The sequence below is a fragment of the Capsicum annuum genome, chromosome 11 (assembly GCF_002878395.1).
Source record: "Capsicum annuum cultivar UCD-10X-F1 chromosome 11, UCD10Xv1.1, whole genome shotgun sequence".
NCBI lineage: Eukaryota > Viridiplantae > Streptophyta > Magnoliopsida > Solanales > Solanaceae > Capsicum > Capsicum annuum.
In genome coordinates this window covers 113,233,723-113,305,811 of record NC_061121.1, presented here as the reverse complement: position 1 = coordinate 113,305,811, position 72,089 = coordinate 113,233,723, and positions in this window count along the sequence as shown.

Sequence of the window (72,089 nt, the reverse complement as noted above, 5' to 3'; positions counted from 1 at the left end):
TCATTGATGATACAAGTACTCTTTTCTTTTTTTAACCTATTTTTCTTATTAGATCATTTAGGAATGAAGGATGGGTAAATCGGTGTTCGTTGTAATGACCTTTTATATTGTTATGTATGTCTCTTATTTAAAATTTCGTGCTAAAATTCTTCCCAAATGTGATGTTATAAATTTTAGGCTAGGCTAATTCCAATGAAATCCATGCATGGTATGATCTAGGGAAATTTGTGAATAAATTTGTAATGCCTTGAAAATGTGTCCCAAGATGTCATACGATTCTTAAGACTACAAGTAGCCCTAACCTTAGCCTTTAAGCTTTCTACAAAATTTGAAAATCATGAAAAGATATTCTAGGCATATGAAATACTGAAATACTGAATTAAATGTCTTAACTGAATTGAGTTTAAATGAACATAATGTCTGAATGTGCTTAACTTTAAAGTCTAAACAACCAACTCTGGAAATCTAAAATATTGCTAACAGTCTGACAAGCCTCTACTTCAACTAACTAGACAGTCGCTGGGACAGACCACCAGCTAACTTAAACTAAACTGAAATAACTGATCAAACACTGCATAAAGCTGAAAATATGAAATAATGGGTCCTCAAACTATGAGGACTCACCAACTATCAGGATGTAGATAGAGATGCTCATGATCAATTATGCTACTAAAATTGAGCACTTGAACCTACATTATTAAACAATGTAGCACATAGACATATATGTGGATCAGTATTCTTGGAATGTACTGAGGATATGGGGGTGAATGCTTAAGTAAAACAACAATGTAATATTTAAGCAAAATCTTTCAAAGGTTGCGTAGAAAATCCTTGTGAGTCATAACACTTAGTTCTTAAAGCTATAATTTTGCTCTTTCTATTTGGAGTTTCTTCAAACCGACATAAACCATGTGAGCTGATATGGAGTCCAACGTCTTACCCATATTAGGGAAAGCTGTTCTACCCTAGCCATCAAAATAGAATATCATCTTAAGTGATAACTGACTTAGACCACTATGGGCAATATTAAACCTATGGTGGCACGCAGTTTTAGGGAATGAGACTTTTAGAATCATACCTAAGTCGATGCTAAGTACTACTCCCATACTTATTTCTTAGAACATTTGGAAATCCGCCTTAAAATAGCACAAGGGTTTATATTGAAAACCAATTGTGCTTCTCTTTCTTTAAATTTGAAACTATATGAAAAATTTGGATTCCTTATCCTAGCTTAGGATCAAAAGATAAATTTCCTTATTAAATCTTGATAAACAACTTATAAAAGAGGCTTAAAATCACAATCTCCTTGAAATATCAATACTTAGACTTAGGGCTTAAAACCCATGCAAATTCATTGCAAAATGTCATGCTCAATATACTTCTTGAAATACTTCAACAATATCACAATAATGAAATCATGAATCACAATATCATGCTTAAAACCCAATTGGGAAATCTATAAAATCATATGACACGGATAAAGATGTGAAAATAGATATGCAATTCAACATTTAAATCACTTGTAACATCATAATCTTAAAATAATGATAATTGGGTGTGAACACTAAATTGAAACTAATGTAAATTGAACTTTAAAAACTAGTTTTAGGTACAAGGATGAAAGAATATCCTTGTTCATATCCCCACATACCTTATTTGGTCAATTGAATGTAAAATCTTGAACTTTGAATTCCTAACGATGTTCTTGAAGCTTTTTCTTGAAGTTCTTGAACCTGAAAACTTGGATTCTTGGTTATCTTGAAAAAGGAATGGTGAAACTTTATATTTCTTGAAGTTGAAGTTGAAGCCCTACGATTTTCTTGGAGAGAAATTTGGTGTGGAATGAGTGAAATATGCTTAGAATAGGGTTAAATCTTCTGTTTCTACAAATTGGGGTGGGGGAAAATGACTCAATTACCCTTTTGGAGATTAAAGTCGCAACTAGAATGTCATTTAAGGTTTCACCGTGATGTGGCAAGTCCCTCAATGCTACTCACTGTAATGTGGTGCAATCGTGGTGAGTTTCTAGAAATTTACAATTATCGATCTGCACACTACCAAGATGCACCAAGGAAGTTATCGCTATAGCCACCACAACACGGTGGAATCACAGTAAGCTACTGTTTTGGAAATTCAAACGAGGTCCAAACCTTGGGCAAAAACATCCGAAACTTACCCAAAACATGATACTTACACCACCAAACATTAATCAACTCAAAAACTTACGTCTCAAGTTCTGGAAGACAATTTTAAAAATCCTCAAAGTTAAAGGGAGTCAAAATGTGACAAAGTCCCTCAACACTTAGTCTTATTTTCAGGTTCTTAGTGCCTTAAGCTAGTACTAGGGGCTGAACTAAACTAGGAACGTACAGGGTATTATAATATTTCCCCTCTAGGAACATTTGTCCTTGAATAAGAGTTTTTAAGCTTAGGATATTGAGTAACTGAAACTATATACTAGCATGCCCAACTAACAACATAACTGCATAACTGAATCTAAAGAGTAATGAGTGACTGAACAAATCTGTGAATGCATAAAATGACATGAAGATCATCATATAGTTGGAAATGAGTATGGAAGGAAATGAGTTAAGGAAGACTGTTACCTTAGGCTAAGTTTGGGTCTACGGATAAAAGGTGAGGGTACTTAGTTCTTATGTCTACTTTCGCTTCCCAACTGGCACCCTCAATGGATAGATTCCACCAAAGAACTTTGACCAAGGGAACTTGTTTGTTTCCTTATTCTATGAATCTGGTGATCAAGAATCTCAAATGGGATCTCTTCATAAGAGAGGATATACTAGAGGGACTACAACAGCTGAATCACCCATACACTTCTTCAATAAGGACACATAGAACACCGGGTGAACGAATGGCAAATCTGCATGCAATTCTAGTTCATATGCTACCTTCCCAACATGACTCAAAATTCTGTAAGGCCCAAAATATTGAGGACTAAGCTTCCCCTTTTTCCCAAATCTTTTTACCCTTTTCATTGGTGAAATTTTCAAGTAAACTAAGTCATCTACCTGAAACTCGAGGTTTCTTCTCCTTATATCTGGATAGGATTTTTTATGACTCTAGGCTATTTTTAATCGTTATTGAATCAACTAGACTTTTTTCATAGCTTCAAACACCATATCTGGCTCTATTAAAGTGGCCTCACCCACTTTAAACAAATCAATGGGTGATCTATACCTTCTCCCATAGAGAACCTTAAATACAGCCATTTGAATACCAGAATGGTAACTGCTATTGCCCTGGAGCTCTGTGTCTGAACCTATGGTATAAGATAGCATAGAGCAAATGCGTCAATACTTTGAATGTACTGGTATACACGTAGGGTAGGCTGAATGCATAGGGTTCATATGCATGAACAATAATAATAACTGACTAACTATCATGAGCATGAGAACACATACATGAGACATAACAACTGACACTAGTTCTATGATAACATAATTACTGAATATAAATATAATTGATAACATGAGTGAATGTATCTGATAGTCCTAAATCTGATGGAACTATCTGAGTTCTATTCTGTATCTGAGTCGATTCTATATGACAGTGCTAAATTCTAAAGAACTATTTGCGTTCTTTTACTGAGATTGATACTGAGACTGTGGGAGGTAGTCATCTAGCCGACATTCCCCAAATGATGCATTATGGCTGAATTGGGGTCCAGTCTATGCCCTGATTGGAAAGGTATCAATATCTCACCACTGGTAAGGACAACATGTGAGTGACCTTAATATAATAGGTAACTCTAGTTAGAACGTGGGAACTCTCATATAGCAGGCTAAGCCACCTCATCTACCCTTATATAGCTAGCTATGATGATTCAACCTATGTTGGCTACATAGTTCTGGAATGTAAGGATTGCTTCTAAGAATCACACCCTCATATAATAAGTGAGTTCCTATCCTTGGGTTTGATCGGTGCTAATTTCTACTCCTATCTAAATAGACACTGAACAAGATTTACTGAATTGAACATGGACTAAGTTACTAAATTCCACTGACTGAAAAAATACTACTGATATCTGACAACTGATTGAGTTCATGAGATCATGGAGATTTCCTGAGTCATAAGACTGTTTGAGGTCTAAGGATCATATCTTGAATGAGAGTATCGTGGAAACATAACATGGCTCTAGGCACATAGCTAATGATTCAGGTAAGAGTACCCCTAGGACTCAATGGAAAAAAACTGACCAAGCATAACTTGAATATATAACTAACATCAGAATTCTTAATACATTTATACAAGCATTTCATCAAGACATATCATAGGCATAACTTGTACATACATAGTGATTTCATGGTATCATATTAGTTGGGCATTATTCCTTCATCCAAGCATTTAATCAAACACATGGTAGGCATATCACATCTAGATAACATTATACAATAATAAATCATCATGATTCATCTCTAATTTTATCATCCTAGGGTTTATTCATAGGTTCACATGAATACACATCTATACAAATAAATTCCACAAAAAATTGATCACCCAACATGGATTTGAATTTAATTGATCATTCTCAACATACACAAAACAAACCCAATATAAAATTCATAAATAAATCCATAAACTTAAACTTAGAAAAGAGATTCTTGGGCTTCATGGAGAAAAGGAGTTCATGAATGAACACTACGCATACCTTGGTTTGTGATTTTGTGAAGATTGACAGAGGAAATTCATGATTTTGAATCTTCTATGAAAATCCCTAGGTTTTTCTTGAGAGGTTTTTGAGAGAAGAGAGTATATTTTAGCTTAAAAGTGGCTGAATCACGTGTTAAAGGGCTTAAATAGGAGTGGGAAGTTGACCCTTTTAACCGTGGATGCGTCTTTTAATTTTAGTCAAATTTTCCTGAACTGAACCTCTGGCGCAAAGTGGCACTGTCGCACTATGTCACTGGAATTTAACAATTGGGAAACTGAAGGATGGCGCGACACGAAGACATCAAGTTACCCCTTCTTTTGCGAACTGGAACTTTGGCACGACGCGGAGGAAATCACGCTAAGAAACTAGAAAAGGACAATTTTAAATTTTTGCCCTGGCGCGACGTTCCATGATGCGGACCCCTATTAGAATTTTCCAAATGCCATTTCCTCTTGTGGCACGACACGCCACTGACTAATATGGTGTTGTTTTATGATAGGAAGTTGAAATAGTCATAACTTCTGACCCGGTTATCGGATTTGGGCGAATCTTATTTCGATGGAAAGCTTATTGAATTTCTTACACGACAAAAAGGGAAAATCTTGAGAATTCCTCAGGGAATAACTATCATTCAATTTAGAAGCTAATACTAAATATTCTTGAGATAAAATTAGCTAGGAAAAAGTATGGGGTATTAAAATATCTCCCCCTTGAGAACATTCGTTCTCGAATAATACTGAAGGTGAGGAAAGAAGATAGCTGACGTACATACTGAACATGAACACTGAAACATGATCTCATGACTGACATTACTGCCAAGCTGAACATATAATACTAAACATGCATATTTGATGCATGTGTAACTGATTCATGAAAGCATGACTGAGAGTTCTAAAGAACTAAGTTTCTCACAATAAGAATGCATGTATAATGCATAATTAAATAACTAAACTGATACATGAGTGCCTGAATGAATATGCAATGGTACTTGATAATAAGTTTTTAATAGGAACGTGAGCATGAAACTGCATACTAAGTTTGTGATGAACACTGAACAACTGAGTATGCTTAAGGAGAACTGTTACCTTAAGCTTAATCTGAGTTGGCGAAGAAGAGGTGAGGATACTTGGTACTCATGTCTTCCTCTGCTTCCCAAGTAGCTCCCTCAACGAATTGATTTCGCCATAAAATCTTAACTAGAGGGACTTCATTATTCCTCAATCTACGAGACTGATAGTCTAAGATTTTGACTAGAATCTCTTCATAAGAGAGAGTGTTTTGAACATCAAAGCTTTAAATAGGGACTACATCTTATGGATCACCTATGCACTTCTTAAGCAAAGAGACATGAAAAACTGGATGAACTGAGGCTTGATCTGAAGGTAATTTAAGCTCATAAGCTACCTTGCCGAATCAATTGAAAATCCTGAAGAGACTGACATATCGGGGACTGAGTTTTCCTTTCTTGCCAAACCACTTCAGTCCCTTCATGGGAGAGATATTTAGGTAGACATGATCATCAATCTCAAACTCAAGATCTTTTCTATGAACATCTGCATAAAACTTCTATTGGCTTTGAGCAGCCTAGAGTTTTTCTCTAATCAACTGGACTTTTTCTAAGGCATCGAATACCAAGTTAGGACCTATGACTGAGGCCTCACTAACTTCAAAATTAGAGATCTACATCTCCTACCATAGAGATCTTTGAATGGAGCTACCTGAATACTAGAATGATAGTTCTTGTTATATGCAAACACAATTAAAGGCAAGTGGTCATCCCAAATTCCCTTGAAATCAATTGCACACGCCCGTATCATATCTTCTAACATCTCAATGGTCCTTTCTGCTTGACTATGTATTTGAGGATGAAAGGTTGTACTAAGATGAACTTCGATACCAAGACCCTTTTGGAATGCTTTTTAGAATTGAGAGGTGAACTGGGTACCTTTGTCTGAGATAATAGATAGCGGAACACCGTGTAATCTGACCAACTCCTTGATGTAGAGTTTGGCGTAATCCTCAACTAAATAATACATATGGACTGGCAGGAAATGGACTGATTTGGTCATTCTATCTATAATGACTAAGATTGAATCATGCTGATGATGAGTTCGAGACAAACCCGTCACGAAGTCCATGTTGACAAATTCCTACTTCCAAGTAGGAATACTGAACTCCTATATGGACCCACTAGGCTTCTGATGCTTTATCTTAACCTGTTGACATGTAGAGAACTTAGCCACAAAATCTGCAACATCTCGCTTCATCCCACTCCACCAATAGATTTCTCGCAAGTTGCGGTACATCTTTATTGCCCCTAGATAAATAGAGTAGCATGCATCATCTGCTTTTGCAATAATTTGCCGCGTTAAGTCATATACACTTGGAACACAGAGATGACCCTGACAATGAAGAACACTATCTCCCCTTAGGAGAAAACCTCTATTTTTTTAATCTTGAACTGACTCTTTCAACTTGACAAGGTTGGGACCTCTATCATGCTTTTCTTTTACTTCAGAAACTAGAGATGATTTTGAACTACTCTAAACCCATATATCACCCTCATCTGTATCAACTAAGTGAATGCCTAGTTTGGCAAACTGATGGACATCCTGAGCTAACTTCTTCTTACTGCCCTTAATATGAGAAATAGTACCCATGGATAGTCTACTGAGAGTGTTGGCCACTACATTGGACTTGCCCAGATGATAGAGGACACTCATGTCATAATCTTTCAAGAGCTCTAACCACCTTCTCTGATGAAGATTAAGATCTTTCTGAGAATAGACACACTGAAGACTTATGATCTGTGAAGACATCTACATGAACATTGTATAGATAATTTCTCCCAATCTTTAAGGAAAATACTACTGCTGCTAACTCAAGATCATGAGTAGGATAATTCCTCTTATGGGGTTTAAGCTATCTGGAGGCGTAGGCTATGACCTTACCATGATACATGAGGACACAACCCAAACCTACTCTGGATACATCACAATACACTATGAACCCACCTGAACCATCTGGAAGAGCTAGAACAGAAGCTGAGGTGAGTCTAGTTTTCAACTCCTAAAAACTCTTCTCACAAGGATTTGACCACTGAAACTTGACTTTCTTCTAAATAAATCTAGACATAGAGGATGCAATCGAAGAAAATCCCTCAACAAACCATATGTAATTGCCAGCAAAACTCAAGAAACTCCTAATATCTGATGGAGAGATAGGGTGAGGCCAGTTTCCTACTACTTTGGTCTTTTGAGGATCAGCCCTAATGCCATCACCAAAAATGATGTGACCAAGAAAAGCTATTGACCTTAGCCAAAGGACAGATACTTATGTCTAGGGTTTAGGTAAATGAATGAAATTTGTCCCTATAGGTCATGACTAGGGGATAGTTATGATACCCTTAGCGTGCATGCAAATAGTACAAATGATTTTGATGTTTCAATGAGTTGGTCGGGTAATGTGTATATATATAAGTGCCATTGTATTTGATGTTTGACTTTGTATGACTAGACTTGACTTTATTATAGCTATCTTGACTTGTTTCTAGTGATCATCAACTACTTCTTATGCTAGGTGTAGCTGAATGAGTATGTATTAACTTATTGTACTGTACATTTTTAGGATACCATGTAATCCTTCTTTGGTTACATTGTACTTTGTTTTGGACATATGTAATTCTTTATTTTTATGGTTGCCTCCACTTCTTGATCATCTTCAGTATGTTTTGGTACATTTTCTTTAAGATTCTAGGGATGTTATTACTTTTCTTTTATGTGCTGCACTTCTTAGTTTCATTTATACTAGATAATATTTGAACTAATAATTGGATAGTTTTCTTATTTTCTCTAAGTGTCGGTTAATGCTTTTGAGGTTGGTTCTCCCATTAGATAATAGGGTGGGTGTAACTCATGCCTATTTGGGTCATGACAGGACAATAGTCTTGGATGTTTTTCCATGAGTTAGTCAATGATTTTGGTTCCACATGTTTTAGATCCTCCCGAGGAACCTAAAATTTTTTAGATTGTTACAATGTCTCCCCCTTAGGAACATATGTCCACAAACGATGGTTGAACTAGCACCAAGAACTAAATGGGACATGCCTTACAATCATAAGCTGAACATGACTAAATCATTTCATGAACTAGGGGATCAACTATGAAGCACATAGATGTGAGCATAAACATGGATCTACATAATTGTTCTTGAATAATTTAGCTTAACTAGAAGGAACACATGGACTAAAATGGGTCTTATTTCAATTGAATCATATAAAACTCTATTCAAAAACAAGATTAATCTTAAACCATTCTATTAATAAACAATTAATCAACCAACTTCAATGAATGACAATTCATGAGTTAGATAAGCATACACTAGCATCGGCATGAAAAATATATATAGGATCATGTGTTGTATGACGTGATGAATAAGTATGATGGGCATGGAATAAGAATAAGATGAGTATTATTGATGATGTAAGATGGATAGCTTTCAAGTTTAGAAACACATCTCCACTATGCTCTTTCTTATTTGTACTACACTTTATTAGTTGCAACCTATAAATCACTTAAGGGTACATATGGCTTGCTAATATCTTGGTCTAATTGTATTGTGTTATCATGTTAAAGCCTACTTTTCATATACAAGGTACTACAGCTAAGATGACCATGCTAGTTTAAACTATGGGAATGAGTATTCTATATCGACTAGGAGATTTCAATCCCAAAACATTACTTCTTGCTGCCTTAAACAACCAATCTTGTGTTTTATTCAAAGAGTAATTAGCCATTAATATCATTATCCACATGTATCAAAACAAAATTACTTAAGCCTATCACTCAACTTCCATTAACACCACTATCATAGTATACGGAAGGTCATCAAAGGGCTAGAATATGTAGATCTAGAATAATAGATATGTTGTGAAATTATGACTTAAGGATTTTTATAACTTTGACACTAAATTGGAGCCTTAGAAGTTAATATAGTATGATTGAACTTGTTCAAGAGATCTAATCAGAGAATATTCATGACTTAGTGAGATTTCACTAGTCATTAAAGAAGTATCACGGGATCATGGGATTATGCATACCATAAAAAAAGAGTGCATTGAGTAATGAGTTTTATGACAAGATATTGGAATTAATGGATTCATGGAGTTTGACTTGGTTTATTGATCAAGACTTCTACTACTCATACTAGGAACTAAGAATTGACATACATCATTATGAAGTGCATGATAGCAATTACGATCATGGAGCTGACACATAAGGCATGAGTAGAATGTCATGATATTTGAGGTAGAAGAAATATACTGAGAAAAGAATGGATGGGTGTCTACCTCATCCTATATCTATTATAGAACTCACTAGAATTACTACCATAATCTTCAAAGACCAACTTAGATCATCACCCTATTGTATCTCCTTTAATCAAAGGCCATCATTCTACGTCTATGTACCTCTTAAAAAAATAATCTAAAATAAACTATAGTCACTCCACTTAAATGTTCGAGGTATCACTCTACACTTTAATTCTAAACTCCCCCTAAAAGACTATATCTATAGACATAAACCCTTATGGGTACTTCCAACTAAGATACTACTCTTAACAGTCCATCGACTCTATAATCATCCTACCATAACTTAAATTCTAGCTAATTAGGAACTCACAACACATACTAACTAAGAAACTTATAAAGTATGAAAATACCCTTGTTACATATCTTTCCTTTCTAAAATTCAAAACTCTTCATCTTCATAAGTCTGATATTCTACAATTTACACTTAGTGTCTTACACTTAAATGGATAGCAACAAAACTTCTCATACACTATACTTCTTACTATTACTAGATAGAAATAAAGGAATACTAGTCCACTCAAAATTTAATGAAAGAATAAATCTTAACCACCTTCCATCAAATATTAGTCTAAAATCATAATCTTTGATTGCTGTATTTTTAGATTTCTAATACTAACTCTAAGGTCATTCTTCTACTATAACTCATGGTATCTATCCTTAACAAAATCTCTAAGAATAAGAACTACTCCATAATTTAATCTAAGCACATACTTTATCCATAGACAAGATGATCAACGATAGTGTTTTTAGAAGAGGTCTTAGAGCATGTGTCTATTTGGCTTAAATATATAATTCAACTGGACAAGAGTGAATTCATTTATTTCAATGGAATTTAAAGCACTGATGGGCTCCTTAAAAGATGTTGGGCAATCTTATAACTATATATAGGCTTTAACTAAGAATACATCATCAGTAGAAATTTAAGCTTGACTACTTCTATTTTGTCAAAGATGAGTCCTAGTAGAAATTTAAGCTTTACTACTTCTATTTTGTCAAAGATGAGCCCTAGTAAATAGAAATAGAGCAAAGGTTAGATCTACATATTTTTCATAAGGGAGTGTACTCTACTACACAATCTAGTGAATGAAAGAAGTAAAAACATTTCCTAAATATAGTAGAGCCTCCTAATTAAAAGTGTTGTGTATAAAAGTCCCATAAGAAAGTCTAATATAGTGTCATTTTTTTCAAGTAGCACTCCATAACTCGTATAGTGACTCTTGGTTTGCAAAGTACCAATTGTAGGTATATACATGGTCACTAGGAGTTTGATAATGGTCCACTAAAATGCCCATATCCTCTTTCTCCAAAATCAAATTGATGAATGATTGGTGATGTTGGAAAAAGACTCAAAACCCATAATTAAGTAGTTATTGGGAACACAAACTCTTCATATTCTCTAAGAAATGATTATCTAAAGTTGACCCTAGTAGAATCTTAAATAAGAACTCAATTAGTAGAGATGTTTTCAAATAAACTTAGTGTTTGGGGTTTCTTAGGAACTTGATTCACTTGAAATACTCTCTATGGTTGAAAATTGACCTTAACAATTTCAACTTGCTAAAACCCATCTAAAAATGCAAAATAAAAATTATGGTGAAAACTTGGGGTTGTATTATGGCTTGTTGAAACTATGTCTTAAGGACTTTCTACTAGGATCTCTTCATGATAGTCAATACAAGTTGTACAATGAATGTATTCCTTATACAATGAGTTTTAAAAAGTTAGGATGTTTTCCTGGGATTCTACTAGTTTCCATGATTTAATACATAACATATAGATGCATTTCATGGGACGTGAGTTGACTTATGATCACTTGGAACTTGGAAAATTGTATGGCTTAGTTTCATTTGTCAGTCTACGATTAATGACTAGTTATGGAGGTTGTAAACCATCTCATGGAACCTAGAAACTTTTGGATTATTACATACTTGAACAATGATGATATTGTAATCTTAGTTTAAAAATTTTACTATCTATTAGGATAATATCACAAGTGCACTCGATTTACAAGTACATTTAATATTCATATCTTAATTCAAACAAGATCAACAATCAACAACTTATTGATTAGGAATTGCCAAAGTGTTATAAAAGTCAAAAATAAGTTTGTTCAAAGACCAATTAATATGATGTTGTGTTTCCTTTTCTAATTTGTGTTGTGGGTCATCTAATTTGATTAGTATGGGTAATAATGGTGTGTTTAGTGATGAATTGGTAAATTAAGCTTGTACACATGTGCTTTTATTCTATTTTTTGAAGATCTTACCTTTCATGCACCCCATATATTGTTAAAATATCAATGAGAGAGGGATATCATGAGTGTTACTAATGGATAATGTATTCATCTTATGGCATAAATATGTGTTCGATTTCTCCTTAATGGTAGATCATTGATGCTTTTTGATTGAACTTTTTGATAAATATTAATTCCATGGATTTGGTCGGTTAATGTGCTTATCATAGAATACACGGGAGAAGTCTGAGTAACCCAAAAGATATGACTACTTTCCTTTCCCTATTATAGATCAGCTGACACCATTCTTTATGGTATAGGTTAACTTTTTTTCTATTGGTGCCATCAACGGTCTATGAAATAAATTGGCAAAATATGAAGATTGTGTGGAAATGCGAGTCTCCATAGTTCATTGTTGTGATGACAAAGATTCACAAATTGTACTGACCATGTAACCTTGCATTTTTCTTTATTTTTTTTCATTATCCTTATTTTCTCCCTCAATATATGAATTTCCCAAAAATATGTTTTACCATTTTTTCCCTTGGTTTTATGCTTATCCTTTTAATAGGTATGTATTCAAGGATGATTATACAGTGGGATTCTAAGAATGACACTGCACCAGATAAGGGCAAGGCAGAAGCTTTGACCAAAAAGAGAAAATAATCTACCTCTAAAGTAGTCCAATAATGATAAAAAAATATAAACCACAGGTTGACCGAGATGGATGGTTATGGCGGTTTCTAACTCCTGATATGATGATAAGTTGCCTTTTGTATTGGACTCAATTTAAGGAACCTCGTTAGATGAGCTCCCATTTAGACAATATGACCATCCACTATCATGGATCCAATCACCTAGTGTACATCAGGGAGACTTTACCCCCTCTACTTTATTTTTATTTTTGTATTGGGGTCTATGAAATGATTTTTAAAGGTGGTGGGGCATCTTATTCTACTTTAGATGGTTTATACCTATAGATTGTGGAGACATACTCTATATTTTTACATTTTGATACTTATTTAGACCTTGTGGGGATTGTTCTTCATGATAGACATTGCTTTTGATGTGGCACTTTTTGGGCATATTGAAAATAATGTCAAATATCGCCCTTACAAGGCTTGTTTCATGCACTTAATAGTAATATGATGCCCAATTATGATTATATTTGAATAGATTGTGCACTTTGAGTGATTCTTACAAGATTGATGTGCATTGTTATTGTCGACATTTGTATATATATGTCCAATAAAATCCAAGGGTATTATTCAAAACTCGATTCTTTCCTAAGGAGCAAAATTTTTTCTCTCATTTTTTTTTGATTTATTTTCTTTATTTTATTTTAGTTTCTTTGTCATAACAAGTGATAGTTTACCCATGATGGTTGATAAGGCGACATCCTCAGGTGAAGTAGTCTTTTGAGTTGATTTGGAATAGACAAAAGTTCAAGGATAATTTTAAAAATTCATTGCCAAGGAATTAAATGATTTTTAGAAAAAACTAAAAATATAGTTCTCTTTTTGAAAAAGAACAAAGATGTTTTTGAGATTTTTCTTGAGTGAACCCATCAAATTAAATATTTGGATCTCTTTAAAGGATAAGTCTTTGACTTAGAGTAACTTATTAAGATCAAATCGCTCAAATACTTTGAGAGACTAACTAATTTATCTATGAGTATGTTGCCTTGTATGGTGAAATTTTTGCATAATTCATGTACATGTGCAGCATAGAACTTTCCCCGAGTGTATTCAAAGCAAAATCCTAGGTAAATTGGTTTGGAGGATGACCCAAGGCAATTTTTACCCCTCACGTGTGCAATTCAAACATTAACATTGATCCTTAGTATCCCCTTTGAGCCTTTTTCGTATTTTTATTTCTTCTATTGATGATAACCATGCTAAAACACCTAAACTCATTTTGAAAAAAAATCTCTTTTGGCACATAACCTCCTTCGATACATTGCATGATTCTAAGTAAGAAAATATAGGCAAACTCCTTAGCTTTAGGGGTTGTGTAATGATGAGATTGTTTTAAGGGTAGGTTTGATTAATTATAAGATTAAAACCTCTATCTTTCCCAAAATATCTAGTGCATTGTAGTACTATTTTAGCTTGGAATTCACTCATTTTTAGGAAAAAGGTTCCTTAAGCATAGAGGGATGTTGTGTCATATTTGAAAGTGCAATTTTACAAACGGTCCCCATATGATATTTTTACATAATTTTGGACTCAAAACACAATATTGCAATATGGTTATCATTGATCTTGTTTTTATGAGTAAATTGTGATTTTATAGCAAGGCACCTTCCGAAAGCTTCTTCAAAAGGGAAATCGTTGGTTTAATAGATTCTTTGGGCTTTTCTTTGATGTCCAATTAGGCTAGGTTTACCCTTTTCATAGAATGGGATAATTTGTATTATAATTATGATATACTTCTAGGTATGGGATGGTATATAGGTATTGGAAGAATTGTTGATATAATTAGTATTATTTGGACTGTTTAGGGTATCTTGGAATCATAAGTTAGGCAAAATTGACTTAGTTGCTCATGTTTTTGGTGTAATTTCTATCTTAGGTCTAATCATGAATTATTTAACATCTTGACGTGTATTAAGATACCTTACCCTAGTTCAAGATACCTTAGCTTTTATATATTTCTATATGTATGTTATTCCTTTGAATTGCTTATTTTTAAACTTTGATGAGATTTGATACGTAATGATTATGATAATTTGGTAAATAGGAGTTGGTGCGAATTCCAGGTAAAACTCGGTGGTTTATTTATATAGTTTATTGATATTGTTTATTGATATGGCTTAATGATATGGTTTATTGTCATGAGTTTTGATTCAGGTCCGACAATTGATGATGATATTAACAATATGAGTTTTTGATCAAGTCCAACAAATGTTGTTACGATGTTTATAGTCTTGAGAATTTTCTGATGATGATAATGTGAGTTTCAATTGAAGTTTGACCAATGATGTTCTGATGTTGATGCTTTTGAGGATGTTATGATAATATTGAAATAAGTTCTAGTTCAAGTCTTGCATTGATAGTTAGCTATGGTATGATACAGTACTGATGGATTCATTGTTATTGCTTGGTATTTGGTAAATTATGATTTATTATTTATTTATATTCCTTTGATTGTACCCTCTTGGCTTATAGAGGACTACATTGGGTTGTTTACTTTTCTACACTTATTGGCACACAAGGATCAATTTAGTAGTTATAATTGTGTTATATTTACGTTACGATTCTAGATTTGTTTATTTATTCATGCATAATTATATTGGATCTTATTTCTAAGTTTGCCTTTTTCCTTGACTTAGATTATTTATCTCCTATTTTATCATATATATACCATAATTTAGCTGAGTTGGTCGATGATGCCTACTGAGTACCCATTGTTATGGTACTCATATTATACTTTTATATCTTTTTTGTGCTGATCCAAGTACTAGTAGTCACTACTAATGTGATAATTGTGTTAAGTTAGATAAAGTTATGCATCACAATCTTAAGGATCGTCTGAGGGATCAATTCTTAAGGTTAGAGTAGGGCTCCATGATTGTTAAGGATAAGAATATGAATTTCATGAGTTGTCTAGGAATGCTACTTTTATTCTTACTACTAAGTGTGAGATGGTTCTTTGATTTATTAAGGGATTGATTCTTCTATTCATATATCTACACAGAGTTTGGTTGTTATGGGTAGGTCTTTTATTGAGGTTTCTAATGATTCTCAATTTATGGAGGAGGTCTATAGCGAGGCCTAAGGGGGTAATAATTAGAGGATGTATTATTATGGTAGTTTCAGAGGTAACCGTAGAAAATCATGATTTAGAGGTAGTGTTTCTCATGGTAGATACACCTTGTGTCAGTTTTCTAAGCATTAGGGTTAATGTAGTAGGCCTATTCAAGCCACACTTCAAATTAGTGATGGAGATCAGTCTAGTTTAACTGATCATCTGGGCTAGGGTAGGGGTCTATCATTGAGGCATTCATTGTCTTGTAATTCTTTTCATGGTGGTTATTTTTGGTCAAGTAGATCTTCTCGTCTTGGTAAAGTGCCTGGGGCATATTATGTTTTTGGGGTTTTTTGTTATTTTTCGAGAGAGTGCCCCACTCATAAAATCAATTATTCCCTAAGCTTAAAGTATTCCTCTAATTAGGGCAGTACATCCCACATCTTGAGGTGGTTTTCATGGTCGTAGGAGTGGTCTCTAAAGTGCCCGCGAAGGTTCTCATACAAGTAGAATAAGAGATCCACTAGAAGCCCAGCTAGGTGGCAGGGATGGTTAGGTCTATGTCATACCTTATAGACTCGAGGATGAGTCTTAGAATATTATCATTCGAGTTATGATCTTAGTGTGACATTTGTTGGCTTTTCTTTTATTTGATCTGGGATACACTTATTCTTATGTGTCTACTTATTATGCCACACAATTAGAGTAATATTAGGATTCATTATCTATGTGATTTTGTGTATCTACACTTGTGGGTGATTCTTTAGTAGTTGATTGGGTTTATAGATCCCATATTGTAACTGATTGAGTATTTGATACTTAGGATAATCTTATTATGTTAGATATGGTGGATTTTAATGTGATTCTAGGCATGGATTAATTATCCCACTTTTATGTGGCCTTTGATTTTTTTGCTAAGACCCATACCACCATGCCCGACATATCCCCGATTCTGTGGAAGAGAGAAATTAGCCATTAGACAATGGGGATTATTTCTTATATTCGGGCTAAGAGACTTATTTCTATGGGTTGTAAGTCTTATCTCACTGAAATTCGTGATGTTAATTTGGAGAGACCATCACTTTACTATGTTCCTATAGTTTTTGTGTTTTCTAATGTATTCTATATCGATGTACCTAGTCTTCCTCCTATGCATGATACTGAATTTGTTATTGATCTTGAGTCTCACACCCAACCTATTTTTATGCCACCTTATTATATGGCTCCTACTGAGCTTAAGGAGATAAATTCTCAACTTTAGGATCTTCTTGGTAATAGTTTCATTAGATCAATGGTGTCTCTTTTGGGAGCTCGTGGGTTGTTCATGGAATAAATAACTCTATGTGTATGTGTAATTCTTTTAGGCAACTTAATAAGGTGACAGTGAGGAATCGATATCCTATGATTGCATTGATGATTTGTTTGACCAACTTATGGTGAAACAATGTTTTCTAAGATTCTCTTGAGATCGGGTTACCATTAGTTAATAAATCAGATTAAGGATATCACAAAGACGGACTTTAGGATCCCTTATGGTCATTATGAGTTCTTAGAGATGTCTTTTAGGTTGATTAATTCCCCATTCGCAATTATGGATTTGATTAACCATATGTTCAGTCCTTATTTAGATTCCTTTATCATTGTGTTCATCAATAAAATCCTTGTGTATTTGAGGAGTAAAGGAGAGCATATGAAGAATTAGAGAATTATACTGAAAACTTTGAGAGATTATAGGCTTTTTGCATAATTCTTTAAGTGTGTTTTTTCTTGATTCAATGATATTCCTTGTGCATATGGTATCAAATGATGGGATTATGTTAGATCCAATAAATATTGAGGCTACTCGTGACTAGGACAAGCATACATCTTCGTCTAGAGTTCATAGCTTCATTGGTTTGGACGATTACTATAGATTGTTCATTGAGATTTTTGCTACTATTACAACAGCGATAACCAAATTTATTTGGAAGGAGGTTCCTATTAGATGATTTGAGGAGTGCGAGTTGAGCTTTGGAAAGCTCAAGGGATTTTTTTCTTTAGCTCCTATTTTTCTCTCTTCCTATTTAGGGTAAGGAATTTATCATGTATTGTGATGCTTCTAGCATTGGTTTGAGTTATGTGTTGATACAGAAAGGTCGAGTTATTGCATATGCATTGAGCCAGTTAGAGGTTAATGAGCACAACTACACACATGATTTAGAATTTGTGGTGGTAGTTTTCAGACTAAGATTTGGAGACACTATCTTTATGGAGTGCACTGTGAGATCTTCATAGATTATCATTGACGTTAATATCTTTGACCTAGAAAGAGCTTAATTTTTGGCACCTAAGATGGATAGAGTTTCATAAGGATTATGACATCTTTATTATGTATCATTAGAGCAAGACAAACTAGTTGCAGATGCCTTGAGACAGAAAGAAGTTAGTATGGGTAGCTTTACTTATATTTTAGTTTCTCAGAGGCCGTTGACATAGAAGGTTCATCCCTTATTTAACTCGATGGTGTAAATTTATATTCTAGACCCTAAGAGGATTCTTTCAAGTATTAAGGCAAGATCTTCCCTGTCTGTGCAGATTTAAAGTCATCTATTGAGGATATGAGACTTAGATCATCCATGATCAAGTGTTGAGTGGTGAGTCCAAGAGGGCTACCATAGATTCTTAGGGTGCATTGAGATTTGATAGTCATAATTTTTTCTAAGGGTTGATGACTTAATTCAGTTGATTTAACTTGAGGCTCACAACTCTAGATATTCTATTCACTTGGTTACAACTATGGTGTATAGATATTTGAGGCAGTATTATAGGTGGAGTTATATAAAGAGAGATATGCCAGACTTTGTAGCCTGTTACCTATGTAGTCAGCAGTTAAAGGTCGAGAATTGGATACAAGGTGGCTCGATTCAAAGGTTGCCTATTCTCGAGTAGAAGTGGAAACGGATTACCATGGAATTTTTTAGTTATTTGTTGCACTCCTATTGTTCCAACGGTATTTGGGTCATTGTGGATCATAGACAAACTTAATATATTTCTTTCCTATTCAGATGTCCTTCAATGATAAGAGGTTGGTCTATATCTATGTTCATGAAATAGTCTATTTAGATGGTGTTCCTATAACTATTATGTTAGATTTGGGGTTCAATATTTATTTCTAACTTTTAGAGAGACTTTAAAGAGAAATTAGGTACTCAAATGGATATTAGTACAACCTTCCATCCTCAGACCATCGGGTAGTCAAAGAGGAATATTCAGGTTCTTAAGGATATTCTATGAACTTGTATAATGGATTTTGGAGGTTAGTAAGAACAACACTTACCTTCTGTAGAGTTTGCATATAATAATTGCTACCATTTGATTATTAAGATAACAACTTTTGAGGCTTTGTATAGTAGGTGATGTCGTTCTCTGATTGGGTGGTTTAACACCTCCAAGATTAAACCCCATGGTACTGACTTGCTTCAGGAGTTGTTGGATAGAGTCAGTGATTCAGGATAGACTGAGGATAGCTTAGAGTTGGCATAAGGCTTATGCAGATTATAGACTTTGTTCCTTAATAGTTTGAGGTGGTGATCGGGTATTCCTCTGTGTACCGCCCATGAAAAATGTCATGAGGTTCGGTGGAAGGGAAAGCTTGGGCCCAGATATGTTGGACACTTTAAGATTCTTTGCACTGTTGGTTGGTGTCATATGTATTAGATTAACCCATAGATTTTGTTTTTTTCTATCCAATTTTTTATGTTTCTATGTTGCGATGATATATTTTTGATCTATCTCATGTTCTTAGATAGGACCCAGTCTAGTTGGACAAGTAGTTGACCTTCGTGAAGAAGTTGATGCTTATAATGGCAAATGACGTCAGGCAATTAAGTACTAGAGAAATTTGGGATATAAGAGCAAGATACAGACCTAGTATCCTCACCTATTTGAGGCTTTAGGTAGATCCTAGTCGTTTACTTTAGTAGACAAAAGTTCTTTTAGTATTAGATATTGTATTGACCCTTTAGGTCATTTTTTGTATGTCCACTCATTAGAGCTTTCCTATAGATTCCCTAAGTCATTTATGAATTGATGGAATTGAAAGTTTGGTTACCAAGATTTCATTTGGTTCTTAGAGCCAATTTCCTATTTTGAAATTTATGCTGGTTCAAATTGGATACCAGGAAAAATCTTTAATCAAATGACCATGTATGCCAATTATAACTATTACAATAGCTTTGAAACATTGATTTTAGGTTAGGTTGACCCTTGATCATAGTTTCAAGGTTCCCAAACACATTTCAGTCTATTGTCCAAATTTAAGAAAAATGGCACATGGGTGTGGGATCTATTTTTCATTTAAATGACATCAGATGGAAATTTCGACTATGCCATTGAGTTTGGAACGTCAAATTTACTTATATAGCATAATTGATTACGCATGAAAAATTCTAGATGAATCCTGAGGGGCCGGTAGCGACTCAAAAAATTCCAACTTTCCAGTTAGTGCATGAAATATGGTGTGACTGCTGAAGTTGCCCTTTGTGTGCTTTAGCGGCCCTTTTGGTGCTTTAGTAGCCGAATGGGCAGTTTTGTGGGCCTGGCTTAGCAAACAGGTACTGCTTTAACAGCACCTAGGTGTTTTATAACCTATTACTGAAGCGACCCAGGGCCCGCTTAGCTCCCTAACATGCGTGAGCAAGTACCGTTTTAGTGAAACCCCCAATGCTTTAGTAGTGATCTTTAAAGCGGCCTAAGGCTAATTTTAGAAGCACCTAGTGCATATAATGTAATACCCCGTACTTTTTCATAGATATTTACATCTCAAAAATGTTGAGTATTAGCTTCTAAATTGAATAATGATTATTCCATGAGGAATTTTCAAGATTTTGACTTTTTGTCATATGGAAAATTCAATAAGCTTACCATCGATATAAGATTCGCCTAAATCTGATAACCAGGTTAGAAGTTACGACTATTTCATGTTCCCGTCATAAAACAGCGCCGTATTAGTTAGTGGCGCGCTGCGCCACCTGAGGAAATGGCATTTTACAAATTCCAATAGGGGTCAATGATTATGGCGCGTCGCGCCAGGGCCTAAATTTAGAATTTTCCTTTTTCCAATGTCTTAACGTGATTTCCTCAGCATCGCGCGAAACTCCCAGGTCGCAAAATAAGGGGCAATACGATGGCTCCGCATCGCCCAATCCCTCAATTTCCCAATTGTCAAAATCTAGTGACACGGCGCGATAGCGCCGTATCGCGTCAGGGGTTCATTTCAGAAAATTTTTACTGAAATTAAATGATGGGTCCAGGGTTAAAAGGGTCAACTTCCAACTCCTATTTAATCCCTTTAACACATGATTCAGCCATTTTCCACCCAAAATACACTCTTTTCTCTCAAAAACCTCTCAAGAAAAACCTAGGGATTTCATAGAAGATCCTATTCAAAGAAAGTTTCACCGTCAATCTTCACGAAATCATGAACTAAGGTATGCATAGTGTTCATTCATGGACTCCTTTCGTCCATGAAGCCTAAGAATCCCTTTTCTAAATTCCAGTTTATGGATTTTCTTATGAATTCCATGATTGGGCTGCTCTTTTTCATGTGGAGAATGAGAAATTGAATCTACTCCATGTTGAGTGATAATTCTATAAGGGTTAAATTATTATAGATATATTACTCCTTTCATCCATAAAGCCTAAGAATCCCTTTTCCACATTCAAGTTTATGGATTTTCTTATGAATTCAATGGTTGGGTTGCTCTTGTTCATGTGGATAATGAGCAATTGAATTCTACTCCATGTTGGGTGATAATTCTATAAGGGTTAAATTATTATAGATATAAATTCATGCAAACCTATGACTAAACCCTTGAATGATGAAATTAGAATTAAACCATGATCTTTAATTATTGTACAATGATGTTTATATGTACTATGCCTACAATATGTTTGATTAAATGCCTAGATGAAGGAAAAGTGTCTAACTAGCATGATACCATGAAATCCCCATTTATGTACAAGTTATGCCTATCACATGTCTTGATGAAATACTTCTATAAATGTATTATGAATTATGATGTCAGTTATATGTTCAAGTAAGTTATGCCTGGTCAGTTTCCTTCCATCGAGTCCTGGGGGTACTCATACCCGACACATTATCTATGTGCTTAGAGCCATGTCATGCTTTCACGATACTCTCAGTCAAGCTATAAATCCTTAGACTTCATACAGTATTATGACTTACGAAAATCTCCATGATCTCATAACCTCAATCAGTTGTCAGATATCAGTAGTATTCTGTTAGTCAATGGAATTTAGAAATTTAGCTCATGTTCAGTTCAGTAAGTCAGGTTTAGTGTCTATTCAGAGGGGAATAGAAATTAGCACCTGGAAAAACCAAAGATGGGAGCTCACCTGTTATATAAGGGTGTGATTCTTAGAAGCAATGATTGCGTTCAAAAACTATGTAGCAAACATAGGTTAAGACATCATAGCTTGCTACATAAGGGTAGATGGGGTGGCTTAGCCTACAATATGAGGGTTCCCACCATTCTCACTAGAGTGACCTATTATATTAGGGTCACTCACATGTTGTCCTTACCAGTGGCGCGGTATTCACACCCTTCAAATTAGGGCATAGATTGGACCCCAATTCAACTATAATGCATCATTTGAGGCATGTTGGTTAGATGACTACCTCCTATAGTCTCACTATCAGTCTCAATAAAAGACCTCAAATAGTTATTTAGAATTCAGGACTATTAGATACAATCAACTCAGATATAGTATGAAACTCAGATAGTTCCATAAATTTTAGGACTGTCAGATATAGTCACTCATGTCGTCAGTTATATTCAGATTCAGCAATCATGTTATCACAATATTAGTGTCAGTCGTTATGTCTCATGCATATATTCTCACGCTTATAATAGTTTGTTAGTTATTATTATTGTTCATGCATATGAAACCCATGCATTCAGCCTACGTCACAATCATACCAGTATATTCAAAGTGCTGACACATTTGCGCTATAGTGTCTTATACCCTATATTCAGAGACACGAGTTCCAGAGCATCAGTCTATTCTAGTCTTAGTCAGAGTAAGAAGTGAGTCATCATTATTTGAGAACACGATCATCATTTTATTAGCTCGTTAATCAGTTTATTCGTTAGAGTTAGTTGGGGTCTTGTCCCATCAACTCATTACTCAGACTGTTCAATCAGTTAGAGGCTTTCTAGACCATCATGTTTCAAACTTCAGTATGTTCAATTTTATTCACTCAGATCATGTTCAGTATTGAACCTTATGGCCTTTTAGTTCATGTTTCCACATTATAAAGTATGTTATGCAGTATACGGGTATAGATATCTGTCATGGGTTAGCTTATGGTCCTTCGGGGTCATGAGCACCATATAGCATTTTGTGTACCATATTTGGGGTGTTACAAACTTTGTATCATAGCCTAAGGCTCAACAAAGTCCTAGGAAGTCTGAAAGCCACATTAGGTAGAGTCTTGTACATGGGTGTGTTGCACGCCACATTTATGTGCTAGAGGCTATAAGATGTTTTAGAAATAGTTTCCCTTCTTTCAGTATTCATGTTGTGCTAGTGAGCATAATCTCAAGTCAATCTCTCAGTCTAATCCATTTCTTTATTTCTTCTACAGAACATGCCTCCTAAAAGAAGAAATGGAAATCAGTTAGCCCCCCAACCCAAAGTTCCTTTGTGAGATCATAGTTCTCATACGGAGTTCAGGGCCATATTCACTACTTTTGCTCAGTCAGTTGCTGCTCAAAGGGAACGGCCAGCAGTCATTCCAACCAACGCAGTGGCTAACTCAGCCACAGCTAGGATTTCGGACTTTACCCGAATGAATCCTCCATCCTTTCTCAGGTCTAAGACAGATGAGGACCATCAGTTATTCCTAGATCAGGTGCAGAAGGTGACAGACATCATGAGTGTGACTACTATTGAGATTGTTGAGCTAGCTTCATATCAGTTGCAGGATATTTCTCACACTTGGTTTAAGCAGTGGAAGTCAGAGAGGGCAGATGATGTAGGGCTAGTTGAGTGAAAGAGTATTCTCTTAAGTTTACTCAATTAGCCAGATAGGCTCCTTATGTGGTTGTAGATAGCAGGGCAAGGATGAGTAAGTTCATTTCAGGGGTGAGTGATAGTGCGGTTATTGAGTGTAGATCCGCCATTCTAAATGGTGACATGACTTTAGCTAGGCTTATGACTCATGCTCAGTAGTTATAGGAGCAGAAGATAAAGATAAGGGAGAAGAATAATAAGAGAGCGAAGACAGGTAGTTTAAACTTTGCTCAGTCTAAGTTAGAAGAAGGAAACCATTCTCAGATTCAGCATAAGTCATCAGTTCCAGCTCTTTCTTCAGCCAGTTCTCCAGTTTCTAAGTTCAAAGAGGGTAACAAAAATAGAGCACCAGGCTCTAAGTCCAGGCAGTGTTAGCAGTGCTTGCACCTATTCTCTTTTCCAGACTTGTGGCAAGCACCATTAGGGTATTTACAGAGTTGGTAGTGGTATTTGTTTTGGATGTAGAAAGCAAGGCCATGGAGTCAAAGACTGTCCTCATCCAGGTCATCAGGGTCAACAGAATCGCTCCTCATCTTAGTCCGGTCACACAAATCAGCAAGGTTCCACCTCCAGAACTACTAGTGGGCAACGCCCAAATCATCTTTATCCTCTTCAGTCTCGACAAGATCAGGAAAATTCTCCTAGAGTGGTTACTGGTATGTTATAGATCTTTCATGTGCATTTTTATGGTTTGCTAGATCCAGGAACTTCTTTGTCTGTTGTCACTCCTTATATAGTAGTCGATTTCGGAGTCAGTCCCAAGAATTCTAGTAGAGCTTTTTTTAGTCTCTAGCCCAGTGGGTAAAACCATTATAGCCCGGCAGGTATACCAGAACTGGCTGATTATGATATTTTAGATATTCACTTCAGCAGACTTAGTCGAATTAGAGATGACTTATTTTGATGTCATTCTCGGCAGGGATTGGCTTCATTCTTACTATACCACAATTGACTGTAGAAATAGAATAGTCTAGTTTCAGTTTCCAAATGAACCCATCCTTAAGTGGAAAGGTAGTACTTCAGTGTTCAGAGTTTGCTTGTTTCCTACCTTTGGGCATGAGAAATAATATCTAAATTATGTGTCTATCATCTTTTTTGAGTTAAGGACACTAGTTCCAAAACTCCCAGTCTTGAATTAGTCGCAGTAATGAATCAATATTCAGATGTCTTTCCCAAAGATCTTTTAGGAATTTCTCCCCGAAGGGAAATAGACTTAGGCATTGATCTTTTTCCAGATACTCAGGCTATATCTATTCTGCCATACAGAGTAGATCTTCAAAAGACCAAAGTCATAAGAAACTAGCCTCACCCTATCTCTCCATCAGATATTAGGAGTTACTTTGGTTCGGTTGGCTATTACAGATGGTTTATGGAGGCATTTTATTCTATTCCATCCCTTATGTTTAGATTGACTTAGAAGAAAGTCAAGTTTTAGTGGTAGAATCCTTGCGAGAATAGTTTTCAGAAGTTGAAGACTCAACTTACCTCAGCTCCAGTTTTAGATCTTCTAGATGGTCCAGATGGGTTCATAGTGTATTGTGATACATCTAGAGTACGGTTGTGTTGTGTCCTCATACAGCATGGTAAGGTCGTATCCTACACCTTCATACAACCTAAACCCTATGAGAAGAATTATCCTACTCATGATCTTGAGTTAGCCACCGTAATCTTTTCTGTGAAGATTTGAAGGCATTATCTCTACGGAGTTTATGTAGATGCCTTCACAGATCCTAAGAGTCTTCAGTATGTCTTTTCTCAGAAAGATCTTAATCTTTATCAGAGAAGGTGGTTAGAGCTCTTGAAAGATTATGACAGAGTGTCCTCTAGCATTCGAGCAAGGCCAATGTAGTGGCCGATGCTCTCAGTAGACTGCCTATAGGTAGTTTTTCTCTTGTGGATTACAGTAAGAAGAAGTTAGTTCAGGAAGTCCATCATCTTACCATACTAGGCATTCACTTAGTCGATATAGAAGAGGGTGGTATATGGGTTTAGAGTAGTTCAAAATCATCTCTAGTTTCTGAGGTAAAAGAAAAACAAGATAGAGATCCCATCCTTGTCAAGTTGAAAGAGTCAATCCAAGATCTAAAAGTAGAGGTTTTCTCCTTAGAGGGAGATGGTGTCCTTCATTGTCAGGGTCGTCTCTGTGTTCCAGGTGTAGATGACTTAAGGCAGCAAATTCTTGCAGAAGTGCATGGTGTGTTACTCTATTAATCCAGGAGACACAAAGATGTACCGCGACTTACGAGAAATTTATTGATTGAGTCGGATGAAGAGAGACGTTGCAGAGTTTGTGGCTAAGTGCTCTACATGTCAGTAGGTTAAGATAGAGCATTAGAAGCCTAGTGGGTCCATGCAGGAGTTTTGAATTCCTACTTGGAAGTGGGAAGTTGTGAACATGGACTTCATGACGGGTTTGCCTCAGCATGATTAAGAGGTGCCCACTTCACCCATCACTTTTGGAAAGCATTCCAAAAGGGTGTTGGTACCCAATTTCATCTCAGTACAGCCTTTCATCCTCAGATAGATGATAAAGCAGAAAGGGCCATTCAAAATCTAAAAGATATGCTTAGAGTGTGTGCAATTGATATCAAGGGTATTTGGGATGACCACTTGCCTTTGATTGAATTTGCATACAACAACAACTATCATTCTAGTATTTGGATAGCTCTATTAGAAGCTCTCTATGGTAGGAGTGTAGAGCTGCAATTGGTTGGTTCGAAGTTAGTGAGGCCTCAGTTATAGGTCCTAACTTGGTATTCGATGTCTTAGAAAAAGTCCAATTGATCAGAGAAAGACTCCACGTTGCTTAGAGCCAACATAATTCTTTTGCGGATATTCTTAGAAATGATCTTGAGTTCAAGATTAGTGACTATGTCTATCTAAAGATCTCTCCCATAAAGGGAGTGAAGATGTTCGGAAAGAAAGGGAAATTCAGTCCCCAATATGTCGGTCCCTTTAAGATTCTCTATCAATTCAGCAAGGTATCTTACGATCTCAAATTGCCTTTAGATCTAGCCTCAGTTCATCCAGTATTTCATGTTTCTTTTCTCAAGAAGTGCATAGGTGACCCATCAATCATAGTCCCTATTCAGAACATTGATGTTCCGAATAGTTTCTCTTATGAAGAGATTCCAGTTAAAATCTTAGACTATTAGACTCATAGATCAAGGAACAAAGAAGTCTCTCTAGTTAAGGTTCTTTGGTGAAATCAATCCATCGAGGGAGCTACTTGGGAAGCAGAGGCAGACATGTGTACCAAGTATCCTCACCTCTTCTTCACCAACTCAGATCAAGCTCAAGGTAATAGTTCTTCTTAAGCTTACTCAATTTCATGTTCAATGTTCATCACAAGGTTTACGTTTCATGCTCATGTTCCCATTATAAACTTGGTATCAAGTACCATTGTATATTCAGTCATGCACTTATGTATCAGTTCAATTATGTAATTTTGCATTAGACATGTATTATCATTGTGAGAAACTTAATTCTTCAGAATACTCAGTCATGCATTCATGAATCAGTTACACATGAATCAGATGTGCATGTTAAGTATTATATGTTCATCTTGTCAGTCATATTAGTTATGAGATCATGTTCCAGTTATTTATGTTTAGTATGTAAGTCAGTTGTCTTTTTTTCCCTCTTAGTCAGTCTCATTCGAGGACGAATGTTCTCAAGGGGGAGATATTGTACTACCCCATACTTTTTTCTAGCTAATTTCATCTCAAGAATGTCTTATATTATCTTCTAAATTGAATGATAATTATTTCTTGAGTAATTTTAAAGATTTTCACTTTTTGTTATGTTGGAAATTCAATAAGCTTTCCATCGATATAAGATTTGTCCAAATTCAATAATCGGGTCAGAAATTACAACTATTTCAAGTTACCATCGTAAAATAGCGTTATATTAGTCAGTGGCGCGCTGTGCCACCAGAGGAAATGAATATGGCAAATTCCAGTAAGGGTCCGCGATGATGGTGCGTCGCGCCAGGGCCCAAATTCAGAATTGTCCTTTTCAAGTGTCTTAATATGATTTCCTCCACGTCGTGCCAAAGTTCCAGGTTGCAAAAGAAATGTCAATGTGATGGCTCCACGTCGCGCCATTCCTCAGTTTTCCAATTGTCAAAATCTTGTGACACGGTGTGATAGCACCGCATCGCGCCAGGGGTTCATATCGGTAAAATTTTACTAAAATTAAATGATGGGTCCAGGGTTAAAAGTGTCAACTTCCCACTCCTATTTAAACCCTTTAACACATGATTCAACCACTTTTCACCCAAAATACACTCTCTTCTCTCAAAAACCACTCAAGAACAAGCTAGGGATTTCATAGAAGATCCAATTCCATGAAAGTTTCACCGTTCATCTTCACGAAATCATAAACTAAGGTACGCATAGTGTTGATTCATAGATTTATTTTTTCCATGAAGCCCAAGAATCCCTTTTCTAAATTCATGTTTATGGATTTTCTTATGAATTTCATGATTGGGATGCTCTTGTTTATGTAGATAATGAAAAATATAATTCTACTCCATGTTGGGTGAAAAATTCTATGTGGGTTAAATTATTATAGATATAGATTCATGAAAACCTATGACTAAACCCTTGAATGATAAAATTATAATTGAACCATGATGTTTAATTATTGTACAATGATGTTTACATGAACCATGCCTACTATGTTAAATTAAATGCCTAGATGAAGGAAAAGTGTCTAACTAGCATGATACCATAAAATCCCCATGTATGTACAAGTTATGCCTATCACATGTCTTGATGAAATACTCCTATAAATGTATTATGAATTATGATGTCAGTTATATGTTCAAGTAAGTTATGCTTGGTCAGTTTCCTTCCATCGAGTCCTGGGGGTACTCGTACCCGACACATTAGCTGTGTGCTTAGAACCATGTCATGTTTTCATGATACTCTTAGTCAAGCTATAAATCCTTAGACTTCATACAGTATTATGACTTACAAAAATCTCCATGATCTCATGACCTCAGTCAGTTGTCAGATATCAGTATTATTTCATCAGTCAACAGAATTTAGAAATTCAGCTCATGTTCAGTTCAGTCAATCATGTTCAGTGTCTATTCAGATGGGAGTAGAAATTAGCACTGAACGAACTGAAGGATGGGAACTCACCAATCATATGAGGGTCTAATTCTTAAAAGCAATCCTTGCATTCCAGAACTACGTAGCAAACATAGGTTAAGATATCATAGCCTGCTATATGAGGGTAGATGAGGTGTCTTAGCCTACTGTATGAGGGTTACCACCATTCTCACTTGAGTTACCTGTTATATTAGAGTCACTCACATGTTGTCCTTACTAGTGGCACGATATTAACACCCTTTCAACTAAGGCATAGATTGGATGCCAATTCAACTATAATGCATCATTTGAGGCATGTCAGTTAGATGACTACCTCCCATAGTCTCAGTATTAGTATCAGTAAAAGAACTCTGATAATTCTTAAGAAATTCAGGTCTTTCAGATATAGTCAACTCAGATATAGATTCAGGACTGTCAGATATAGTCACTCCTATTATCAGTTATATTCAGATTCAGTAATCATGTTATCACAGTATTAGTGCTAGTTTTTATGTCTCATGCATGTATTCTCACGCTCATGATAGTTAGTCAGTTATTATTATTGTTCATAGATATGAACCCCATGCATTCAGCCTACCTCACATGCATACTAGTACATTCAAAGTACTGACGCATTTATGCTATGGTGTCTTATACCATATGTTCAGAGACATAAGTTCCAGAGCATCAGTAGATTCCAGTCTCTGCAGTCAGATTTAGAAGTGATTCCTCATCTTTCGAGGACACGATCATCATTTTATTAGCTTGTTAATCATTTTATTAGTTGGAGTTAGTTAGGGACTTAAACAATCAACTCCTTACTCAGATAGTTCATTCAGTTAGAGGCTTTCTAGACTATCATATTTTAGACTTTAGTATGTTCAGGGTTGTTTTGGGTATTCTATTACCCCACATAGATGTTATATCACTCAGACCATGTCTAATATTGAACCTTATGGCCTTTCAGTCCATGTTTCCGCATTATAAAGTATTTTATGCAGTATAAAGGTACAAATATCAGTCATGGGTTAACTTATGGTCCTTCAGGGTCATGAGTATGGTGTAGCCTTCCGGGTACCAGATTCGGGGCATACATATATCCCCTTCTTAACTTAGCTCGATTTATCCCATTTTTATCTCTTTCTCAAGTGTGCAGAACCCTAAAGATTTGAAATTTTAGAAAATCATTGGTAGGTGATTTTGGAGCATTTGTGGACTCAGATTACACATTTCATTTTTAAATTTGTGGTAAGCTTCAATCAATTTTATGATTAAATCATCCTTCTTTTTTCGATATTCTTAGAATACTGGTTGATTCATTTTAGCACCATTATAGCTCAGAATTCACCTATTTTTAAGGAAAAATGATCCTTGAGCATAGAGGGACTTTGTGGCAAATTTTAATGTGCCATTCCACTAATGGCCCCACATTGGATTTTTATGTAATTTTGGACCCAAAGAACAATAGTGCAATATGATTATCATTGTTCACATTTTGATGAGTAGATTGTGATTTTGATAGAGTGGCACCTTGCAGAAGCTTCTTAGAAGGGGAAAACATTTGTTTAGCGGATTCTATAAAATTTTCTTCGGTATCAAGATATGCTAGGTTTACCCTCTTTATATATTGAGCTAATTTGTAGTATAATTATGATATTACACTACATATGGAATGAGATTTAGGTAGAAGCATAATTAGTACAATTAGTATTATTTAGACATTTAGGCTATCTTGAAACTTTAAATTAGGAGGAATTGACTTAGTTTCTCATATTTTAGGTAAAATTTATATCTTAGGGCTAATAATAGCTTATTTAACATCTTTAAGTGAATTTAGATACCTTAGCCTAGTCCGGATTAGAATTTTCCTTAGCATGGATTTTGGGGATTAGAAGTGGACCCCTCTGGCTTGTATGTTATACCTTCGAAATGCTTATTTTGGGACATTGACGATATTAGATACTTAATGATTATGATAGTTAGGTATATCGGAGTTGGTGTTAATTTTGGGCAAAACTCAATGGTTTATTGATATGGTTTATTAGTATGGCTTAATGATATGGTTTATATTTATGAGATTTTGTTCAAGTCCAGCAATTGATGATGATACTTATAATATGAGTTTCGGTTCAAGTGCAAAAAATAATGTTATGATGTTGATACTATTGAGGATGTTATGATGATATAATATTAGTTCCGATTCAAGTCCAGCAAATTATGTTATGGTGTTAATACTATTGAGAATGTTATGATGTTGATGGTATTATTTCTGGGTTGAGTGTGACATTGATAGTTAGGTATGATATGATACAGTACAAATGGATTCATGTTTATGGAAAGATATTTGGTAATTTATGGTTCTTCAACTATTTACTTTCCTTTGAATGCACCCTATGGGCTTATGGATGCTCACATTAGGTTATTTACTTTTCTGCACTTATTGGTTTATGGGAGAAAATTTAGTAGTTATAATTGTGTGATCTTTATGTTACTATTCTTGATTTATTTATATATTCATTCACAAGAGTGTTGGAATATATTTCAAGTTTTACCCTTTTAACTTGACTTGGATTATTTATCTCCCATTTTATCATATTTATATCATGATTTAGCTTTTTTAATCAATGATGACTGTTGAGTACCCATAGTTTGGGTACTAATACTATAATTCTATACCTTTTTGGTACAGATCTGAGTACTAATAGTTGCTGCTTACATGACAATCATGTTGAGTTGGATTTTGGAGATAGAGTGAGCTCTCTGATTTAGAGTTTTCTCTTTTTCCTTTTATTATCTATGTCAAGTCTTTCATTTTCTAAGACTATTTAGTATTTGTGTTCCTTTTGGACTAGCTCTTGTAATTACACAAATTGGTCTTGGGATGGCTGTTGATTTTTTATCTATCTTTTAGACTATATTTATTGTCTTTTTTCCCAAGCTTAAAATTATTGATATCCGGCTTTTAGGACATTCTTCTACCAATTTAGCCATTTGCTTATAGCCATGAGCTATGGTTTGTCTTACCTAATAGCGGAATAAAGTAGTTTCCATCATGACTCATAAATTGGGTTGTGACACTCTACAACTTCCCGTTGAAATCTCAACACCAAGGATAGACTGCTTGATCTCCACTATCCAAATGAAACCTGGAGATAGATAAGAATCCATACTCTAAATCCATCATATCCTCAAAATCTCTATCTTAAGGCATCGAGATCAAAACTATGCCAGCAAGTTCAAACTAAGGACAAATACTCAAATAAACTTTACTATCCAAGTAAGACATATCCATAATAAATCATGTCAAATTTAAATCATTGGATGAAGAACAAAATCACAATGGAGCATGAATCAGAGGCTGAAAGCATAACAAATCAACTTCATATTTACTGGAGGGCACTAATATAATTCAAATTAGCTCTAAGCTATTTACTAAAAGTCAAGCTCAGGAGCTCTAAATTATCCAAGGACTGTTTATTAAGTGAAAGGTACTTGAAGAAGTCTTCTCGCCATCACGAGGGTATCATTTGATGATGATTCCACTCACATCAGACCAACGGTCATAGGAGGAGTCAAAGGAATCCAAAGTGGGTCTAGAAAGAACCCTTGGGAGGGACATGCGCCTAAGGCACTTTTGACCTGCCTTTGACTTTTTCCAACATGTCAATAGAAGGTCAAAATAGTCCCAAAGGTTCTTGACATGCGCCTGGGGTGCGCCACAACTGATGATGACTACTGAGTACCCATAGTTCTTGTACTCATACTACACTTTTGTATCTTTTTGGTAAAAATCTGAGTACTAGTAGCCATTTTATACATAAGAATCATATTGAGTTGGATTTCAGAGATAGGGTGAGTTCTCGGAGTTGGAGTTTCCCCTTTTTTCTTTCATTATCCATGTCAAGTCTTTAATTTTCTATGATAGATTGTATTTGACTTTTCAATACTTATGTTCCTTTTGGACTAGCTTTTGTACCTACACTAATTGGTCTTGGGATGGTTGTTGATGTTTTATCTATCTTTTAGATTATATTTATTGTCCTTTTAACATTACAAGCTTTAAATTGTTGATATCCAGCTTTTAGGACATTGTTCTACAAAATTAGCTCATTTTTATAGCTATAATCTATGGTTTGTCTTACCTACTAGAGGGATAAAGTATTTACCATCATGACTCATAAATTGGGTTATGACACTCTATAACCTCCCACTAAAATCTCAACACCAAGGCTGGACCTCTTGATCTCCACTACCTAAACCAAACCTGATGATGGACAAACATCCACACTCCAAATCCATCATATCCTCAAAATGTCAATCTTAAGATGTCAAGATCAAATTTAAGCCAACAAGTTTAAACTAAGGACATATACTCAAATCGACCTTACTATCCAAGTCAGACATATAAAAACTAAATCATATCGAAATTAAAATCATAGGTTGAAGAACAAAATTACAACGGAGGATAAATCACAGGTTAAAAGCATAACAAATCTACTCAATATTTAGTAGAGGGTACTGTTATAATTCAAATTATTTCTAAGTCATTTACTAAAAGTCAAGCTCAGGAGTTCCAAAGAATCCAAGGATTGTTCATTAAGTGAAAGGTACTTAAAGAAGTCTTCTTACCATCAAGGGGGTGTTATTTGATGATGATAGTACTCACATCGGACTAAGGGTCATAAGAGGAGTCAAGAGAATGCAAAGCGGGGCTAGAAAGACCCTTGGGAGGGACATGTGCCCAAGGCGATTTGGATCTGCCTTGGACCTTTTCTAGAATGTCAAGAAAAGGTCAAAAGAGTACCAAAGGTTCTTGACATGCGCTTAGGGTGTGCCCCAATAGTTTCAAATCTGTTCAAATGGATGGTGAATGCCTTTTCTTGCCATTGGATTACTTTTTGTCCCCTAAATTTTTAATATTAGCCCTAAACTATAAATACTTGGAGATTAGGTTATTTACTCACTGTTGCTTGATTATTGATGAATGTTTATCCATTGAGTGAGAGAATTGGTAAACTTTTGTTTAAACTTTGTTTAAAAATAATGGTCTTTAGGGCGATCATCTCCCACTTAGTCAGCATAAGAATTAGGTGTTTGATTAAGATTGTAATTGAGGGTATTAGAGTTTAATATACACTTTTGTTCTTAAATACTTCTTCTTATTGTGTCTTAGAACTACCTTTATCAATTATATTTCCTTTTATCAATCAATCTTTAATTTTTGTAGTTTGATTCTTATTATTTGGTATCATAGCCAAGCTTGATTTCACTCCTATGAAGTCAATCTTGAGTCTAGTCATCTTGAAAAATCAAAAATAAAAAAAATACTACTATTCATTTTTTAGGTCTTAGGTCTCATTTTGAGTTTTTGATTTCTGATTTTTCTTGTATTTCTAGTGTTAGATTTGTGTTCCCTAACACTATTTGAGTCTATAAATAAAATTTAAGTCACATCAACGTTATAATGAGCCTTATACTATCATTGGATGCTTGGTTTGAAGAACATTGAAGGGATTTGAAAGATTTGAAGTTTTTTCTAAGCGATTAGAGAAAAACAATGTTTGAAATGAGTTTAGAGGCTTAAAAAGTGATTAGGTTCGAACCTTGAACTCATTCCAAGCTAAGGAGGAAAAGTTCGAAAATTGGTGTGTTCCTGTGTCCTTGAAGAAATTGTTATCTTCAAGAATAATTTTTAGATAAAAGTGAATATTTGATAAAAAAGGAAGGAATAAAGAGTGTAAAAGTGTTTGTACTAGTGCATCTACAAATATTCCACATATTACAAGAAAGGAGTGCAAAAGGGTTCACCTAAGTGGAAATTTCAACCATTCAAAGAGGTAAGGGATGACGAAGGTGTGCCCAAGGAACTACAGAGGATGTAACAAACTTAAAACTAGTAACAATCCCCTCACCAACTCCCCAGGTGAGCTATATGTGTGCTCATCCTACTAAAGTAGGTGCCAAACGTAGATCAGCCCATCCCTAATGCAAACCAACTTCCCCAAAGCCAATTCAAGTTTCCAAATGCATATTGCACACTTCAATTACTACTTTGCTCAGTTTTGATTCCTTAGTTTCCATTTCTTGATTCCTAAACTCATCTTTGATTTTTAAAATACTCAACAACTAGGAATTCATCTACTAGATTGATTGATTAGTTCTTGAGTCAGAATTCTTTCATCGTCCAATTTATTTCAAGTTTTTCTCTTTTTCATATCATTGTTTGTTCTTGATCCAAGTTCTTACATATTTATTTGGCTCTCTTATACAATAATCCAATCCGATCAAGAGTAACACTTGATAGCTCGACTACCATATGGAGTATAGATTATCTTTTAACAATTGTGATCCAAGTTTGAGGTAAACAAAGGTGTGATGAGTTGTGAGGTAAATTTCTCTAATGCTAGCATGTTTATTATTTTTGTGAGTGTCTTTATTCATAGGTACAATGTCTATAGAACGTGATACTTCACAAACCATGGAAAACCACTCCATAGTTGTTATTTTACTAGCCATTGAAACTCTAGACCATATAATTGAGTCCATGGATGCTAAGATAAGATCACTTGATCATGAGGTGGTTTTAATTGAAGGGAGTGTTTCCAACATTGATGGAAGACTGGATATCATGGAAGGTCGACTAAGCTAATTCCAATCAAAACCTCAATGCTACCATGGCTCAACTATTGGGCATGCTCCAAATCTTTCCTTTTATATTTACCCAAAAAGCCTTCACCAAATGATTAATCCACCAATACAATCACATGATTCCATTCCTCAAGCTAATACATATCCATAAAAAAAATGATCCCATTCGACCACTCCTACCGCAATTCAAACAAACACCACTAGATGAATTTTAATATAGAATATCGTAACCTCCACTAAGCCAAATTCCTCTATTCCAACCACCCCTTACAAAAATCAGCCCATTCAAATACAAAAGATAGACGGAGAGGAATTGAAAGAAGAGTTAAGAACTTTTAATGAAGTATACATGTTGGTTTGTGAAATAAGGGATACACCAATGGATCAATGAGGTTATTAAGATTGAGGACGAAGATTTGGTCCAACACCTAATGGAAAAGGAAACTTGGGAATATGACCCCAAGGTCATGATCAGTGGGACCAACATAGCGGTAATGAAAGAGGAAACTTGGAAAACTGACCCTAAAGTTATGATCAAGGAAACCAAAAGATAATAGGGATCGAGATGTGGGTATAAATTCAATCAAGATTGGTCTTCTAACTTTTAAGGGAAAAATTTATATCGAATCTTATTTATTATGGGAGTCCTATTATGAAAGGATCTTACAACTCAATTATATCACCAAAGAGAAGATGAGTTGCTATTCTATATCCTACTTGAAAGATGGGAAACCACCCCCATGGGAGGCATTGAAGTGACTCACGAGATAATAGTATGTGTTGAAGAGGTTTCGGCATGAGTTACGTTCATAGTTATAAGACTTGAGTCAAGGAATCAATAGTATCTTGGCGTATTATGTTGAATTCTAACAATTGATCTTGAAGCTCGATCATTATGAGAATATGAACCATGATATCATATGATTCAAGGTTGGGTTGAAAAAAAATATATCCTCATGTACTACTATCCACATGTTTGAAATTGTAGAAGAAATCTTCAAAGCATCCTTGGAAATTTAGAGGGATATCAAGGAAAGGAAAACTTACAAACCAAAGTGGTACTCATATACCAATAATTGGAGTATGAATAAAGAGATAGCTCAGTCATCACTGGGATGGGACAAGAAAAAGAACTACAAATCTAATAATAAGAATCCTGTAGAGTAGACCACTCCAAAGTACCCGCCAATGATTAATAATTCTATAGATGATCCTAGTCAAAGGGAGAATCTATTCTATTCTAAATGCCTTATCAAGGAAAATATGTGCTCTTTGATAATTGATAGTAGAAGTTGTGATAATGTGGAATCATTACTTTATTTAAGTTCTTAAAGTTGCCTACAACCAAACATGTCAGTATCATGCAAGCTTTAATTCTTAAATAATTCTGGAGAGTTAAAGGTGACTAGGTAAGTTATGATTTGATTTAAAGTTAGGAATTATCATGATGAGGTGCATTGTGATGTGATACCTATGAAAGCTTATTATATCTTTCTCAGGAGGCCATGACAATATGATAATTTGACAAAGCATGATAGAAGGACCAATTGATATTCTTTTGAGTTGAATGGTTAGAAATTTACTCTTCATCCACTTTCACCATCAAAAGTGAATGAGGGTTACAAAAAATTGAGAAAATTGAAAAAGATGGAAAAGAAAAAAGGAGAGAAGGTGGATCAAACCAAGGAAAGAGATAAAGAAGAGGATAAGAGAAGGTTAAAAAGGTACAGTCCCATGGTGATGCTGGCTAGGAACAAAGATCTTTTAAAGGATGTCAAAAGACTTGGCCAAATTTGAAATCCATTGGAGATTTACAAAACTTCCATGGGTTGGAAAGTTTTTATAGGTGGTTTATCAGAGTATTTAGTTCTATCACCACTCACTTGACCGAGGTGATATGTAAGAACAAACCTTTTAAATGGGGAGATGAGCAAGCTGATGCATTTGAAGCTTTGAAGTCTATGCTTATCTTTGTCCCCTTGTTTCAAATAGCCAATTTTTATAAGATATTTAAAATTAAATGTGATGAAAGTAGGGTAGGCATATATGCCATCTTAATGAAATATCATAAACCTATTGCCTACTTTAGTAAAAATCTCAAGGGCACAACTCTAAATTATTCCATACATGATCTAGAGTTATACACCTTTGTTAGAGAATTGGGTAATTGGCAACATGATTTATGGCCCAAATAGTTCATGATTTGACCTCCCATGAATCATTGAAATATCTCTAAGCCCAAGATAAGTTACATAAAGGCCTGACAAATAGATTGCATTACTAGAGAATTACCTTATATAATTAAGCTCAAATAGGGGGAGGAGAATTTGGTAGATGATTCATTGTCTAAGAAACATATTCTAATCTCTACATTGTCTTCTAAGTTGATAGAATTTAAGAATCTAAAGGCAATGTATCTAGTAACCCAGATTTTCTCAAATCTATCAAGATTGTCAGGCATGGTGTAGGAAATAGTGCGAGAGGGATAGTTCTTCTATGCCCTACTCCATGTTTGATGGATTCTAGCTCAAATAAAGAAGGTGTTGTGTTCCCTCTAACTCATAGAGTGAATTTTTTGTAATAGTAACATGATGGTGGTATGATAGGTCACTTTGGAATTGAAAAAACCCTTAGGAACCTAGAGAAAAAATTCCTTTGTCCCAGAATATATTAAGATGTTGCTAATATTTATGGCCAATGGATGGATTGTAGAAGTGATAAATCTCACCTTCTTCCTTAAGGATTGTATACCCCACTATCCACTCCCCAATGCCCTTGACTTGACTTCTCTATGGATTTTATTACTGGTTTGCCAAGGACAAAGATGGGTAGAGATAGAATTTTTGTTGTTGTTGATCAGTTTTGTAAGATGGACCATTTCCTTCCGTATCATCAAAGTGATGATTCTTATATTGTGGCTTCTTTGTTTTTTGATCATGTGGGTAAAATACATGGAATCTCTTAGAACATTGTTAGTGATAGGGACTCAAAGCTCCTTAGTCACTTTAGGAGGTCATTGTGGGGAAGGATTAGCACCAATTTTCTTTTCTTAACATCTTGCCACCTAAAAATCAATGGGAAAATGGAGGTGGTAAATAGGACCTTGGTTTCTATGTTATGCGCCTTAGTTAATGGAAAAATTCCCTCTTAGGAGGACCACCAATATTTAGTCACATTTTCTTATAATCGTGTTATCTATTCGACTATTGGTAGGACTCTCTTTTAATGTTCTTATGGTTTTAACCCCGTACTCTTTTAGATCTCACCTCTTTGCTTAAAGATGTTGTGATAAGATTTGATAGAAAAAAAGGGAGAAACAATGAACAAGATGCATAAGAAGGTGAGGATTTGCCTTGAGAAGAAGAATCAAAAGGTAGCCAAAAGAGTAAACAAGGAAAGGAAGAGGATTATGCTTGAATCAGGTGATTGGGAGTGGGTACACGTCTGGTAAGATATCTTTCCATCCCAAAGAAAACACATATTGATGCCACGAGGTGATGGTCTATTTAAAGCACTTGAAATATTAAATAACAATGCCTACAAGAACTGAATTAAGCTAAGAATTTTTGCAGGATCTTACATTATCTCCCCCTTGGGAAAATTCTTCCTCAAATGAGACTGACTAAGCTGAGAATACGGGTAGACTGAACTTACTTATTGAACATGAACATCTGAAACATGATTATATGACTAGCATTACTGACATACTGAATTTCATACTGAACATGCATAGTTGATGCATGAGTTTACGTCTGAGTTGATTCATAAATACAAGACTGGGATTTCTGATAAACTGAGTTTCTCATACTGAACATGCATATCTGATGCATGAATACATGACTGAATTGATTCATGAACATATGACTAAATATGCAATAGTAACTGATACCAAGTTTGTAATGGAAATTCTGAGAATAAAACTGAATAAGCTTAAGGAAAAGCTATTACTTAAATTATAATATACTGATGAACCTAAGATCATTTTTGGAGTACGCATGAACAAAAACATGAGAACATGAAAAAGAATAGAATATGCTGGATGAACCAAATATAGTGAACTTAACTAAGCCCCCTTAAATACGTGGCTTCTGATTGAGATTAGAACTTGAGGGTCAACTTATGAGTACCCACTACTCTATCGTAGATTTGTTACGCGAAGGGAACTGGGAGGTTTAGGTCATAAAAGCTCGAGGTTATAGTGCATCTCCCCCTTGGGACATTGTCCCTCGAAAAATACTGACTTGGCTAAGATACTGAGGAAAACTGGGGTGATGCACAAGTCACCTACGAACTAAGTTATGACTGAATATCTAGGATCTGAAACTAAGACATTATATATGAATTGATCTGAACACGCAACTACCTGGTTGGTCCATCTTAGAATAGTTACATTTATGATACTTTAGATAGTGCGACTAAATAGAAAAATTGAAAACCACACCATACAAATTTATCTGTCTTATTGATAAACTAAATTACTGTCTTTATAAACTAACTCATACTAAAAACTTATCCTCAATTTGAGCCTTTCTCTTACAATATTTCAACTACACTCTCCACCTCATTCTGACACTTCACCTGAGAATACTGAAAGTATTCACATATGCGTTGAGCATGAATGCACAAATATACTAACTTATCTGATTAATTAAATGACTGATAGCTAAATACTGAATTGTACTTATTCTAAATAACTGAACTAAAACTGTAGACTATCATGTATATAAGGTAAGGACTGACTGGTTAATATAATATAACTGAGCATGAATTCATGAAAGCTACACTATTTGAGAATGGAAGACCAATTGTATAACATGGTTTTGAAATATTCTATAAGCTGAGGTACAGAAATACTAATAACGAGTAACTGATAACTGTACCCTATAGTCGAGCAAACCTAAATTGAACTGAGTTTTTGATCTGATTACTGGACTAAGACTGACACTTTAACTAAGAATGAAACTGAGACTACGATTCAGACGGTAACGGGGACTGAACATACTTCAAGGAATAAGTATAGAAGTCATGAGCTGCATGACCTGAGCTTGGAGTTTTAGAGTTCATGAAACATGATTTGTACTACTGAGTGAACTAGAACTCCTCATACTAAGAACTAAAAACACACATGATTCTATGGAAAGTGCATGAAAATAAGCTATGTTCATGGAGCTTAGATGTAAAACATGCAAAAGTATCATGATGACTGTAGTATAAAACTTTGAACTGGGTAAAGATAGGTTGGGCATCATTCCCACCCATTTCTTTTCTACACATTCTAACATTACTAGAGAAATCTAAAAGCCTGACTTCCTAAGATATCATAATTGAATAGTTCCTATATACCCATCGGGCTACGATAGACTAACCCATTGGGGTGGAGGTTGAGAAAGCCTTTGCTAGAATTTTAGGACGGACTCTAAAATTAACTGTTATATATGGAATAACAAAGGATAAGAAAGCACCTGGATCTAGCAAAGCGTAAACATGTAAATAGAAAACTTGTAACTTACCAGTGACCATATCAGGAGAAGATTCCTGATCTTGTCGGGACTGAAGAGCATAGAGTCTGTTTTGGCGTTGCCCACTGGTGGCACTGGAAGAGGCACCCTACTGCTCCGGTTGACCAGACTGAGCTAAAGGACGAATTTGTTGACTTTGTAGACCAGCCTTAGGACAGTCTCGGACTCAGTGACCTGACTCATCATATCCAAAACACACATCATTGTCAGCTCTACACATACTCTTGTGATTCTTACAATAATTTTTTGCAAAACGGATAAGTATGAACACCGCTTATACTATTGTGGGTTTTCGAGCCTGGCGCTCTATTAAGAATGTCATTCCTGAACCTTGGTACTGGTGTACTAACTGAAGATGGAACTGGGGATGAAAAATTCTAACTAAACTGGGAATGGTTACCACCCTCCGACCTTGGCTGGGCAAAACTAAAGCTACCTATTTTGGCTCTCTTATTTTCTCTCTTCTTCTTCTTAAGTTTTTGTTCCTCAATTTATTGAGCATGGACCATAAGCCTAGATAAGTCCATCTCCCTAATCAACATTGTAGTCTTGCACTCCTTAACCACTCTACCCTATACCCCAGACACAAACTTGCTCATTCTGTAGTTATTGTCTACTACTACATGGGGAACATGCCTGGTTAACTGAGTAAACTTGAGGGAATACTCATGCACACTCATACTGCCTTTTTTGAGATTGATGAACTCTAACACCTTAGCTTCTTTCAGCACTAAGGGAAAGAATCTATCTAAGAAGGTCGTAGCAAACTCTTTCCATTATATGGGCTCTACATCTGCACCACTGTCTACCTTTCACTGCTTAAACCACGTATGGGCTATATCTTGTAGCTGATAGGCAGCTAACTCAACACTCTTACTGGAAGTCACTCCTAAGATATCTGTGAATTTTTGAACTTGATCGAGGAATGCCTATGGATATTCTTCAGACTTAAAACCTAAGAATAAGGGAGGATTCATTCGGGTAAAGTCCTGAATCCTAGCTGCAGTAGTATTTTCCACTGGGTTGGCTTGAATAGCAGGTGGTCGTTTATTCAAAGTTACAACTGAATTAGCTAGAGTAGTGAATACAGCCCTGAATTCTTCATGGAAGAGTGCTCGTCTAGGGGATCTGCCTAAACGGGTTGAGGTACAGGCTAATTTCTGATAGTTCTTTCGTTAGTCGTTTTGAGAGGCATATTCTACAAGCGAAAAGAAGAAGTGGATTAGAATAAGAGTTTTACTAGAGCTCATGCTCACTGGCATGACATTAACACTGAAAAAAGGGAAACTATTCCTAAAATACCTCATAGCCTCCTGTTTATAAGTGTGGTGTGCAACATACCCATGTACAAGACTCTACTAGATGTGACTTTCAGACTTCCTAGGGCTCTGTTGAACCTTAGGCTCTGATACCAAGTTTGTAATGCCCTGATTGTATACCTTTAATGCTACACGATGCTCATATTCCCTAAGGACCACAAGATAACCCATGACTAGTATCTATTGTAATAACTAAATAACAATAAAACTGAAATATGCAAAAATTAGGAAAAAAATTGGCCGTAAGGTTAAATACTATAAATAACACTTAATATGGTACCTCAATACCAAAACTGAACATCAATACTAAAAATTGATCAACTGTATGAAAATACTCTACTCTAAAAAGCCTCTAAAACTATCTAAATTGTGGAGTTGATGGGACAAGTCCCTAACTAGCTCTGATGACTCAAAATGAACTGAACTGCTGAAATAAATAACCACATCCTTGAACTATAAGGACTCTCAACTAACTCTATATGCTGAGAATCTGAACTGCTAAAGATGCTTGGGAGCCCGTGCGTCTGAACCTATGATATAAGACATCATAGTGCAAGAGAAAAGTATACATTAGTACTTTGAATGTACTAGTATGCTAAGTGAGGTAGGATGAAATTCATGGGTTCATACACATGAACAATACTGACTAAATGACATGAGTATAACTGGATGAGAGTATATGCATGGAAACGTAACTATAACGTAGATCGTGATAACACTAAATAGTGAGTCTGAAAAATGATTAACTGATATCTGTGTATACTGATACTGAATTACTGGTAACTGAATAACTATACCTGGCAGTCATAAATCTTTGGAATTGTACTTAGTTCAAAGCCGAGTTGATTGACTGTATTTGATAGTCCTAAATCTGTTGAACTAAACTAGGTACTATATTGAGTCTAAGACTTAAACTTAGACTTTTGGTGGTAATCATCTAACAGACATACCCCTCTCTGAACTGATTGGGGTCCAACCTATAACCCAGTCAGAAGGGTGTCAATACCGTGCCACAAATAGAGACAAGCTGTGAGTTATCCTTCTCTGACAGGAAGCTTTTCCGTCAACCCTCGCTGGTAGGAAAACTCCAATAAGATATATCAGCCCTAGTCTCGTAGGGAGATATCTCAACCTATGTGGGCTATGTAGTTCTGGAATGCAAGGATCCCTTATAAGGACCACACCTTCTACTGGCATGTGAGCACCCATCCTTGGGTTTACTAGGTGCTAAATCCTACTCCCAGCTGAATAGACACTGGACTGAATTATGAATTGTACTAGGCTGGAATGAACTATTTACTGATCATACTATTTGACAGAACAAAAATGAGTTCAGTGAGTTCCATGGACTGATGGAATACTACTGAATTTTATTAATCTGACTGAGTCTACTGAGGTTTGATCTGAGTACTGTGACTAAATTACGAACACTACTGAGATTTCCTGGGTTTTTGTAACTGGCTGAGTTCTACTGATCGAGTCACTACTGAGATTACTTCATAACTGACACTGGCTCTAAGTAAACAATTAAATTATTGGGTATTGAATAACCCCAGGACTCGATAGCATGAAAATAAAGCATCATATTATCTTGCTTAGCATAACCATACACATTGATTTCATAATGCATCCATAGAGAAATCTTATCAAAGTCTTGCGTGGTATAACTTGCAAATAAACTAGCATGAAAAGATTTCTTTCCCTTCTTGGTTCACGTGAATAATTCATCAAGCACTTGGTGAGCATACATATGCATATAACACTAAACAACAAGTATACATCACAATTCAAATCCCCATTGACAATTTTAAGGGTTTTACATGGATCCTCAGGATATTACATTTATATCAGTTAAACTCACATGAAAGGTATCATAAAACATGGGTTAGAATCCCAATTAATCATTATAAACATGAACATAATCAAACCCAACATAGAATTCTTGAAATCCATAAACTTGAAGTTTAAAAATAGTTTCTTGGACTCCAAGGGTGGAAGGGACCTTTGGATGAACACTTCACATACGTTAGTTGATGAATTTCTGAAAGTTAATGGAGAGTTCTTGATTTCAAATCTGAACACCTAGGGTTCTTGTTCTTGGGAAATTTGTGAAAGAATGAATATAATTACTCTCCAAAAGATTTAATTTCATGTTTTAAGGGGTAGAAGGGCGTGGGAAAAAGACCTAATGAACCCTAAGGATGTGGCTTTTTAATGCCTGTAAACTATGTTATCGACGCGCAGGCCAACGCACCAAATCATTGGCATTGCACGATAGCCAATGTGCCGCATCGAGTCCACGTCGGTTCACTGGAATTCACACTAGAGCTGGGGAAAAACTATCTTATCAATGTGATGGTTGACGTGACGTGTCAAGATCGCATTGACCTACTTTTTTGGTCACTTAAACATGGTCTAAACGTGGTCCGAAAAATCCAAAACCTATCCGGGAACCTCTACTAACATTCTTTATCATGAATTAACTCAAATATAAACATTTAAAGGATGTTAAGGTCATGAAATAAGATTACCAACTTTCAAAGGCTAAGATAACCCTAAGTCTGAATACTTAACTAGAATTTTCTATGTCTGGGACCCTCTCTTAATAAGCTTAAAGGACTGAATTAAGATAAGACTTTTTGCGGGGTCTTACAATCTACCTTGACCTGCTTTAGTAAGTCAGAAGTAGGTCAAAACAGTTCCAATGGTGCTTGAAATGTGTGTAGGGTACACCACTAATGCGTCACATCCTCTCAAGCAGATAGTGTGGGCCTTTCTTGCCGTTGGGTTACTTTTGGGCACCTAAATATGTAATGTTGTGCCCTAAACTGTGAACACTTGGAGCTTAGGAGATTTTCCTAGTTTTTCTTACTTATTAATGAATGTTTTCTCCACTGAATGGGAGAATTGGTAAACTTTTGTTGAAACTTGGATTAGAAACTTTGGTATTGAGGGCAATCATCTCCCTCTTGGTCACTATGAGAATTAGATTTTGATTAAGATTGTAGTTGAGGGTATTAGAGTTTTATATACTATTTTTTTCAAATTACTTCTTCTTCTTACTTCTAATTACTATCTTTATCAATTATATTTACTTTTTGTATCAATATTTCATTTCTGTAGTTTGATTCTAATCAGGCACCAACCACAAAAACATACTCTAGAACTCACTAAGGCTGCAAACTGCACAAGTAATTAGAAAAACCCTAGAAACTCAAAAAAATATAACCTTAGCCGAAAACTACTCAATCCAATACTCCATCTAGGAAATGAACACTCAATTCACCAACTTAGGAAATGGTCATAAGAAAAATCACTTGTCACCAATTCTTTAACACCACGTAGAATAAGAACCACATCATGGAAAGAATAGAGTATCCAACTCCACTCTAATACTTCGAGCAAACCATAAACAGGAGGCGAACCCGACAAACCTAATGATCAAATCCAAAACCTCTTGATGTTAACATCAAAACCATTATTGGGAAATGAACTAGTCGAATCGGAAGAATGAACCTCAAACTGCACAAACTAAGAAATAGGATACACAACCCAATGGCCAACTCTAGAAGTATAATATAACCATGGAATTTAAGCTTACCTTTATGACAATCATCCACTCCACCACCTATCTAGCAGACCTAATAGAAGAGAAAAAACCCAACCTCACTACTACAAAAGTAAAATCATCAAACCAACTATTCGCCCAAGCAAACGAATAAGAACAACGAGGAAGGGAATTCTAACTTGATACTGTTAGTCTAGTCGTTTACCAAGCGAGGATAGATAAATATCGTACAATGAAAATAATAACAACAATAATATAAATATCGATCTAAAAGATAGGTGGAACCCAAAATTAAAATCAACAACAAGTACCACTATAGATCGATAAAAAGGCCAATATGCCAAAGTAAATGAAACTCGAACCTAAATGCTACACCCTTAGAGAAAATATCAATACTGATCTACTCTATCCACTACTAAAAGAAATAATCTATAATGGGGTCATATAATTATGAAATCTATATCAAGACACAGTATAATTGATATAAACCTACCAATCATACAATCATCGATGAGTATAAGAACCTCAATACACACAAATAAAGAGGTAACGATAGGAAATTAAAATGCACCTATCATGGTGAAATTCAAAATCACATGCTTGATGAGCTTAAGGGAGTACAGGTTTGAATGAGCCCAAAGTCAAACTAGGTGTCTGACTCACCAACTATAGCACTAAATGCGCTGCCTCTAATCAAAGGTGTAACAATACTATGAGACTAATCTAAATGATCTCAATCATAAATAATCTCACACTAGGGACACTCTTCGGACTAGTGATTAATCTTTATACCATCATAACAAACCCCTAAAGCCATAACCTGGCAAGAAAAATAAGTTGAGCCCAATTGGATAACCAACTAATGATAGGGGAACTCCCTACTGAAATAACTGTCCTCCACGCAATCATAACACATCTCAAAAACTCTAGTCTGGGAAAGAACACATGCTAACTCTATCTAAGAAACCAACTCACACTTGGGGAAATCTCTAGACCAATATCCCTTCTACCTACAACCAAAATAAGATCTTTGAATACTCAGTGATTATGCCCCTTCTGATTTAGAATGAATGTCATCTCCTGATGACATATGCAAAATACTCAACAAGGTTCGACGAGAAATCTGCACGTTGTGATCACCACAATTAATTTAACATACATCTATAGTTTGAAATGCTACCAACATAGAACCGATAGACTAAAAGTAAAGTTGACGTCCAATAGGAGTATCCTCACTCCAGAATGGATTACGAATAACACTATATTATTGGCATATCCAATTATCGCCACCTTCGTAAGTCTTAATAAATGATTTCTATATGGCCTTAATATGATAACAACTTGAGAGAAGGAAGACCAATCTGCTCTCAGATGCTCTAATTCCAAAAAGTTACAATTTTAATCCTCTAATAAATATATACACCATGTCATGTTATGATGTATATAGCATTGGAATATGCTTGGCCAACTCAAGTAATTCAATTTTATACTCTGAAACCGACAAGGAAACATATTGAACACAAACATACCTAACTCTGGACTGAGAACTGCTAGATGAACTTGATGTCATCCATGGCTATAAGGTATCTGCAAAAAGACTCAGGATCCCCAATGATGAATATCAAAATGCTGAAGTAATCATAAACCCCTTTGTAGCCTAAGTTGGCCCTAAATCCTATAGCTGACACTAAAGATCCTAGCTATTCATCCCTCACTCCCTGGTCCAATGCTGTACTAAAGCTCAAAAAACATGTAATTGAGTCCTATCCATATCTACTGAGAACCTTGCATCATCCATCTAGGATAGAATAGAGACATAAAAGTAGTTAAGGATCATAGAAATGTTGACACATAATGAGGAATCAAGAATAGAATTTCCTAAGAATGCCTTGTAGACTTCTCAAAATAGGATACGAAAGCATTTATCCCAATCCGCATAACTCTACTAGACACTTAGATCTTGTACCAATAGATCGGTAAACATAGGATTTAATACTAATTATCACAACCCAATTTCTTAGGTAATGATGACACATACTATAACCCACTCATAGGTATGCCAACCCTGTAGTTTGGAATAGATAGTAATGGACTACTAAGAGAAAAGAAGGAAGAATGCAAAATAAATAATGTAAAATACTAAAATACATAAGATAGTCCAAAACTGGAAAAATTTGTGCAAGAGCTTCCAATAAAATTAGACTACAAACTAAAGTATAGAAAGAATATATTGATACAACCCATCACTGAACACAACACAGAGACTAATCTAGTACATAAGAGGGAAAATATTAATCCTCCAAATGTCAGGAGCTCACCCTATGTCTCCAAACCATAGCTACTCTACACAATCCAAAAAAATAGTGAGAACCTATACTATGATCTGTAGGCTACAGAAGCATGGTATGAGTACCAAAAACATGGTACTCAGTAGGAAAATATCAATTAAGCTCCAATGATAATGCAAATATACATAACATATAAGAAATAATGTAAATTATAATTAAATATCTGGGGAACATATATAGTAAAGCTACGGAGGCAATAAGGATAAACTATCCTATTCTTGCCATTCTTAGTAACCTAAGCACTATACTATGTATCGCTAGCCCATATACCAATATAGAGAAGATGAAAGATAAATAATAGCATACAATAATAAGTAATTGTTATACATAATGAACACATGAAGAAAGGGAGGGATATGTGATTATAGTATAACTACAAATATAAATATATGTACATAAGCAAGGCTAACCCAAAGGTACAATCTTAAGTAGTCATACTAGTATCTTAAGGCCTTCTAATCATAGTTGGAACTAGCACTAGCATAATATGGATCTCTAATTAATATGTCTAAACATCAGATAATTATCTAATATAAAATAATCATTATAGAACAGAACCAAAATCATACCTTAAATCTCATTCCAACCAAATAATCACCCTGTCACAAACTAAACATCATAATAACACAATATAGTAATCGACTAGCTCAAACAAATGATACCTTAATCAGGCCTCATAACCTAGAAGGTCCAATCAACACAACATACCGGAAGTAATACACATCACCTATACCTATGCAACCCCAATAAGGGTATAAGTATATGGGCATTCTGCTAATAGGCAATACCCATGGAAGGATAAACACAGAGTGTAATCCATAATACTATAAGTGAACTAAGTACCATAATGTAGCTTAGTGTATATAGCTTCTCTAGATCGATGGCTCATAAAAATAGGACCTATAATGACATCTGTTCTCTATCATGATGACTCACGAACAATGGGGTACCTAAGGGGTTTGGGAGTACTCATATACAATGATCACCACTATCCAGTGCGACATATCTATATATAAATACATGACCTAAAACCATGTCTAAAAGTGTCTAAGTTCATAAATCTATTGCTTGAGGAAAACTCCATTACTAAATCATTATAAAAGTGCAGAAAGGTTTAGAATATTTCACGATCGAGGTAAATAGTAGTGGAAAATATGGAAATAGAATCATTCTCGGGAAAATCTTGAAAACACTATTTTTAGTCTCAAAGGTTCATAAGTTATTTATTAATGTGGTACGACTCCCATTATGAAAGAATTTACTTTAAAACTGAAAAGTGGGAATATATCCCTTTTTAGGAAAAAATAGTAGTAAAACCATATTTTGAGTTAGAAACATACCATTTACCATTTTAGTGAGCGTGAATGAACTGAATCTATGCATGCCATCACCAGTATCAAAACAGTTCTATCACAAGCATCAGAATCACTATCATCTATGGCAACATCTTTACAAGGAAAAGTCACTTTTCATAATCTAACTAATATTATAATCACGATGTTGGACCTAAATAAATAGATACATCTGACAGAACCATATCATCATAATATAGGAAAACCATCATAATCCATTGAGTAATGTACTAAACATTTTATTAAAGGTTTATTAGCCTCAACTATGTGTAAAAAGCTAGCAACCTAGTGTAATAGGATCCTACAGGCATAATAAACATTTTACCTTAAGGGTCTATTACACTTCTATTACCCAAACTCATAAATTAGTCAAATTCAGAAATTTCTACCCAATACCACATCCTAACATCCCTATATAACATGAAATATATCTAATACACCATCTTAGAAAGAAGAGTATATAGAAACCCACTTCAATGTCGAACAAAGATCCTTCAATAACCCATAAATCATTTGTCTCTACTCCAAGATCCAAATATACTACCATACTATAAAAATAGTATTATGCATATTATTAGGAGTAAGACAAGAACCATATTATTATATTAATTGTCGGGTTGAATTTTGAGTCAAGAATAGACATAAAGAGCCCACAAATGGAATTAAAAATTGAATCTGTCCTGAGGTTCCTCGAAGGACAATGATTGTTTGCTCAAAACATGAGTATAAACTGTGCGTAAATCAGGTTTCAAATCAACCCTGAAATTTTTGGAATTCAAGACCTAATTTCTAAAAATTTACCATAAATTAGGACGAAAATTAAAGGAAAAATTAATGGGAAAATACCAAGGAGTGTTAGGCTATCTTACCTTACCTTAATTGGATAATTTCCACCTTTTCCACTCTTTAAGCTCTCAAATTGGTGTAAATATAGTTGAAGAAATATGGGAAAATCGGGTGGAAAAAAGGGGATAAAAAGGGCTATAGGTTTAGCTAAAGTTGACACCTCGGCGCTAAAGAGTATACCGCTAAAGAGACAACAGAACCACTTTAGAGGTCTGGAAAGCCAGTGCCAGGAGCTACTAAAGCAGCCCAATTGGTGCTAAAGTGATGCCTAGTTTAACGGACATTAGCGTTAAAGTGAACTCGTGCTTTTGGTCCAACGAGTGGTCCATGGGCTCTAAAGTGGCACAATAGGTGCTTAGGCTATCCTATAAGGTGCAATACCCTAAATTTTTGCCAAGTCTAAAAAAAACTTGATTAGGTGCTCAAGATTTGTTTAGAACACTATGTGCACATATAAACTATGCTACCGTACCAAATTTGGTGTTTTGTACACAATTAAATCATCAAAACATTAATCCAATATCATTTAAAATAAATATGGGGCCTACTTCTATAGTTTTTTTTCACATAATCCGCCCAATAGCCCAAAATGATTCTGAAAGCCTTGATACCTAAACCAAGGATCCTCCTAGCCTAAAAGAAATATTTTTACAGCTAATGATGCTATTTGAGTTCTCATCTAATGTCACCTACTATGTGTTTTGCTCTGAGAACAATTCCTAAATAGTGAATGCTCCAAAATGAGGAAATGAACCTAAAATCAAAATAAATTCTTTAATTACTGATCGATTATTTTTAAAATATTAGATATGTAGAAAAATCAAGGAAATAACCTGGAGGTTCATTAGAATATCCACAACTAAAAGAACTTTCATTTGCAAAAGTCAAATGGGTAGAAGAAGCACAAAAACTCAAAGGGATGAGGTACTAGACCTACATGCTCCTAGCATGATTTCCTAAATAACCTCCACATGGAGATAACTTTTCCAATGGATTTTGCTACAAGTATCAATTTTTCGACCAACTTCCACACTTTACTCTCAAATAGAAAAAACTCAACTTCAACTACCAACTGAGATCTAACTATATCAAGGAAGGTTGATTCATACAAATCAAAAACAAGGACCGTTGATACAACACCGATGCCGATATGATTAAATGAAAAGTCATCCAAGCCAAAGAAAAACCAAGGCACGCATTATTCAACGAACTCTAAATCTAAATATAACTTTCTATTGCCTTTCCATAGATATTATCCACTCCAAATATAGAAAAAATTCACTTGAGTCCTTCCCTTACAACTCCATCACTCTATCCTTGAAGATTAAAAGCTGGTCCACAGAAAATTCATACGGCAAACATAAGAATAAGCCCATAAGGTGCTACCTAAGAAAATAGATAGATATATCCAAGGTCTACAATCTTTGTCAATATTAAAATTATTTGGATGACCAAAGAGATTTGAAGCGAAGAGTTTAAAGCACAAATACTCACTATTGAACGATCTTCTCTAGGAAGCTCTATCTAAGGATAAAGCCATGATGAATCGAACTCAAGCGTACTACTGCAATTAAGTAGGTCATCAAAATTCCCAACAATATTGAAAATGGAGGTCAAACCTAAATGAAGAAACACTGTGCTAATAGGCTATCATCTTGAACACTAATCAACCACAATCTATCCAAACTAAAAATAAAGGTTGTGTTGAAGCTTATGTAATGACCATCTAGGTCATTTTTGTATTTTTGCTTACTTTGTCTATTTATATATTTCCTATAATTGTCCCAACTATTTTATGATTTTCTAGAATTGACAGTTTAGTTATCAGGCAGTTCATTTTGTTTTTAGAGCTATTTTTCTCTTTTAAAGTCTTTTGTTGTTCAAATTGGCTATCGGGCAAACACATTAGAAAAATGGCTTTATATTCAGATTTTGAATATTCCAACAAATCCAAAATATTTTTTTCTTAGGTGGAACCTTGGTCCAGGTCTCAAGACTTATTTCACACTATTGGCTGGAAGTTAAGAAAAATAGCACATATGTGTATGACCCAGTATTCATCAAAACTAACTTAGATGGAAATTTTTATAACCCATTGAGTCTGGAAAGTTAAATTTTATAGGGTAGCATAGTTCGTTTGCATATGTGGGATTCTGGATTAATCCCAAGGGCATGGTGGAGACTTGAAAATTTTCAAGTCTTTAGTTGGTGCATGAAATCTGGTGTGACCACTAAGCATCCCTTTAGGAGATTTAGCAGAGAGAACTTTAATGGATCAATGGGTGATTTAGCAGTCCATACTTAGCCAACAAGAACCACTTTAGCGCCTATCACTAAAGCGACCCAAGGTCCACTTTAGCGGCTTTGCACGCGTGGGTGGGTACCACACTAGCGATACTTGGTTCTTTAGTGGTGACTTTTAAAATAGTCTAGGTCCCTCTTTAGCAGAACTTTTTGTATGTAAAACACCCCGAATTTTCCCTATTTTACCTTTTTTCTTATATTTTTATGTGTCCAGAACAGTAAAGAGTGTAGAAATTTGGGAAAAATCATTATTGGGTAGTTTTGGAGCATTTGTGGACTTACATTAGATATTTGTTCTCTGAATTTGTGGTAAACTTCCATCAATTTTATTTTTAAATCCTCAATTTTTTTTAAAATCCCTAGAATATTGGTGGGTCGATTGTAGCAACATTATAGCTCAAAATTCACCCATTTTTATGGTAAATGTTCCTTGAGCATAGAGGAATCTCGTGTCAAATTCGAAAGTGCAATTCCATTAATGGGCCTCACATGGGATTTTTACAGAATTTTAGACTCAAAGTACAATAGTGCAACATGGATATCATTGTTCTGGTTTTGATAAGTAGATTATAATTTTGATAGTGTGACACTTTGTGGAAGCTTCTCAGAAGGGTAAATCATTAGTTTAAAGGATTCTTCAGGCATTTATTCTGTGTCCAAGTAGGCTAGGTTTACCCTCTTCATAGAATGAGATAATATATAGCATAATTATTAAATATGCTAGATGTGGGATGGAATTTAGGTATTGGAAGAATGCTTGGCACAACTACTATTATTTGGATTGTTTAGGATATCTTTCAATTGTAATTTACATAAAATTGATTTAATTGCTCATGTTTTAGGTGAAATTGCTATGTTAGGCCTAATCGTGGCTTCTTTGATCTATCGATTTTAATTTAGATACCTTAGGCTAGTTCAGATTAGAATTGGCCTTAGCATAGAAATTTGGGGATTAGAAGTGGGTCCTTTCGACCTACTCTAGTCCAATACTTGTGTTAGCTTTTGTAGACTTCAATATGCATGTTATACCTTGGAAATGCTTATTTTAGAACTTTGAGGAGATTAGATACTTAATGATTAATATAGATTGGTATATGATAGTTGGTATTAGTTCTGGTAAAACATTGTAGTTTATTGATATAGTTTACGGCTTAGAGATATAGTTTATTGTTATGTGTTTTGGTTCAAACCTAATAATTAATGATAATATGTGTTTTAGTTCAAGATCGACAAAGCTATTATGATGTTAATACTATTGAGGATGTCAAGATGATGATAATATGAGTTCTAGTTTAAGTTAGACAAATGATGTTATGATGTTAATACTATTGAGAATGTTATGATGATGATGATATAAGTTCTAGTTTGAGTTCGGCAATGCTAGTTAGATATGATATGATATGGTATGAATAGATTCATAGTTATGGCCTGATATTTGGTAAATTATGGTTCTTTTCTTATTTACTTTCCTTTGATTTTACCTTCCAAGCTTATAGGGGCTCACGTTAGGTTATTTACTTTTACACTCTTATTAGCTTATGTGAGGCAATTTAGTAGTTATAAATGTGTGATCTTTGCATCAATATTTTAGATTTATTTATTTATTATTTCACAATAGTGTTGGAGCTTATTTCTAAGTTTTCCCTTTTACCTTGACTTAGGTTATTTATCTTATATTTTATCATATTTATATCATGATTTATCTTAGTCGACCAATAATGCCTAATTTGTACTCATAGTTTTGGTACACATACTGAGCTTCTGTATATTTTTGGTGTAGATCCCAATACTGGTAGCCGTTGGTGACATAACAATTATACGGAGTTAGATTTCAAAGATCGGATGAGCTATTCGATTTGGAGTTTCCTTTTTTTTCTTCCATTATCTATATCTAGTATTTTATTTTCCAAGACAAATTGTATTTGACTATTAAGTAATTATTTTTCTTTTATAGTGGCTCTTTTACCGACACTACTAGGTCATGCGATGGTCTTTGATATTTTATATATCCTTTAAACTATATTTATTGTCTTTTTATTATTACAATTCTTAAGTTGTTGATTTTTGTCTTTTAGGTCATTTTTTTACCAAATTCACCATTGCTTATATCTATGGACTACATTTTATCTTACCTACTGGTGGGATAAAGTAGATGACATCATGAGTCATAAATTAAGTCATGATAAATTATTATTAGAGCCTAGGTTCACCGATGTAGTTGGTATAGGACCAAGTGTCTTGTAGAGTCATGAGGATAGAACAATAATGTTTGTTTCTTATCTATGAGTATCTATAGGACATTATTAGCAGTTCTTCACTTTTTTTACTTATTTTCTACTAAGAGTGTGAGTTGGTTTCTAATGAATTCGTTTGGTTTCACTCTTTAATAGATGGTTAGGTCACATGCTACCACTACACTAGATGAGGATCCCAAGCCCGATACTAGGGATCCTATCACTCTATGTGATGATGTAGAGGTCAAGTAGATCCTAGAGATGTGTCCCCAGCTAGTGTCTAAGATAGAGGGCCATCACATGACCCTATTCCTGCTTCTAAGCAAGAGCTACTTCAACCCTAGCCAATGGTAGGCTTAGGACCATCTCAGGCTCCATCAAGATTTATTTCTTCTTCAATACTCAGGAATACCTGATTTAATTTTAGGATTGGTTTATGATGTATCACCTAATGGTGATAGTCTATGAATTAGAGTGGTAATGAGGTGGGGGCAAGATTTATAGCTATGGTTCCAAGAGTAAAGATCCCTCCTATGCTGGCAGTTGCCAACTGATGATTATTGAATTGGTAGTTGGCTATACTGTTATATAGGTTGAGGAATAGATGATACTAGGTAGATTATCGATATAAGATACATTTTGTATTATGGTGCACCGAGCGAGGATGCATATAAGTTCGTAATATCTTGTAAGGATAGGCTCTATAAATATGGCCTCATTGATACTCATGCTGTGGATTAAACTACTTTTTAGTTAGACTTAGTAGCTCAACATTAGTGGAGAGGTTATCTTGATTCCATTCTAGTTGTATCTCCTCTATTAATATAGACTCAGTTCTCTGAGATCTTCTTGGAGGAGTATATGCCTTGCAATCTTATGAGTCATCTAAGGGATCAATTCTAGGGGATGGAAAAAGGCTCCATGATAGTTTTGGTGTATGAATCTTTATTTCATGAAATGGCTAGGAATTCTACTTCTATTTTAACTACTTACTATGAGAGGGTTCGCTGCTTTGTTAGGGTATTGGGACTTTCTCTTCACTTGTCTATACAGAGTGAGTAGGTCTTATTGAGGTTTTTTAGCATGTTTAAGTTATAGAGACAATACATTGTGACTCCCAAGGTGGCGGTGACAAGAGGCCACATTATTAGAATAGTTTCAATGGGAGTCATAGTGAATCATAGTTCAGAGATAGTAGTTCTCAGGGTAGGTACCCTCTATGTCAGCTATATCTGCATTAGGTCAGTCTTGTAGGCTCTCTTTGGATGCACTTTATATTACTAACAGATTTTAATCTAGTTTTAGTGATTGTCAAGTCTAGGGTAGGAGTCAGTCTTTGAGGAGTTTATCTTCTATTTATTCTAGTCATGATGTTTAGTTTGGGTCAGGCAGATCTTCTATTTATAGTACAATGCATAGGGAATATTAAGATGTTGGGGTTTTTCATTATTTCTTAAGAGATTGTCCTAGTCGTGAAGGAATTATTCCCTTAGATCAGAGTGTTCTGAGAATTAAGGTGGTATCTCCTCTAGCTAGAGATAGTATGCATGGTCATAGGGATGAACCTCAGGGTGCTTGTTGAGATTCTAAGGTAGGTAGGATAAGATATCGATCAGGAGCCTAACCATGTGGTAGAATGGTCAATTATATGTAGTATGAATTATATGTCATTTTTGCTAGATCTGAGGTTGAGTTTTTGGATGTTGTTATCATGGGTATGATCTTGGTGCTTCAGTTGGCTTTTACTTTATTTGATCTGGGATCTACTTATTTTTATGTGTTTGCTTATTATGCCCCACAGCACGAGTTATCTTAGAATTCATTATTTGTTTCATTTATCCACTCCCATGGGTAATTCTTTAGTAGTGGATCTAGTTTATAGATTATGTCTTATGACTATTTGACAATTTAATGCTCAACTTGATCTTATTCTATTAGATATACTGGATGGTGATATAATTCTGGGGAAGGAATGGTTATCCAACTATCATGTAGTCATGGATTATTTTTCCAAGATCGTTAACTTAGACATGCTTGGTATACCCCCAATTGTCTGGCAGGGAGCTATTAGCTGTGAGCTGACTTTGATTATTTCTGATATTTAGGCCGGAAGACTTATTTGGAAGTGTAAGAGTCTTATCTCTCTTATATTCATGATGTCAGTACTGAGAGTCTATTTCTTGGATCTATTCCTATAGGTTGTGAGTTTTCAGATGTTTTCCCTACCTATATACCTAGTCTTCTTCCTTATTTGATATTGATTTTGCTATTGATCTTAAGCCTTGCACCCAACCTATTTCTATGACATCTTTCCATATGGCTTATTCCAATCATAAAGAGCTAAATTCTAAGCTTCAAGATCTTCTCTGTAAGAGTTCCATCGACTGAATATGTCTCTTTAGGGAGCTCAGGTGTTGTTTGTGAAGAAAAAGTATGGCTCCATGCATATGTTAATGATTATACGTAGCTTAATAAGGTGATAGTGAAGAACCAATTTCATATGCTCCACATCATTGATTTGTTTGACTAGTTTCAAGGTGTAGCAGTGTTTTCTAAGATTGAATTGAGGTTCGATTACCATCTGTTGAGGATTTGGGCTAAGGATATCACAAAGGAATCCTTTAGGACCTGTTATGGTCATTATAAGCTCCTAGTGATGTCATTTGGGTTGACTAATGCCCAAGCCATACTTACTAATTTTATCAACCGTGTGATCAAGACTTATTGACATTTCTTTGTGATTTTGTTCATCAACAAAGTCCTTATTTATTTGAGGATTAGAGAGGACCATATACAATATTTTAGAATTATTCTCTAAATATTAGGAGATAATAGGGTTTTTCCAAATTCTCAAAGTGTTAGTTTTGGATTTACTCGGTGACATTCATAAGACATGTTGTGTCAAAGAATAGGATTATGGTGGATCCAACAAAGATTGATGCTATTTGTGATTAGGCCCAGCCCACATCTCCATCTAATGGCTCTTGAATCGTTATTACTAAGTCGTGACATATTATTCTTGTGTTAACTATATTTTATATTTTTATTATCTTAAGTTACCTTGTAAGTCTTACATATAATTTTTTTTGACATTTATACCATTTTCAACCAAATTAGCCCATTTCTTATAGCCCTGGGCTACGGTTTGTCTTACCTATTAGAGGGATGTAGGTGCAATCATGACTCATAAATTAGGTCATGATAGGATTTTAGGGTAGGTAACCCCAATATAAGCCTTATTAGAATAGGGGTTAACCTAGTAGGCTATTTCAGTAGAACTTCAAATATTAAATGGGGGTCAGTTTAGTAATAGTTATTATAGTGGTCAGAGTAGTAGTCAATAATAGAGGGGAGTTCAGTTAGGGTCGTCGGGCTAAGGTGGCCACTCCATTACAGACTCACTTTTTAGATAGTGTAAAGTTCTAGGGGCATTTTGTAATTCCGGGGTAATTTAGTACTTTGCTAAAGAGTGTTCCTAATGTGGTATAATTGAGCCTTCTATTCAGAGTGCACAACTAATTAGGACAAAATTGCCTCTAGCTTGGAGTAGTGCACATGGTCACAAGAGTGGTACCTGGTGTTCTAGATATTGTTCTCCAGAAAATATGATAGGTAATCGGGCATACATCTATTTCAGTTAAAGGTAGGTCCATTTGTATGCTTTACAAGTAGGATAGAGGTTGATGCTTCATATTATATGATAACAATTACAATTTTAGTCTGCCATAAACTATTTTCTACTTTATATGATCCGAGATCCATCTGTTTATGTTTCTTCATATTATGCATCATAATTTCGTTAATCTTTAGAGTCTTATCTATGCTATTATATATAGCTACCCTCATGGGTGACTCCTTAGTAGTCGATCGAGTATATAAATCATATTTGACTATATTTTTAGTGCATAATACTCATATTGATCTTATTGTGTTAGATATTATGGATTTTAATGTGATTATGGGCATGGACTACTTAAAACCCTATCATACGATCTTGGAATACATAGCCAAGATGTTTACCTTAGCCATGCTTTGCATTCCAATGGTTGTGTGGTTGCATTCTTTTAGTTGCATGCTAATGAGGATTATTTCTTTTATTCATGCTAGGAGATAGATATCTAGGAGTTGTGAGTCATTCCTTTCTCATATTTTTGATGTTAGTGTTGTCAGTCCTTTTCTTGACTTCATTCCTGTAGTTTGTGATTTTCTAATATTTTTCCTACTGACTTACCTAGACTTCTTCTTGAGCGAGTTTGTTATTAACCTCAAGCTAGTCAACCACCCTACTTTAATGTCTCTTTATCATATGGATGCTATAGACCTAAAGGATTTGAACATTCAGCTTCAAATCTTCTAGGTAAGGATTTCATTTGACCACCCACCCTATTTTAATAGCTCGTATCATGTGGCTTCTACCGAGCTAAAGGATTTGAATATTCAACTTCAATATCTTCCAGGTAAGGGTTTCATTTGACCAAGTGTATTTCCTTAAAGTGCTATAGTTTTGCTCATGAAGAAAAAAATAGTTGTATGCATTTGTATATCAACTATATGTAATTCAATAAGGTGACAATGTAGAATAAATATATTATTCCTCGTATCAATGATTTGTTTGACCATCTTCAGGATTTATCAGTGTTTTCTATGATTTTTAGATCTAGTTACCATCAGTTGGGAATCAAGGTTGATAATATCCCTAATATATCTCTCAAGACTCGTTATGGACATTATGAGTTCCTAGTGTTGTGTTTTGGGTTGACTAATGCTCAAAAACCTTTATAGATTTAATGAATCACATTTTAAGACTTATATGGAATCCTTCATGATAGGTTTCATGATGACATTCTAGTATATTCGAGGAGTAGGGAAGACCAAAAGTAATATTTGGGGACTATTCTCCACACTTTTTGAGATAATAGTCGTTATGACAAATACCCTAATTATGAAATTTTGCTTGAGTATAGGACTGGCAAAATGTGAAGAGAGTGTGGCAATGTAGAGTATCCATGGTTGATTGTTGTGTTGAAATAGACTCGTGAATTGGATTGACCATGTAACCTTGCATTCCCCTTTATTTTTTTCATTTGCCTTATTTTTTCTCTTAATATATGAATTTCCCAAAAACATGTTTTACCTTTTTTTTTCTTAGTTTTATTCTTATCTTTTTAATATGTATGTCTCCAAGGATGATTATACCATGGGATGCTAAGAAGGGCACTGCTTGAGATAAGGGCAAGGCAGAAGCTACAACCAAAAAGGGAAAATAATTTGTAGTCCAACAATGCCCAAATATGTAAACCATAGGATGACCTAGATAGATGGTTAGGGATGGTTCTAGCTCCCGACATGATAATGATTTGCATTTTTTATTGGACTCAATTTCAAGAGCCTAATCATATGAGCTCCCATTTAGACAATATGAACATCCACTATCAAGGATCCAAGCACTAGTGCACATCAGGGAGTTTTTACCCCCTCTACTTTATTTTTAATTTTAGATTGGGGTCAATGCAATGACTTTTAAAGGGGGTGGGGCATCTTATTCAACTTTAGATGGTCTGTACCTATTAATTATGGAGACATACTCTATATTTTTATATTTTGATTCATATTTAGACTTTGTGGGGCTTGTTCTTCATAATAGACATTGTTTTGGATGTGCCACTTGCTGGGCATATTGATAATAATATCTAATATTGCCCTTTCAAGGCTTGTTTCATGCACTTAATATTAATATGATACCCAGTTGTGATTGTATTGGTATTGATGGTGCATTTCTAGTGACGCTTACAATATTGATGCGCATTGTTCTTGTCGAAATTTGTATATATATGTCCAATAAAATCCAAGGGTTTCCTTCAAAACTCGATTCTTTCCTAAGGAGCAAAAGTTTGTTCTCTCATTCTTTTGATTTTTTCCTTTATTTTAGTATAGTTTCTTTGTCAAACTGAGTGATAGTTCACCCATGATAGATGATAAAGTGACATCCTTAGGTGAAGTATTTAGTCTTTTGAGTTGATTTGGAATAGGCAAAAGTTCAACGATACTTTCAAAAATTCATTGGCAAGGAATGAAATGATTTTGAGAAAGAACCAAAAATATAGTTCTCTTTTTGAAAAAGAACAAGTGTGTTTTTGAGCTTTCTCTTGAGTGAAAAAATTAAATTATTTAGATCTGTTTAAAGGATGAGTCTTTGACTCAGAGTAACTTATTAAGCTTAAATTGTTTGGGAGACTGACTTCTTGCTCTATGAGTACATTGCCTTGTGTGGTGAGATTATTGTATAATTCTTGTACATGTGTATTATAGAAATTTCCCCGAGTGTATTCAAAGCAAAATCCTAGGCAAATTGGTTTGGAGAATGACCCAAGGACATTTTTACCCCTCACATGGCCCAATTCAAACCTTAACACTGATCCTTAGTAACTAATTTGAGCCTTTTGCCCATTTTTCGTTCTTCTTTTGATGATAACCATGCTAAAATACCTAAACCCTTTTTTAAAAAACTCCCTTTTGGTAAATAACCTCCTTTTATACGTTGCATGATTCTAAGTAAGAATATCTTGGAAAACACCTATGTTTTAAGGGTTGTGTAATTATGATATTGATTTAAGGGTAGGTCAAACTTTTAGTATTGGGGAATATTTTGGTATGTAAAATGAGTTAATGAAGGTGTATGTTGAGTTGTAAAATCACGAGCTTAAGAGACAAGAGATGTGATTGATGACAAAGTTGAAAACCTACCCATAAAGCTTCAAGAGAAATTAAATTAATGAAGGGCTATGAAAAGCTTAAAGTGAGAACATCTCTTGAAAAGGACAACAAAGAGAATAAAGAAAATGGTGAGTTGGATTTGTATGGTAATTTCTAAGCTAAATGTTAAGATAAACACGGGGAAATGATTTGAAGGTGAATAAGGTGGATGATTTGAGAAATATTGTTTAGAAGGTGTTAGGCGATGACATTGAATGAGGTCTTTTAGTCACTTGATCAATATTTTCCTTTCCTCACCTTAAACCTTCATCTAGACCCACAAAACCTTAGTGATTCCAAAATAAGTAGGTTTATATTAGCGGTGAACAACACAAAGGGAAAGCCCATAGTTCTACTTGTTGTACTTGAATTTCTTAGCGAGAGTGAATATGATTTTTTTAATATTTGAGCACTTTTGATAATTGAAATGTCTTTTGAATGAGGTGTTAACTCTTGCATATGAGCGGCGTTGATACTTTGGGGTAGAGGGTGATGTCCTACTATTTGTTTGGGTAAATGAGAAAAATTGAGAGGATACTTTGGGGTAAAGGGTGATGTTCTACTACTACTTGAATATTTATTTAAATTAAAGATTGGATATTGTGTTCTCTTTACTTTCTATGATGAAATTTGAAGGAAAATTGGGCATATCCTTACTTCTTTTGCCTATGAGTAGCTAATTCTTCATCTTAGGGTTATGCATGAATAGGTTGTGATTAGTGCATGGGTTTTGTTTAGTTGTCTTCCTAAACAACTATTGATATGAAATTTTCATTCATATCATGTTTTAACTAAGAATCGGGGATTGCAAACCCCAATACTTTAGAACCCATATCATCCTTGATAGAGCGAATATGGGTGAGGAATGGATGTAATAATAACTTGAATTAGTTCATTTAATAGAATATATTAGACATAAAGATGTTCATTGAGGCCATATATAGGTTAACTTGTTACACTTTTGAGGTGTTCGAATGAACCCGTGTGTGATATTTCGTGTTTTATTGGTAAATTGACAGCTAAAGCTTCTATCTAGACTAATCGTGACTTCTAGATAGAACTTTATAATCAAATGCCCATGAATTAACCCACACATAGGAAATCATTTCCCTAAGTCACATCAACACTTTATTAATCTCTAATTGTTTCTAGCTTTGAAATAATATCCTCAAAATAACAAAATTGTTAATTTCAAAGTCATTCAACCAAACACCCCTTTTTTACTTTCATGTTTGTTTACCATGCATTAAAGGTCAATTTCCTAATTGACTTCTAGTACTCATGAGTATTGAAATCCTTGTATTTACTCCTTCTGGATTCGACCTCAACCTTCGTTGGGTTACTATATTGACAACAATCACTTACATCTATCGGGTATAGTCTGTGTGTTATTACATCTGATCTAGAGCAGCCACCATGTCCTGAAAACCTATACTGAGAGCTCCATGATGCTTTGCCATAAGTTTTTCCATTACAACCACTATGAACAATAAGAGAAACCACCTATAATTTGAGCTGCTACCTCTACGATCTTGATAGGATGAGTCTGATAGACCTCTATTGGGAGGATTATATCTACTAATGGAATACCACTCAAAAGATATTTATGGCAAAGCCTCTTACCGCCAACTCTATATATCTCAAGACATTCCCATTTTGTATTACATACTATATTAATAACCTAGAGCAAGGTAGAACCAGTTTCTACCAAAAGTCAAAATAGAATAGTAAAGTGCCAACACAAATAGTTCCAATCTATGGCTACACTAGGATTTGACTATGTCTAGCAACAAATTCCATAAGAGGGTATACATGCCAAATCATGATAAATTAATCTTTCCCAGCCTCAATTAGCTATTTCAATCACTAATCCAAGTAAATGGGCAATGCCCACTCTAATTTCCATTTCTAGCTCATCTAGAGTAGAAATCAATTAAGTGTAAGACTAATCTAAACAAGAAAAACCCACTAATAAATCAAGAGTAATCATTCTTTGTTAAAGTAAGAGGTAGAATCAAAAACTAAATTCAACACATAAGTATTGAATTATCTCTAGATGCAAATACTCAAGTAACAAAATTCAGCCACACCATAATATTCTAAACAAAGTAAGGAAAAGAAGAATTGTTTAAGAAATTAACAATACAAGCTTGCAATCCTTATTTCCAAGGGTGTTGGGTCATGAACCCTATACTCTAGAGTGAGAAATAAGAAAAAGATATCTTCGAATGGATTGGTATCGAGTATTTGATGATTTGGTGTTCAAAATATAAAATTCCATACTTGCCCATAAAATCTGCCCGATGACCAAATAGACCAATTGGCTGCTAAATCGGTCATGTTCACTTTTACTAACAGATAAAGTGTACCTTAATTTTGACTGAGAATATTGCTATAGTGGTCATTTTGGCACAAAATTTCCTCTTGACCAACTTTGACCGATTGATAAAGTGGTTAAATTGGCGCTAAAGCACCCTTGATTGGAATATTGATAGGGCACAAAAGTGCATCCTAGGTCTCTTAGCGGTACCTGAAGGCATGTTTTGAGACTTTCTTCTATCTTTTTCATTTCATCACTTTTTCTTTCCTTTTAGTTCTATTTTGTCTCATTTATGGCTCTTTCCATCAAAACTCTTTGTAAACCAAAAACACCTAAAATAAACACATGTCAAAGGACAACTAGCCTCATATTATGAATGAATGACGCATATAATATGAAAATTTATAAAAATAAGTGAAAAAATCATCACTCATCAACAAACCCAACTTAAAGACTTTGCTTGTCCTCAAGAAACAAAAAAATCAAACTCAATGAGGGTATCAATTTAATCTCACAAACCACATTATTATTTTCAATTAACACTAGCATAACGACTATGACTTTTGTTGGTACTAACAAATAGTCAACAAGAGCATGAGTTTTACTCAAGAAACTTCCTAAAAATTAAATGAACTTCTGAAAACACTATGGAATTTCAAGAATGATCAAGAAACAACAACCAATTCTCAAAAAGTTATTCATAATTAATAGTCAATCAATCATTCTCTATTGAATTATTTTTTGAATTTGTTATCTTCACCAATCTATCCTAATTTACATGCCTTCATATTAAATAAAGACCTAAAATATACAATATTTATAATTTTTATACAAGGGACAAATTCACAAACACTCACATTCAACAAAGAAATTTTAATGAAAACAAGTATCATACCATAAGCTTGCCCTTATTTTCACTCATTGCTAACTTAAAAGCATCAGTCAGATATCTCAGAGGACTTATTTCTAGCTTGTAGTTTATGCTTGGGAAAGGTTAGGATCATTATTTAGGATAAAGTCAATACACACCCCTTGAACTCTACAAAACACAATACGTATCAAACATTGCCACTTAATTTTCATACAAACAAGTGCCTATCTTTTTTTTTTAAATCCTAGTCCACCCATCTTATTGAAAACTTCCTCTTTTTTGCTTATTTTCATATTTTCTTTTCTTTTCTCTCTTTCTTCCTTTTTCATTTTGTTTTATTTAATCCATGCTTTATTTATAAGTCACTCACTTACCAAATCACGACATATGATCACCTCTTCCAAGTTCTATCATATCCCCAACTTAGTCTTTATCCTCAACTTGTAAATTTCAATTACTAAAGTTAGGGCTCAATTAGAAGGAAAACATTTCAAAATGTTCAATACTTGTAATATGGGTGCCAATGAAATGTTATTTATCTCAAATAGGGTAACAAGTGATAACATTCATGCACGGGTATGCTTGAATAGCTAAAGTGATTTCCAAAAGTCATAAATAATGCCTAAGTTTATTTCACCAACCAATACAATCAAGACTAGCATTGAAGAACCATTGGTCAAGTTCTAGATGACACAAGTAATTAGGAGAATTATTCAATAAGAATACACCACACAAGGCATGCAAACTATTCAAGAAGGATCAGTTTCAGTCTTTAAATAAGAAAAAGAATCATTTTTAGAATTATTTTCACCTAAAGAATTAAGAGTCACAGTTTTGTCACAACATCACTCACTTTCATACATATGTTTTTCACGAAGAATTTATATGGTGGGTATGCTCATTTCATATTCCAGAATGTAATACTAACTATATTAAAAGCAAACTAGCCATAATCCTCAATTTTAACTATGAAATGGACAACAATTCCACGGTTACTCAAAACACCAATTTTCATTTTTTACACCCTGTAAAATCATGCCTTAGGCACCGCTTTAGCGGTCTTAGGTTACTTTAGCAGACCTTCACTTTAGTTGTCCGGGTTGCTTTAGTGGACCTCCACTTTAGTGGTCAGGGTCACTTTAGTGGTACTCACTTTAGCTTCCAGGGTCACTTTAGCAGAACTCGCCTAAGCAATAGGGTGCCACTTTAGTAGGCCTCTCTTTATTGCAATAAACCTATGTACCGACCTTCATCTCCAACAACACCAAGTAGAAATTTCTCTAATTTATTGTATAACCACACCTCCAGCAAAAATATAAACCCAAAAGACATGTTTGTGTCATTCAATTTACCCATTAATTCATGAAACATCAATACACAAACCATAAAATTTTTATAGACCATATATGAAACACTTAGTGGGCATACATATTTTAAATCAATTGAATAATTCATGGATACTCAAAACTTCCATATGGTTTACAAACTAAGATATTTGCTACCACGCTTCCCTATGATTTACACACCAAGATATTTGTTACCACTTCCTACTTTACATAGAAACTAACTCAAAATCTAATACAAAGGATCAAAATTGAAACCAAAATTTGACCCTAAGCAATGAAATAAGGAGAAATGCTTATCAATCACAAAATCAGAGATACTATGGGGCATACCTATTGTTGTGTGCTAAGAATATAGATGTAAAGCAACTTTTGAAAAAATTTTAGAGATTAAACTTAAAAGGATTTGGTTATTATAGAGTATTGAGGAAAGAAACCATTTTCAAACTTTGTCACATTACATAGGGGCATCATAGTAGTTGGGTTCCGCTTTAATAGGTGAAAGACCTCTTGGTCATTGACATCTTTTAACTGAACACTTTAGTAGTCAATGGGAAAATTTAGCACCCTTGAAAAATAAGTTGATTGTTTGCTTTAGTAGATATTGGTCTTTTTAGCACTCTTAAACTGAGTTATTAACCAACTATTTTAGCGGTATTTGAGGATGATCAATCATTGGCCTAGGTAGATCTTGTATTTTTTTGGCGATGCCCAAGCCATCTTTTGTGACGCACTTTATTCCAGTCAACATTTTACATCTAAACCTGTTCAGATCACTTCAAAAACTCTTAAATTTTTTGGATTAGTCAAAATTAAATTCCTAATCTATTCTAAAAATAATTTTAAAAAGTACCATAAACTTTTTTAGAATGACGGGGTTCCTCCAACCAAGCGCATGATTTAACATTGCGTCAGAACACAAATAACCTTACCATTTATTTGTTCACTTTTAGGATTTGAATCTTAAGCTCAATTTGAGGCACCTGGTGTAAGCTAAGGTAGCAACAAGATTAACTTTATATCAACATTTGGAAGACTTTAATCTTTTATCCAACTTCGTATCGAATATTCGTATAGGATCGTTGGGTATTGGTGAGAACATTAATAGGCTAATTTTTTAATGTCGTATTATGATATTATTTAGCTTAAAGTAAGTGCCATCATTTTGCCCGTTTGGGATAACAAACTCAAAAACTTCATCCCTCATCTCCAAAGTTCTCAATTTTCTAAATTATTTAAATTTTAACATCATCAAAGTACAATGTCAAACAATGGTTGGAATGAGGTCACGTCTTTACTTTCATATTTTCATATTTCTTGACATTCTCATCCCAAAATTAACTAGAATCTTGATGGAGGATTTGCTTTGATTTTTTAGCAACTCTAGTATCACTTCTTCAATTTCAGCATCCTTCAATACTTTTGGATTGGTTGGTATAAAATCATCCAAAATTATTCAAAATTAATTTCACCCACAAATTCATTGTAAACCATCTCATCACAACTATTCATCACCATTTGGCATCTAATATCACATCCTTAATTTTCACACTCAATTTGATTTCTAATTTTTGGATTTTCATTTCAACTTGAATGCACACTTGATAATGCTCAACATAAAAGTTGATCCTCATTTACTTCAAGTAGTTGAGCTTAATTAAATGGCCACTCTTGGCTCACAGTTTCTTCCATGTAAAGTTTTTCTTCTTTATGGCACATAGTTATCTCTTGAAAAAGTTCATCCATAGAAATTTTAATGTATTTGAAACATTATCATCACCATGTTGGACTACATACCATTATTTAGCAAAAACTTTTCCGTATTTCATATTCTTCTGTACTATGATTTTCAATATCTCCTTAACTTTATTTCTTTCAGAATCAAAAATTTTTGTATCCCAACTATGTTCATTAATTTCAATATGATCCACATCTTTATCTTCCATCGCTCATTTTTGGCTCAACCCCTGACTGGAAACCTCTTTTTCAGCCGCTTTAATTTGAGAAGTAAGAACACCCATAGAACTTGAGAGATCATAATCTCCATATAGATCTTCTTTTTCTCATATTCATTTCCAAATGCTCCCATTGATTGATGCAAGTGGTGCATATCTGTAATGTCCCTCTAGTTTATTATTATGTTTTCCATACTTTTTTTCGTTTAGACATTTTCCATATTATCCATAAGTTATGTGACTTTTGGGATCTAACAGTTTAGTTACTCTGTGGTTCATTTTTTTTTTATATCCAATACCCTATTTCTTAAGTCTTTGTAGGTAATGATTAGATATTAGGCATAAAATTCTAGTTGATGACCTCGTATGCCAATTTTTGTAGCTCCATCATCTTTGAAATGTCGATTATAGGCTAGGAGGACCTTTGGTTTTGGTACCAAGGCTATCGAACTCATTATAGGCTATTGAGCAAAATTTGGTAAAAATGGTCTTTGGGTTTGTAGCAAACATTTCATCGCACGATTCTTGATGGAAATTTGTATAGTGTTGTTGAGTCTTGTATGAAAATTTTGACAGGGAGGCTTTGTTATTTTTCTTTCATGTAACTCCAAATGAATCTTGAGTCAATAGAAACTTGGTAAACTCCAAGTTCTGCTAATGCATGGACTTAGATGATGCATCTGCTTAAGCTTACCTTTGGTCACTTAAATGAAGGAACTCTAGCTTCTGAGAGGTTAGTTTAGTGTCCAATGCCAATCCATGAACTATTGAAAGTGTAAAGGTTGGCCCATGCCCAGGGATCACAGTAGCGGTTTAATGACTCTTTAGTAGTGATAACTTAAGTGGTCAAGTGACGACTTAAGCGGCACTTGAAAGGCCATTTATTTAAACCCTTTACCCATTTCTCCTATTTCTCTTAAGTCTTAAGAGACTAAAAACTCTAGAAAGTATGGAAAATTGAATGGTTAAACCTTGAGTGATGGTTGAGAGTTCGTGATCTTGGAAAGGTAAGTTCCTTATCACAATCTTTTATATCTCCATTTAGTTATTGATTTTTTATTTGATTTAGTCAAAAATCTCTAATTATTTGATGGGTTGATTGTAATGTTATTTGAACTCTGAATTTACCCATTATTTAGGATAAATGGTCCTTGAGCATCGAAGGTATATTGATAATTTTGAAAGTGTGATTTCGTAAGTATGCCCCACATGGGATTTTGAATTCAATTTTTTAACCGAAGAGAATATATAATATTTGATGACTATGATCCAAATATTAAGAGATCATATACTTTTTACCAAATTCTCTAGGTATGAGTTTGGCTTAAGTCAGTGACATTTCTTCGGCATATGGTGTCTAAGGATGGATTGAGGTTGACCTAAAGATGAAGGAAATTCATAATTAGACAAGGCTTTCATCTCTATCTGAGGTTTGTATCTTCATTAGTTTGTTCAGTTATTATAGATGGTTCATTAAGAGTTTTGCAACTATTGTAGCACCACTAACTTGATTGACTAGGATGGAGGATCCTTTTTGATGGTCTGAGAAGTATAAGTCAAAATTTGTAAAGGTCAAGGAATTTCTTACTTCAGGTCCTATTTTTTCTGTCTATTAAGGGTGAGGGATTCTTCATGTATTGTGATGCTTCTTTGGTTCGTTTAGGTTATGTATTGATATAGTAGAATAGTGTTACTTTTTATGCATCAAGGCATCTTAAGGTGCCTTAGCACAACGTCCTCACTTATGGTTTGGAGTTCGTAGCGGTAATCTTTGTGCCAAAGATTTACAAACATGCCTCTCTTTAAACATTTATATTAGTAAAAAAAGAGCTTTGGTAGAAGGTAAGAGTTGTGTCATAGAATAAAGCCATGAAAACAACCTTATCTTTATGGGATGCATTATGATATCTTCACTGATCATCATTGTCTTCAACATCTTATGCCCCAGAGAGAGATTAATTCTAGATAGCGTAGATGTATAGAGTTTCTTAAAGAGTTGACATCTCAATTTTGTATAATCTAGGTAAGGAGAACGTGGTAGCAGATGCCTTAAGTTGTTCGGAAGTAAGTATGGGTAGCTTGGCTTGGATTTTAGTTTCTTAAAGGCTATTGGCACAGGATATTCAACCCTTATCCAACTTAATGGTGCGACTTGATATAATAGACCCTAGGAGAATTCATGCTAGTGTTGAGATGAGGTCTTTGATATTGAGTAGATTCACGATTTTCAGTTTGAGGATAAGAGACTTTACATCATCTGTGATCTGGTATGTAGTGGTGATTCCATGAGGGCCACCACAGATACTAAGGGTTTTTTAAGGTTTGATAGCCACATTTGTGTTTTGAGGGTTGACAGCTTAATTCAATCGATTCTGTGTGAGGCTTACAACTCCTGATATTTTATTTATTTAAGTACAACCAACATGTCTAGATATTTGGGATAATATTATTGGTGAGTGGTATAAAGAGACATGTGGCAGACTTTATAACAAATTGCCAATGTTGCCAGTAAGTAAAGGTTGAGCATTAGAGACCTGGTTATTTGATTCAGAGATTTCCCTTTCTCAAGTGGAAATAGGAGCGGATTATTAAAGACTTTGTTAGCGGTTTGCATTATACTTCCCATAGTTCTGATGGTATTTGGGTTATTGTAGATTGGTTGACCAAATAACCTTATTTCATTCGTATTTAGATGTCCTTGTATATCAAGAGGTTGGCTAATATCTATGTTAGTGAGATAATCTATTTGAATGTTATACATATATCTATTATATCAAATTAGCTTTTGGTGTTCACTTTTATCTTAGAGGGAGCTTTGTATGAGGAGTTGGGTGCTTAGGTGTATCTTAGTACATATATCTATCCTTAGACAGATGGTAGTTGGTGCAGTTTATTTAGATTCTCTATGATATGCTCTGATCCTGTGTTATGGATTTTTTATATTAGTGAAATCAACACTTAACTTTGGCAAAGTTCACTAATAATAATGGCTATAATTCGAGTACTGAGATTGAACATTTTGAGGCTTTGTATGGTAGATGATATTGTCCTCCGATTAGAAGGTCTGAGACATCTGAGATTTGGTTCTGACTTAACTTAGGAGTTTTTGGATAGAGTAAGGATAATTAAGGATAGGTTAAGGGCAGTTAAGGGTAGTCAAAGGCTTATGTGGATCGTAGACTTTGTTTCTTGAGTTTTGGAGTTAGTGACTAGGTACTCCCTCAAGTATCACCCATGAAAGGTGTGATGAGGTTTGGAAAGAAATGCAATCTCAACCCTAAATATATTTGTCCCTTTGAGATTCTTGAAACCTTTAGTGATGTGGTATTTAACTTAGCATTACCCCTAGATTTTACTACTGCCTATTTTGTTTTTCATGTTTCTAAGTTATAGCAATACATTCCTAATTCTTAACATGTGCTTTGATGGGAATCAGTACAGTTGGATAAAAGATTGATCTTCTTATCGGAGTCGGTGTTCATATTGGCTATTGATGTCAGACTAGTATGCA